This window comes from Rhinoderma darwinii, chromosome 4 (genome assembly GCF_050947455.1).
Source record: "Rhinoderma darwinii isolate aRhiDar2 chromosome 4, aRhiDar2.hap1, whole genome shotgun sequence".
In the NCBI taxonomy this organism is placed as follows: domain Eukaryota; kingdom Metazoa; phylum Chordata; class Amphibia; order Anura; family Rhinodermatidae; genus Rhinoderma; species Rhinoderma darwinii.
Window position 1 is genome coordinate 128,072,423 of NC_134690.1, and position 72,089 is coordinate 128,144,511.

Here is a 72,089-nt window from a genome sequence, read left to right on the forward strand (position 1 = left end):
CAGAAAGCCAAGTGAGCGATGTACGGACTCAAAAGAAAAAGTGAGTCTGTACACTGATGGCTTGGCTTTCCACTAAAAGCCGATCAGAAACTAAGCAGCACACCCGCGCTTCTGCCACTTCATTTTAGTGATCGCTGGGGTCTAAGTACTCAGACCCCCACTGATCAAAACCTCTGACCTCTCACTTAATCACAAAAGCTTTTTAAAAGTTTAGTTACCCTGAAAAAAAAAAAAAGCTCTACCAACTTCCACAAATGCATAGCTGACCAAGCAGTGGCTACTACAGTTATGGGGAATCTTTGACTATTACTATGTGGGGGACAATGGGTGTTACTGTTATGGGGATTGTAAATTATTTGTTTTGATTAAATAAAATTATTTTGATTAAATATTATTATATCAAGATTTTTTCTTTGGTTTAATGAATATGGATATGTGATTTCTTGAGCATGATATTTTGGCTAAGCAAATATATATATAGGTTATAATATGTTATGGGGATTGTGGCTACTACTTGTATGAGACATTGTGGCTATTATTCTTATGGTGATATTGTGACTACTACTACGAGGGGATACTGGCTGCTTTAGGGGCACTGCGTCTAATAGCGTTATGGGTACTGCAGAAATAGGAACGTTGGTTAACTTGGTTACTACTGTGTCTACAGTTTCTTTGAAAGGGAGGTGTGTGCTAATTTTATGGCACAAAGCTGCTGCTGCTGCTGCTGCTGCTGTTCTGCAAACTGCTACAGACATGCGTGCCGGTAGACAAACTATTCAGTGCACAACCACTACATCTCTACGTGACCGATAATAATTAAAAATCACTACGGCGGACTAACGGCGCCGAACAGGCAGTGCTGCGGTCACCCGAACTAAGGACCTCCGGGAGATGACGTCATGCGGAAGTCTCTCTCCTTCCACGTGGTGCTGTGCCCGGAGCCGAGGTCCTCACGTTGTGACTGTCGGGAGCCCGTCCAGCAGTTCATGAAACAGGACAGTGACAACAGCCGCCGGGTCAGTATATACAGAACATGGCTGGGGTGCGGCTTTCTGCGTTATTAGTGTGGGGTGAAGCGTGGCCTACACTACACATATGCCTAGCCAAAGTATCACGTACGCCCCAGCAACCTCTACTATATTACTCCCTTTAGCCCATCTTGCGGCTCATTTATTTGGGGTGTTCTTTTTCCAATGTAAATGCTGCAATACTTGTCACATGAGCGAAGCGATCCGTTCTGACTGGGAAAAATGGCAATTTAAGGCTCTGTTCACACATAGTGTAATTGCTGCGGATTTTCCAGCCCTGTTTTGCGGACAGACATTCCACAGCATGTTACAGTAGCAGCAAAGTTAAAGAGGCTCTGTCACCAGATTTTGCAACCCCTATCTGCTATTGCAGCAGATCGGCGCTGCAATGTAGATTACAGTAACGTTTTTATTTTTAAAAAACGAGCATTTTTGGCCAAGTTATGACCATTTTTGTATTTATGCAAATGAGGCTTGCAAAAGTCCAAGTGGGCGTGTTTAAAGTAAAAGTCCAACTGGGCGTGTATTATGTGCGTACATCGGGGCGTTTTTACTACTTTTACTAGCTGGGCGTTCTGACGAGAAGTATCATCCACTTCTCTTCAGAACGCCCAGCTTCTGGCAGTGCAGACACACAGCGTGTTCTCGAGAGATCACGCTGTGTCGTCACTCACAGGTCCTGCATCGTGTCGGACGAGCGAGGACACATCGGCACCAGAGGCTACAGTTGATTCTGCAGCAGCATCGGCGTTTGCAGGTAAGTAGCTACATCGATTTACCTGCAAACGCCGATGCTGCTGCAGAATCAACTGAAGCCTCTGGTGCCGATGTGTCCTCGCTCGTCCGACACGTGATCTCCCGAGAACACAGCTGTGTCTGCGCTGCCAGAAGCTGGGCGTTCTGAAGAGAAGTGGATGATACTTCTATACACAACGCCCAGCTAGTAAAATAAGTAAACACGCCCCGATGTAACACACATAATACACGCCCACTTGGACTTTTACTTTAAACACACCCACTTGGACTTTTGCAAGCCTCATTTGCATAAATACAAAAATGGTCATAACTTGGCCAAAAATGCTCGTTTTTTAAAAATAAAAACGTTACTGTAATCTACATTGCAGCGCCGATCTGCTGCAATAGCAGATAGGGGCTGCAAAATCTGGTGACAGAGCCTCTTTAATGAGATTTTAAAATTCTCCACACGCTGCAAAAAATTTGAACCTGCGGTAGCCATTTTTTGGAATCCACAGCGTGTTACCTTCTGTTGTGCAGCGGTCGCACGTTTGTTGGGGACGGGAAATTCCACAACAAATAGAAATGTTGCATTTTTGTCTCAGAAAAAATTCAAATTCGCAGCAAAAAAGTTGAGAGAAAACAAAACCTACTTCCACTTTGTTACATCCAAAAATTGCATGCGCTTTTACCGTGATTTTGTGCTTATTCTCTATGCAGTTTTGTATTTTACCGCGACCGCATCAAAAAACGCACAAAATTGGCACAAAAACACATGCTTTTTTTTTGTTTTTATTCGGTTTTAACCACACTTCAACATCTGAATATACCCTAAGGCCCCCTCATATGGCCGAGCCTGTAATCACTGCAAGTGCTTGCGGGCACGGCCGAAGGCCGTGGACAGCCACCCGCATTTTTGGCCCGTACTCCACAGTCCGTAAAAAGCAAAAGATAGGACATTTCCTATCTTTTGAGGCGGGATAAACGGGAAGGTGTCCGTGGACAATAGAAGTAAATGGGTCCGATTTATTACGGTTGTGTGCATGGGGCCTTAGTCTGGGATCTCAAACCAGACAACCCCTTTAAGGATAAGTTCACACAGGGCGGATACGCTGCGTAAAAGCAAACCGCGTGTATGCCCGGTGCGCCGCAGGGAATTCTCGATGAAAAACTGCACCAAATTGTGGAAAATTGCACCAAAAAAAAAAAAAAGTTTCATACTTATATAGCCATGGGGAAGCGCCCCTCTGCAGGCCGGCCTCCTGTGATTGGCTGCAGCGGTCACATGGGATGAAAATGTCATCCCAGCATGCCGGCCAGGACGAAGAAACACAGAATTCTGGGTAAGTATAAGATTTTTTTTATTTTTCTGTGTTGCGTTTTTTTTATCTGCTATTTGTTGTGGGTTTTATCTCCCACTGAATTAAATGGGGAAAACGCTCAACAAATATGCAGCATTTACGCAAGTAAAATGGACATGCCGCCGATTAAAGACCCGCACCGCATGTCAACTTCTGAGCGGTTTGTCCGCTCAGTAATTACGCGGCGTGTGGATGACATTTGTTCAAATCTCATCCACTTTGCTTTTACTGTATTATGTTGTGGATTTTCCACAAAAACGAATTCAGTTTTGAAAAATCCTTAGTATTTACGCTACGTGTGAACTGACCCTAAAGCTGGAATCTGTAGGCATGTAACTAGTTGAATTGAGTTGGTATTTCATGATCACCTTTAACCGCTTCCCGACCGCCCACTGTATATTCACGTCGGCACTTGCTGGGCTCTGTGCAGTGCCGACGTGAATTCACGGTGGGTGTTAAAAGCACGATCCGGGTGTCTCAGACTAGCGCTGACACCCGGATCGCGCTGTTATCACCTGCCTCTGGTCCCGGAGATATGATCGGGACCTGATTAGTTCAGGTCCCGGTCATGTGATCGCAGGGAAAGTGTGTTGTAGCAACAAACTTTCCCGGGGACCGATTGCTGGTGCTGCAGTCGGTTACAAGGCAGAACCGGGGGCCGTATTACGGCCCCCGGGTCTGCCATGCACAGCAGCCTATGAGAACCAGCCGGATGCTGGTCCTCATAAGCTTCCTGTCAGTGTGACTCCCAGCGTCACAGTGACAGTTTATAATACGTTACACTACCTAGGTAGTGTAATGTATTATAGCAGCGATCAGTGCTGCCAGGCTTCAAGTAAAACAAGTAAAAAGTAAAAAATAAAGTAATAAAAAAGTTTTATAAAAGTGTAAAAACAAGTTATAAAAGTTACAAAAAAAAAGAATGCTTTTTTCCTATAATAAGTCTTATTATAGGAAAAAAATGAAAATGTAAAAAAAAGTACACATATTTGGTATCACCGCGTTCGTAACGACCCAAACTATAAAACTATAATATTATTTTTCCCGCACGGTGAACACCGCAAAAAAAATAATTAAAAAACAATGTCAGAATCACTTTTTTTTGGTCATCAACCCTCCCAAAATATAGAATAAAAAGTGATCAAAAAGTCGCATGTACCCCAAAATAGTACCAATAAAAACTACAACCCTTACACCGCTTTTTTGACGGAAAAATAAAAACGTTATGGCTCTCAGAATATGGGGACACAGAAAATAAATAATTTTATCAAAGTGATTTTATTGCGCAATCGCCACAAAACATAAAAAACCTATACACATATGGTATTGCCGTAATCGTACCGACCCGCAGAATAAAGTAAAATGTCATTTATACCGCACGGTGAATACTGTAAAAAAAATAAATACAAAAAACATTGTCAGAATTTATGTTTCTTTGTCACTTTGCTTCCAAAAAAATCTAATAAAAAGTGATTAAAAAAAATCGCATGTACCCTAAAATGGTACCAATGAAAACCTACAGATTGTCCCGCAACAAATAAGCCCTCGCACAGCTCCGTTGGAGAAAAAATTAAAAAGTTCTGGCTCTCAGAATATGGCGATGCAAAATGTGCAGAGTGTTCCAAAAGCGGATAAGATCGGGCGCCATTTATCAGTGCGACACCGGCCACATATCTGCGAATTATTATTTATTTACCCCATTATTATACCCTCTTATTATGCCCTGATGTACTCCGCACAGATTACATATCCCCCCACATTATAAACTGAAATACCAGCAAAACCCCAAACAGAACTACTACCAAGCAAAATCTGCGCTCCAAAAGCCAAATGGCGTTCCCTCCCTTCTGAGCCCCACAGCGTGCCCAAACACCAGCTTACGTCCACATATATGACATTTTATATCCGGGAGAACCTGCTCAACATTGTATGAGGTATTTGTCTTCAGTGGCACAAACTGGGCACAATATATTGTGCATTAAAATGGCACATCAGTGGAAAATGTTAATTTTCACTTTGCACCATCCGCTGCGCATTAACGCCTTGGCGCACCACGACTTAATAGCATGTCGTGGTGCGATGGGTTATTTATGGAGTGGGCTCATGCGCTGTGCACGCTCCATATTCTGCAGGTGTCCGCTGTGTATTACAGCTGAAACCCGGGACTAACGGACAGGAACAGTGATCGCGCTGTTACAGGAGCCTGTAAAATGACATTATACTGCAATACATTAGTATTGCAGTGTATTGTACCAGCAACCTAATGATCGCTCGTTCCAGTCCCCTAAAGGGACTTTTGGGAGGTTTCCACTGTTTTGGTACCTCAGGGGCTTTGCATATGCGACATGACACCCAAAAACCATTCCAGCTAAATTTGAGCTCCAAAAGCCAAATATGGTTCCTTCCCTCCTGAGTCCTGCCGTGAGTCCAAACAGCAGTTTATTACCACATATGGCGTATTGCTGTAATCAGGACAAATTGCTTTACAAATTTTGGGGTAATTTTTCTCCTTTATTCATTGTAAAAATTAAACATTTCTATGTTTTTTCAGAAAAAAGTAGATTTTCATTTTCACGGCCTAATTCCACTAAATTCAGCAAAAAAACTGTGGGGTCAAAATGCTAACTATACCCCTAGAACAATTCCTTGAGGGGTGTAGTCTTGAAAATGGGATCAGTTTTTGGGGGATTCCACGGTTTTGCTTACTCCAGGGCGTTGCAAACACGACATGGCACTGAAAACCAATCCAGCAAAATCTGTGCTTCAAAATCCAAATGGCGCTCCTTCCCTTCTGAGCTCTGCCGTGGGTCCAAACAGCAGTAGAGTACCACATATGGGGTATTGGCGTAATCGGGAGAAGTAGCTTTACAAGTTCTGGGGTGCTTTTTAATCTTGATTCCTTGCAAATATTATTTTTTTTTATATTTTTTCAGAAAAAAAGTAGATTTTCACTTTCACAGGCAAACGCCAATAAATATAGCAAAATACCTGTGGGGTCAAGATGCTAACTATACCCCTAGATAAATTCCTTGAGGTGTGTAGTTTCCAAAACCGTCTCACTTTTGGGGGATTTCCACTGTGTTTTGGCACCACAAGACCTCTTCAAACCTGACATGGTGCCTAAAATATATTCTAAAAAAAGGAGGCCCCAAAATCCACTAGGTGCTACTTTGCTTCAGAGGCCGGTATTTCCGTCCATTATCACGCTAGAGCCACATGTGGGATATTTCTAAAAACTGCAGAATCTGGGCAATAAATATTGTGTTGCATTTCTCGGGTAAAACCTTCTGTGTTACAGAAAAAAATGTATTACAAATTAATTTCAGCAAAAAAAATTAAATTGGTAAATTTCACCTCTACTTTGCTTTAATTCCTGTGAAGCGCCTAATGGGTTAAGAAACTTTCTGAATGCTATTTTGAATACTTTGAGGGGTGCAGTTTTTAATATGGGGTGATTTATGGGGTCTATCTAGTACATAAGGCCCTCAAAGCCACTTCAGAACTGAACTGGTCCCTGTAAAAATAACCTTTTGAAATTTTCTTGAAAATGTGAGAAATTGCTGCTAAAGTTCTAAACTTTGTAACGTCCTAGAAAAATAAAATAAAATGTTCAAAAAACTATGCAAATATAAAGTAGACATATGGAATATATAAAATCGTAACTATTTTGTGTGGTATTACGATCTATTTTACAAGCAGATACATTTAAAATGAGAAAAATCATAATTTTTGCAAATTTTCTCTAAATTTTGGTGTTTTTCACAAATAAGCAATGAATTTATTGACCAAATTTTTCCACTAACATAACGTACAATATGTCACGAGAAAACAATCTCAGAATCGCTTGGATAGGCAAAATCATTCCGGAGTTATTACATAAAGAGACACATGTCAGATTTGAGAAAATGGGGCTGGTCATGAAGGTCAAAATGAGCTCGGTCTTGAAAGGGTTAAATAACTGTAAATCGCTGAATATTCCCTTGTTTTCCAGGTTTATCAGGATGGAGTACATGAAAGGACCAGCCACAAGCAGCCAAGGGAACATGTAAGTAGTGATCCTGAGGAGTCCAGGAGTTCTCTAATCCGCTATCACTGCACCCCAAAACCACTATCGCAGCTAAAATGTGTTTTATTTTTCATTAGTTTGTTGGAGCATTTCGTAAATTAAATCATGACTCCACGTGTAAACCCGCTTTTCTGTAATCTAATAATAAAATCTCGTCGGCTGTGCATTTACCCCATCTCTTTCCCCTTCTCCTTGTTCTGATGCCTTCTTCTCCCATCTGTCAATTACTTCTTGTATCGGTGATCACACATAAAAAAAATAGTTTAAGAAGTGTCAGCAACCAGCCAATCAGATTTCCACTTCAGTAGTTGTGAGAAACTTTTTATTTTAACATTATTTTTATGTGTCAGACACAACATTTGTCCAGTAGCTACAGTTGTATTATTTTCTACACAAATTTCTGGGTGGCTCATGGGAGCACGGCTTAGTAGTCAATATGTCATGGCTAGTACAGGTTGGCTGTCTGCTCTGTGACCTTTTTCCGCAATTTTGTGGAACTTGCTGCAAACAAATTTATTAAATCTGCAGATGTGAACTGATATTTACAGATAAGTAAAGCTCTGTAAAACTGGGCAAAATCTGTCTTTTCAGTATTTGAGTGGAGTTAAACTTTACAAATTGCGTATTTTTTGCAGAATTTCAGTTGCGATATTTGCACCAAAATTCCACAACTTAGTACGATGCCTTATAAGTGAATAACAAACCCTATTTACAAGCCGCATAAAATGAAACCTTCAACCAAATCCTTATCAGAATCTGTTTCCTCCGTCTTCTCTTTCTCATTGCTGCCTCTCAGATGTTTGTTCTCAGTTAGTGCAGCCTGATGTGTGACGTCTGAGAGAGGTTACATCTCGCAGGATCAATGCTAAAAAGGACGTTCACGTATTACAGCCTTCTTCAATTAAAGTGAAGGGGAGAAGACTATAATACTGTGATCCGCCTCTACAAGCGTGTCGGCGATTCACAGTGTGAGCAGTAAAGGAAAAGGGGAAGCAGCGCTCGTATAAGCGCTGTATGTCCTTCAAAATAGCTGTTTAGCGGGGGGACGGGAGTCGGACCCCGACCCATCAACTATTGATGGCCTATTCCAAGGATAGGGCATCAATATTTTGGGGCCAGGCAACCCCTTTTACTCCCTTTGAATGAATATGCAGGAACAACCATCCTCCCAGTATTCAAACCTTACCGGCACATCATTATTGTCAAACATTCCAAGGCTGGGAGGCAGATTTGGGTTCCAGCTCCACTGCTGAACAATGGTCACAGATCTAGGCTTCTGCCTCCAAATCACTGCAGAATACCCCCTTAATCAAAACCAACTGCAAAGTGCTAATGCGTTGGTACCTACCTTCTTCCCAGATGGCAGGAGCGGTTTCTGGCTATTCCCCTTATTGATTCCAGGGCTGTCATACCCTGGGCAACATGCTCCGCACCTGGTAGATCTGCCAAAAGTTTATTCGCCTCTGGAAACACACTTATACCCCCATTCACACTGTAGAGGGGGTTTTACACCGGCCGGCAATCGGCCGGTGCAGCAAACGACCATCTACGAGACATTGTTGATTGGCGCTCGTTTGCTCCTGTCACACGGAGGTACGGATGGGGACGAGCGGTCTTGACACCGATTGCTCGTCCCCATACGTTATCCTGTCGGCAGCGCGTCTCCCTGTGTAAACTATAATATTTCACTTTTTTAAAATGATACGATCAGAAGATGATCAAGCGTTTTACGAATTCTTGTCTGCACTGTAATCACCCAGTGTAAAAGGGCCTTTAGTGGAGGAAATTGGGTGAAGGACCCCTGGGTAGCCCTGCAAACAGACATATTGATAACATCCCCAAACTAATCCAAGCTCTCTTGTCTTTCTGGCCACCAAGTAGACTATAGCAGCTGCTGCTTGAAAAAAAACCAAAACAACCCAAGTCAAACATCTCCGTTTGTGTTATGTGATTAACAAAAAAATTACCTCAAATCTGGACCCTTGGTTGGGACCTCAATTCATTTACTTCACAAGCAACTGCCTTAGGCTTCGTTCACATCTGCGTCAGGGCTCTGTTCCGTCGGAACGAAGCCCTGACTGACACAAATGGAAACCAGGGGTTTCCATTTCCATCACCACTGATGCCCCTATTTTAGGTAGAACAGGATGCCCTAGATCTCCTGTTCCACTATTTTTTACATCTTCAAACCCACCCCTTCCCCAGTTACCTGGTTGTCCCCCTGATTTGAAAGTTCATACCTGGTTTATGTGCTTATATGCATCTTCCTATTTTGATGGATGAACTTCTTACACAGAAAACTTAATAAAAACATGGTCGTGGTATATTTGTTTATTTTATAGCTTGTGGCACCAACTTATCTAAAAGCGAACTTGTGTTTAAAAAACAGCAGAAAAACACAATTATAAAAGTTGCCCCAGCCTAAGGCCCCATGCACGTGACCGTGCCAATAATCACGGTCCGTGATTACAGTCACAGTTGGCTTCGGACTGCTGCTCGCATTTGTGGGCCGTGCTCCCGTATAAAGTATGGGAGCATGGTCCGTAAAAAGCAAAAAATAGGACCTGTCCTAACTTTTGCAGAGCCTTTCTACGGCACAGACACCTTATCGTAAATATACGGGAAGGTGTCCATGGGCAATAGAAGTGAACGGGGCCGTAGTTACGGACCGTAATTAGACTAAATCTACGATAGTGTGCATGGGGCCTTAGGCCCCTTGACCGTTAAAATTGTCTGTAATTGCGGACCGTAATTGCGGTCCACAATTACGCACCCATTCACTTCTATTGACTATGGACATGCGTCCGGGCTGTAGAAGTGTACTGCAAAAGATAGAACATGTCCTATCTTTTGCTTTTTACGGGCCGTACTTCCATAGTTTGTATGGGAGCCCGGGCTGAAAATGTGAGTGTCTGTCCGCGGCCGTCCATGCGCGTAATCAGGGCCATGATTACTGGCAAGGCCGTGTGCACGGGGCCTAAGAACGTAGGATATCTGTAACATTCACCAGGAAGAATGGATCCTATAATGTTTTTAAAAATTAATCTGTACGTGTTTGTGTTTTTTTTTTTGTAGCCTTTGTTGTCAATGTGGTGTTCCAGTCCCCCCAAACCCTGCAAATATGTGTGTGGACTGTCTACGGTCACAAGTTGATATCAGTGAAGGAATACCCAAGCAAGTGTCAGTGCATTTCTGCAAACAGTGTGAACGGTAGGTAACTAACTCCTCAAACATTGCATATCTTCTAGCTGACTCATTTACTATTACTTGTTCTGTCAACATTTTCTACACAACTCTACCTGCTCCAATTAAGCTTGAATCGAAAGTTTTATAGAAGCTCCTTTAAAGAGGTTCTGTCACCACATTATAAGTGGCCTATCTTGTACATGATGTGATCGGTGCTGTAATCTAGATTACAGCAGTGTTTTTTTATTTAGAAAAACTATTATTTTTGAAGGAGTTATGGCCTATATTAGCTTTATGTTAATGAGTTTCTTATTGAACAACTGGGCGTGTTTTACTATATGACCAAGTGGGCGTTGTGGAGAGGAGTGTATGACGCTGACCAATCAGCGTCATACACTTCTCCTCTTTCATTTACACAGCACATAGCGATATAGCTATATCGCTATGTGCAGCCACTTACACACTATAACGTTACTCAAGTGTCCTGACAATGAATATACATTACCTCCAACCAGGACGTGATGTCTATTCAGAATCCTGTCACTTCTGTAGCGTCTCTGTGATATTTACAGCAAGGCAAGCGTAATCTCGTTTGAAATGACAGGTTACATTGTAATCTCGCGAGATTACGCTTGCCTTGCTGTAAATATCAGAGACGCTACAGAAGTGACAGGATTCTGAATAGACATCACGTCCTGGCTGGAGGTAATGTCTATTAACTCTCAGGACACTTGAGTAACGTTATAGTGTGTTTATGTGGCTGCGCATAGAGAGAAGTGTATGACGCTGATAAGTCACTGATTGGTCAGCGTCATACACTCCCCTGTACAACGCCTACTTGGCCAAAAAGTATACCACGCCCAGTTGTCCATTGAGAAACTCATTAGCATAAATCAAAATAGGTCATAACTCCATCAAAAATGACAGTTTTTCAAAATAAAAAACACTGCTGTTCTCTACATTACAGCGCGAATCACATCATGTACAAGATATGGCACGTATAATGTGGTGACAGAGCCTCTTTAACCCATGGATAGAGTTTTTTTTTTTTAAATGTGGGAACATCCAAACTCCCTGTAAATCAATGTTTGAAATTCATCTTTACATTGATCTGATACATATTAATTCTTGTTATTTTAGAAGCAATGAGCTTTAGTTGATCGTCATGCTATACCTTTGTTCTTTTTGTTTAGCTATCTACAACCTCCAGGAACATGGATGCAATGTGCTTTGGAGTCAAGAGAGCTGCTCACTTTGTGTCTCAAAAAACTGAAGGGTTCCTTGAGCAAGGTGTGACTGAGGATGCTGAGTATTTTTTTGACATGTGCAATCTATAGCAATTGTTACTAGACAGATGCAGCAACCTTTAACCCCTTCCCGTCGTAAACAACTTTCAGATTTTAATTTTCGTTTTTTCCTCCCCACTTTCCAGAAGCCATAACGTCTTTATTTTTCCGTCGATCTAGTACTATGAGGGCTTGATTTTTGCGGGACGAGTTGTAGTTTTTCGTACCATTTATTTTGCCATATAATGTACTGGGAAACGGGAAAAAAAATTATTTGTGGGGTAAAAAATGAAAAAAACAGCGATTCCTCCATGGTTTTTTGCGCGCCGTTTTTACGGAATTCACTGTGCAATTAAAACAAGATGTTAACTTTATTCTGTGGGTCAATCTGATTACGGCGATACCAAATATATATAGTTTTTTTTCTAAATTTTACTACTTTTCCAAGTAAAAACCTAAGTGTAAAAAAGAAAATTTATTTTGTGTCGCCAAATTCCGAGAGCCATACGTATTTTTTTTTTTTTTTGTCGATTAAGTGGTATGAGGGCTTATTTTTTGCGGGATAAGCTGTAGTTTTTAATAATACCATTTTGGTGTACATGCGACGGTTTGATCATTTGATATTTATTTCATTTTTTTTTGTAGGAGATGAGGTGACCAAAAAATAGAGATTCTGGCGTTTACATTTTTTTTTTACGGCGTTCACCGTGCAGGTTAAATAATATATAGATATATTGTTATAGTTCAGACTTTTATGGACGCGACAATACCAATTATGTTTATTTAATTTTTTACTATGCTCTAGGGGGAAATTGGGAAAAGGTTTTTTTTTTAAACTTTTAATATTTATTTTTTGGGGGGTCTTCATTAGGCCCCCAGGCAGCCATAGCAACCATCGCCCCCCGCGATTGCATTGCGTTAGAGGGGGCCGCCCCCACTTTCTAACAATTTAAATGCTGCGGTCGCTATTGATCGCGGCATTTAACGGGTTAAACAAGCGGGATCGCGCTCAAGCGCAATGCCGCTCGTTACTCTGAAGTGTCGACTGTAACATACAGCCGACACCAACATCCGTGAGCCCGCTCCATACTTCCCCCTACCCGGCTATGACGTAACTGTATGTCATATGTTGGGAAGGGGTTAAAGCAAAGCTCTAGCAAAAAAGTGAAAATTCTGATTTATGTCAAGTTCTTAGGGGTGCCGTATCCCTCTAATGTCTTAGTCCTATGTTTTGGGACTTAGTCAGGCTGTCCTTTGCCTCTACAGCAGAAGACTGTACAGTTGTCAGACCTCTCTGTCTGCTTACAATGAAGGACCCTAGTACTTAAAGGGGTGTTCCCTTAATCAATATTTATCACCTATCCACAAGATAGGTGATAAATATCGGATCGGTGGGGGTCTGACTGCTGGAACCCCCGCCGATCCCGAGAATGGGCTTACTTTGCAGTTCCTGGGAGCCCCATAGGAATGGAGCGGTAGTGTGCATGCTAGGCCACCGTTTCATTTCTATGGGTTGACGAAGATGGCAATCTGCAGCCCTGTAGAAATTAACGGAGCCGTGGTCGAGCATGCGCACTACTGCTTTATTCCTATGGGGCTCTCAGGAACGGCAAGGTAAGCCTGTTCTTGGGATCGGTGGGGGTCCTAGTGGTCAGACCCCCATGATCATATATTCATCACGTATCCTGTGGATAAGTGATAAGTAATGATTATGGGAAAACCCCTTTAAACATTTTAGGTGGGGCCAGAACTCTGGTGTATTTGTGCCTAAAGTTTTCCTTTCCAATTTGTTTATTGCTCTGGTTCAGGCAATTGCATTGTAAGAGATGTGGTTGGTGTGTTTTATTCCATTTATTGAGACGTGACTTCTAAGAAGTATTTTACACCATGGCAGTCAAACAACTTTGTGTATGTTTTAGCTTAAGGCAAAGGGTCTGAGAACATTATTTTTTGTCTTAAGACAATGATAATTCAGCACTCCAGACGTCAATATGGAGTATACCAGATTATACTAGACTGTCTCTCGTGAGCTATTGATGAATACATTCGGATAGCCTGAAACATTTATTTAATTCCTGTTTTATATAGCACCAACATATTCCACAGTTCTGTACAGAGATTGTCATTTTCACAGCGGTATCCCCAATAGTGTTCAGTCTAATTTCATAAGAAGCCAATTAACCTCTCAGTATGTCTATGGAGTATGGGAGGAAAACATCACATACACAGGTGGAGCATTAAAATTTCATGCAGATGTTGCACTTGGTAGGCTTCGAATATAGGACCCTAGTGCTGCGACAACCGTGCCAACCACTGAGCTATTCTGCGCTATTGAAGAAATCCATATTGGGCCTCTATGGGTTCAGATTGTCCCATATGTAAAGAGGCAAAATTCTTTACACTTTTCCTTCCTTCTGGATCAAGTTCGTCTTGGCTCAAAAAAACCTCAACAAAATGGCATGTGTGATCCAGGCCTAAAAGACTAATGCAGTTTATTGACTTTTACATTGACTATTTGGATGAATAGGGAAAAAGATTTGTCTATTGCAATCATTTGGTAATCCCTAGAGTAGGTTCACCAATAATAAACTGTGATCAGTCTATGACTAGTTAAACCATAAAAAGTGCTGTTGCCGTTTTTTCCAAAAATTTTGTAGTTTTTTAGTTTGCATGGTTGAATTATTGATCTTACTGATCAGATCCACTCTTGTGGGTCTGTGGGGGACATAGTTTGAGTAGAGCAGACCTGTAAATCTCAGCCTTCATACCAGAAACGCGTCATGAGGGTGATGAGCTTAAACTGATTTAGCAACTGCTTCTATTTTTGCACAGCATGGAATTAAATACAGTTAGCAACCTTTTACTGTTTGTGTTGGATGAGGCAAAGCATTTCTGCTGGGCATATCACTTCTCCCATGGAGATCTGCAGAATTCTGGAAACCGGTGTAGTCTTTCTTGCATCCTGTCCACATATCTAGATTTAAAATATCTACTTCACACACACTTTGATATAAGTAATTACGTAATTTTAGCTCTCAAATTCTCCTACATTTTATGTTATGACTTAAAAGAGCCATACTATTATACTTTACATCCCTTTCCAACAGAGATGTTAATGGTATGGCAATTGGATAGACCGCTATTTGAAAGGAGGAAGTGATTGCAGTGTTAACCAGTTCAGGACCGGGCTATTTTGAGCCTTCAGGACCAGACATCGTTTAGCCCTTTTTAGCACGCGTTGGTTAAATGGCTATAATTTTGTTATTTGTTGGGCTAACGATGTGATTTTTGCGATGTTTTTTCTGTAGACAATGCAGTTTTCTTCTTTTATCATTTTTATACACATCCTTTTTGCTATTATAGAATTTTTATTCTTAAAGTTTGAAAATAATAGTAAAAAAATAAGCTTTTTTTACGTTTCAGCTATTTTATTTTTTTTGGTAATAACCTAGTTTTACCCTAAAATAGACCTTTTATTTGTGATCGTCATTGTCTACCGTAAATTTGAATATATTACATGTCTATATTAGGGTAATTGGGTCCGGGCTAGCGTTACGACCATGATTGGCATTTTTTCTGGGTATGTCCTTAATGTTCCTGGTGCACTTCCACACCTGTACACAGGTTGTGTGTGGTATTGCAGATTCTGTCCTATTCACTTCAATAGAGCTGAGCAGAAATATCCCATGGACAAGTTCTGTTTCTGGAATAGAGCAGCCATGTTTTTCTGAACCTATACAACCCCTTTAAGTTATGGTGGCCATACATGTCCGTCCTGATCTTGTAGCTTAATACATGTGTGCAACAACAGGTTATATGCAAAAACCGACTAAGACTCAGTAAAGATACTGCTGCCATTCAACTTCCCCAGGATATTGTCATTCCTGCCTTTGGTCTTGTCCTTAAGATTAACTGCAGCCCAAATTGGCTCATGCAGTACAAGCACCACATTGGAATTCTAGTTTTGGCACAGGTTTGAACACTAATGGTATAGCTTGTATATTTCTTCTTCTGTACTTCCAGTAGATAATTCTCCTTATACTTTACTTGTCTCTATGTATTCCACATTTAGTCTAGATAGAATGTAAATTTGCTGGATGAATGTCTTTTCTTGTAAATTTTGTGTATTTGGTTGTGTTAGACGAATGTATGATCATTAAAATATAGATTATTTTTTTTTAAAGTTAATATGATTATTAAAGGATTTTCCTCAGAATCCTAAATTATAACCTATCTATAGGATAGGTGATAAATTTCTGACCGCTGGGACCCCCACCGATCGTAAGAACGCTTGATCGCAGTAAGGAGGACATTGAATGGAGCTGCAAAGCATACGTGCTGCCGCTCCATTCAAAGTCTATGGGAATGATGGAAACACCGGAGTACGTTGCTTGGCTGTTTGTTGTTCTCATAGACATTGAATAGAGCGATGGGCACATGCTCAGCTGCCGTTCTTTTCAAGCTCCTGCTCACTCCAGGGGGTGCAGTGAGGAGGATCTGGGGTTTCGGGACACCTGTTCTCTGAAACACCGCTTCTATATATCCTGTATCTCAAAAAGTAATTTTTTATTTTTTTTGTTAACATTTTTGAAATAAACTTTTTAAAAGTTGCTTAAAATCACACAATACATTGTTTTATAAAAAAATAAATAAAAAAAATTGAGGTCAACGTTTTACATATCCCTATGGGTGTGTAAGTGGAATGTCTGCTACCTCCTCTTTACAAAGGATGTGCATGGTTCTATTTGGTGTTTGTGTCTTAAAAGATTAAAATTAGACATTGATTTTGTTGGTATCATTCTTACGTAGGTTCGTCTTATCGATGCTGGCTTTATTTGGACAGAACCTCATTCAAAGAGGCTGAAAGTAAAATTAACTATACAGAAGGAGGTAAGCAACTTCATGGTACCATAAATGTGTGCGTGGAATGAAACACTTGTTACCCCTGCTGAAGTTGCTCCAGATTCTTGGAAGTGACATTAGTCATTCAGAGTATCCTTCAGAATGGTATCTGTAATTCGAGAAGTGGTGTGTGTATGTATCTGAATGTCTGTAGCAGTTTAACAGTCCTCTCTGACGGTTTATTTTCCAACAGGTGATGAATGGCGCAATCCTTCAGCAAGTCTTTGTTGTTGACTTTGTGGTACAGTCACAGATGTGTGATGATTGCCATAGAGTGGAAGCTAAAGATTATTGGAAAGCTGTGGTCCAGGTCCGCCAAAAGGTAAGAGCCTCTACTGCTTTCCCTGAAAACGTAAGGGCAGAAGGATCAAAACTTGTGCAAAGAAAAAAAGTAGTAGTCTGCCATGGCAACCAATCAGATTCTGCCTCTAATTTCTCCAGTCGTCCTCCATGACCTCACCACAGGAGGATGATTCCACGCCCTGATAGGGACAGGAAACAGGTTAAAAGCCCCTTCCCAGCCTAACTCCATCAGTGTTTTTCCTGTCCCTAAAGGGCATGGCAGATAGATCTGGAAACAGCATAGTACTTTTTTTTTTTTTTTTCTTTACTTGCCAAGCAGTGGAGATCAATCGGTGTTGTTCCTTCTCCGGGGCTGCTTCGAATCTGGCGGTTCTCCTGCGCCTCTTCAGAGGTGAAGCTGAATTAGCCACCAGGAGCTTCCCAGCCATATACCCTCTTCCACGTGTGAGACGCCGGCTGTCTGATGACTCCACTTCCAGTGCCACGATGACTACTTCCGGTCAGTGGAACGCATATGCATTCCAAGGCTAAATTAGTTGTGGCCTACTTCCAGTAGCGGCAAACGTGGAATTTATGAAAATTCTACAGATTGGAGGCCCTAAAAAAGATACCCTTTGGTTGGACGAGGAAGGCGCTGATCCCGGCGGCAAGATTTAAAAACACCCTAATCAAGAGGTCCATTCTACTAAGGTAGGACTAACCGCATATGTCTAGAAAGCTTGAGATTGAAGGTTTCCCCTCCTGCTCTGGTTCTGTGGAGCATAGTGCAAAACCCGGCCCAGTAAGTATTACTGTTATGGGATCTGGGACCCTTTAGATGGGGGGGGGGGGGGGCAATTACTTTCCCTTTTTGTTCTTGTTAGAGTGACAGAGGCCCCCCAAAAAAATCTAAAGTAAAGACCAATATAACCCATAAATGTTTGCTATTTGTTCTAAAAAACTACCAATTTCCCATAAGAAACCCCTCTGGCAAGCCTGCACAGAGAAAATTATATGAAAAGAACAACCCTCCTTAATGTACGATATAAAAACCCTTATGCCAGTAGAAATACAGTAGTCTCTAGTAGCTTTCTCGCAATCAAATATGCCCTCTGTTTCCATCCCGGTGGTGGAAAAAAAAGAAGCTAATTACAGATGTCGATTCAGATTCTAAAAGTTGTCAGTTTTCTATTCCCGAAGATATGGAGGAACGGGAATTATCTCATATCATGGTGGATGATGAAGATAGAAAATATAATTTTTCATCCGAATATATGGAGGAATTACTTCAGGCCATAAGAAGCACTATGGCGATTGAAGGAATAAAATAAAAAAAATTAAAAAGAACTGTTTATGATGAAATGTTTGCGGGATTAGGAAGTAGGGGAATCCCCCCCCCCATTTGTGAAAGTAATTAAAAATGTATCAAACAGGAGTCTGAACATCCTGAGAAAAGGCTAGGAACTCCTGGGGTTAAAGCCCTAACAAGGAGGTGAGCATCACATCCTGTGACAAGCGATTTTATATATCGGCAGTGTGCAGAAGCCTAATAAACAGGAGCATTGCATAAAAATGAAATAGAAACATAACTTACACTTTTTGCCGTGTAGGAGTTTAACGGCAACTTATGAACGCAGTCACAGGTAGGGAAGCTTCTGTCAATTAGACAAGGGAGAGGAAAGGAGAAAAACAGGAGGACAAACTGGGGTGGGAGAGGAATATGGTAGGGCAAAGGTCGTGGTGAACCTGGACTCCAGTTCCGGATTATTATGCGTAAAGAGAGGCGAGAGCAGTTCTATGCATGGTTGATGCAGGCAAGACCACCGAAAGTAGCGAGCAATGCCTCCCTATTCTAATGTAGATTCATAGGAAAGGGGGCTTGGGTCTCAAGTCACTACAGTGAGATATGTGCGAGAAGAGAGAAACATATTAGACAATGATTTACTTTTAATGACGAACAAATAAAAATTTGGAAAAAAATTCCAGAAATGTATATTGAGATAGCCAAAGTGGCTAGGAGAACGACTCTCCTGTTCAGAGTCCTAACTCAAAGATCCTATGGATCGGAAAGTGGAAAATCTACTAAAGACCCGGGAAACATCTTCAGCCCTTTTTAAAAACGAATGTAGCTTCTACCTGCTTAGCCCGATCAATGTTTTGCTGGCTGGATCAACTGGAAGCCCACTTAAGGGAGGGTACCCCAAAAGAAAAAATCCTGACATCCCTACCTTTACTGCAGCATGCAACAGCCACAGAAAGAACTGCTATCCTCTCAAACGCTGCTAGATGAGACTGTTGCTCAAATTGTGGCCGGGGGATACAGTTTCTAAATCCAAACTATGTACTATCCCATTCGAGGGAGAATATGTTTAGACCTGCTCTTGATAAGATCCTTGAAAAGGTCTAATAAAAAGCTTTACCTGAACCTAAATAGCCAAGAAAGAAAAACTCCTTTCGGCCTTCCAAATTTCAGTCCACAGACTATAAAGGTAAAGGAAAGTCAGGAATATGGAGTTACCCAAAAGGTGGAAAGAAATATATTCTTTACACCAACCAATCAAATGCAGATAAACAGTGATGCCAAAGTGGGCTGAAGAATCTTACCTCAAATGCCTGGATCTTAAATACAGTTCAAAATGGATACAAAATATAATTTTTACATATTCCCCAGGGCAGTTTTTCATTATAAATCTACAGACCCCTTTTCTTCAAAAGGAACTACATAGCGGAATCCTAAGGGTATGTTCACACGAGGTCATTACGTCCGTAATCGACGGACGTATTTCGGCCGCAAGTACCGGACTGAACACACTGCAGGGAGCCGGGCTCCTGGCATCATAGTTATGTACGACGCTAGGAGTCGCTGCCGGACAACTTTCTAGTACTGAAAACATGATTACAGTACGGGACAGTTGTCCGGCAGCGACGTAATGACCTCGTGTGAACATACCCTAAAACTCCTTCCGATGCAAGTGATTTTGCCAGTTCCTCGCCTATTTTTGGTTTAAAAAAAAAAAAAAAAGACTGCTCCTTCAGGATAATAATACATCTAAGGCCGAATTCAGACGACCGTAGTATACGGCCGTTAAAACCACGACCGCCAGACGGACACATGTATTTCAACAGACTGTGTGAAGGGTTCAAAATTTTCTTCCGTTTCCACAGATCCCTCGATAGCCCCAAGTCTATGGGGAACTGTGAAAACAGGACCCGCACCGGTGCAACTCGGACGTAAAAAACGGCTGTTTTTCATATCCGAGTTTCACTCGATCGTGTGAATCTGGCCTAAACCTGCTAAACAAATTAGTATCCTACCATAGTTTCAAAATGGAATCCATAAAATCAACAATCCCGCTAATTGGGAAAAATCATGTTATGGCTACAATCGACTTTCAGGATGTGTAATACCACATACCTATTCCTCCCCGGTATCAAAAATTTCTATGATTTGCCATCATTCAGAATTGAAAAATACATTACTTCCAGTTCTCCTCACTTTTGTTCGTGATTTATTCAGCCCAAAGAATCTTCACAAAGTTAATGGTGAATAGGTTATTTAAAGAAACAAGAAATAAATAGTGATCCTTATTTAGACGATTTATCATCGTGGCTCATTCATCACACCACTTGGGTTTTGTCATATCAATTTTCAGTTGTAACAGTGACCACAGATGCCAGCAAAAGGTGCCGGGGAGCTCTGGTACTACAGCAGACGTTCCAAGGTGTTTCGGACCCGACAGTCTCACCGTTCCTGAAACGTCTGGGAGTTGAATTCGGTTTTTGGGAAACGCTGAAAGCATCAAGTTGTCTGACTGCATAGTCTCATGCACGAGTCTATTCAGACAGCTGTAGCCCACTTACGTCACCAAGGGGCACAAGACATCAAGGTCTTCAAGCTTTATCAACTAAAATAGTTTTTTTGGGCAAAATCTCGTCTACCATTCCGGACGTCGATTCATCTCAAGGGCTCATGAAATATATACGTCGATTATCTAAGCCGAAACAATCTGGATCCGACTGAATGCTGTTTAAATGATCAAGTCTTCCAGTTAATCACCCAGAAATGGGGGCTTCCTCAGACCTTTTTGCATCCGTTTTCTTCTCTCTAAACCCAATGCCTCAGTAGGGGGTGGATGTAATAGCTCACAAATGGAAATGTCATCTGGCCTACGCCTTTTATCCCATTTCCCTGCTGACCCAGGGTCCTACAAAAGATGCGGAGGGAAAAAATTGATTTAATGTTGGTGGCTCCCTTTTGGCCCAAAAGAGGTTGGTTTGCTCTCCTAAACAACCTAAAGTTGGAAGACCCCATATTTTTACTCTTATCGATGGACCTTCTACATCAGGGGCCTGATTTACATCAGGACCCTCTAAGGTTTTGCCTTTCTGCATGGTGTCTGAGAAGTCCATCCTAAAATCTAGATGCCTGTCAGTTATTCAGATACTCCAATCTAGTAGGAAAAAGGTGACTAATGGTAAATACACAAGTTTGGAAAACCTTTATTTGTTTTTGTGTTTAAAGTTCACCTGACCCTTTCCATCCTAATATCTCTAAGATTTTGGATTTTTTTTACAGACTGGCCTTGATAAAGGACTAAGACATAGTCCATTAAAAGTGCAGGTCTCCACTTTGAGCAGTTTTTGCTGTTTTTTTTGGATCTTTTAGATTTAGCAAATTGCCTGTGGATTAAATGCTTTATGAAAGCGGCAGTCAAACTTTCAAATTTGCTTCTTTTATGGGATCTTATTGTTCTTTAAAGGACTATCTATGATATTTGAATCTATTGTGTGTTCAAAAAATGACAGAAACCTATCATGAAAAACAGCTTTTCTTATGGCGATTACATCAGTTAGAAGAGTTGGTGAAATTCAAGCTCTCTCGATAAGAGAATCTTCTTTAAAAATTCTGGAATCACTTAAGTTAGACCCAAACTTCCTTCCAAAAGAAGTCTCAGTATTAAGCATATCTCAAGATATTGTACTACCTTCCTTCTGTCAAAATGTTTCTAACCAGCTAGAGGCAGCGTTTTATTCGCTTGATGTACAGAGTGCGGTTTTAGATTTCCTTGAGGTATCCAGTGAATGGAGACTAGATCAAGACTTATTTATTCAATTTCAAGGTCCAAATAAGAGGAAGAAGATTTCAATAAGCACTCTTTCTAATGGATTAAAATGGTGAGATTTCCATCATATACCATTTAAGATTTATCTTCTCCAGGCAAATTTAAAGCTTCACTCTACGAGACCAGTTTTTGTCACCTGGGACGAGAGGGCTAATGCCACCATCGAGCAAATCTGTAGAGCGGCAACCTGGACTATCCCTCACACTTACTCCAAACTCTACTGTTTGGACATTTTTTCAACTAAAGATCTCTTCTTTGGGGGAACAGTACTTCAAGCAATGGTCCCTCCCTAAAGGTGATCATTTGGTATTCTCCTGTGATGCTGTCATGGAGCAGCTCTGAAAAGGATCATGTTACACCCGCCACAACTTCTGTTTTGAGCCTTCCTTAACCATGACGTTTGTGACCTTTTCCCACATTGACTTCAATGTGGAAAAACTCTAATAATAATTAGAATAGCTTCGTATTTACTCCCATTTTGGAAAACTGTTTGACTTTGGTTGGATTTCGGTGAATGCTGGTCCTACGTGTCTCTGACTGGCAGGATCCAGCTCTTATCGATCATTTCTAAGTTCATTAACATTTTAATGAAATATATATATTAAAAAACTTTATGTACGTTTTTACTAGTCTGCCTAGGGGACTTGAACCAGCGATCGTTGGATCAATTCACGGTGACCGGAGGCAGGGCTTCAAAGGAGTACAAAGATGGCAGACCTCATCGTGTCACAGGGGGGGCCAATGGGCTATCTGAGGGAGCCGCCCCCTCTTTCTAACGCCTTAAATGCCGCAGTCGCGATTGACCGCCACATTTAATGGGTTAAACGGACATAATCAAAGTGATCTTTGATTCTGCCCGTTGCAGTGAGGTGTTGGCTATATTACATAGCTGACACCCACCAAGTATGGAGTGCGCTCCGCCCGTAAGGGCACTCCATACTTCCCTTTAATGCTTATCAGGTACATGTTAAAGGTTAGGTATGCTTTAAGGGGTTATGATGTTTTAAGGGAATGTTCTCTAAATCTTCTATTACAGTTATTTATGTTCTTCCTCAGGTTCTTCATAAGAAAACATTCTACTACTTAGAGCAAACCATTTTGAAACACAGACTTCACCAAAACACTCTACGTGTCAAAGAAATCCATGGTAAGGAATACTTAAAGGAGTTTTAAAGGGAATGTGTTGCCAGAAAAACATGTTTTTTTTTTTTAAATTAAACATTTAGTGTGTGGGTGATTAAACATTGTTCAAATTTTTTTCATTTTTTTCACGAGTCAGGAAATATTATAAATTAATTCTAATTTATAATACTACCCATTTTTGGTCACTAGATGGAGCTATCCCCAAAATTGCAGCTTTGCAAAATTGGGTAAAAAGCCCTCGCTCTATTGAGCTCTCAGCATCCCCCCCTCCTTTATCCTGGCTAGTGCCGGGATAAACGAGGGGTTTGAACGGTGTAACCTCCTACACTGTGTGTCGCCATTTTTTGAGCTAACACACAGTGTAGTAGGTTTACATACAGTAGTAAACACACACAAACACGAACATACATTGAAATCTCTTACCTGCTCCTGCCACCGCGGCTCCCTCCGGCCCGTCCGCTCCGTTTGCTGCCGCTGGTCCAAGTGCACAAATCCGGAAGCCGCGACCGGATGTAGTAATATTACTGTCCGGCCGCGACTTCCGGTCCACAGGAAAATGGCGCCGGACGGCGCCAATTTAGAATTGGACTGTGTGGGAGCGGCGCATGCGCAGTTCCCACACAGACGCCGTACACTGAAGTCAATGGGACGGGAGCCGTTCGCAGTCCCTATTGGACTGTGGCTGCCGTATTCCATGTCTGTATGTGTCGTTAATCGACACACACAGAAATGGAACAAAAAATGGCAGCCCCCATAGGGAAGAAAAAGTGTAAAAATAAGAAAAAGTAAAACACAAACACACAAATGAATATAAACGTTTTTAATAAAGCACTAACATCTTTAACATATAAAAAAATAATTTGTGATGACACTGTTCCTTTAAGTCATAAACAATTGATGGCCTATCCCCAGGATAGGCCATCAATACCTGATCGGTGGGGGTCCTAACCTTTGGCATCCCCGCCAATCAGCTGATTTTGAAGAGGCTGCAGCGCTGCTTCACCTTTTATTCTTTGCTTCTCTTTTTATTCTTTGCTTCTCTGTACTGTGAATTATCGACACATTTGTAGCGGCAGTTCACAGTATTACAGCCTACTCCCATTCAAGTCACTTGTAGCCAGACTTTATAAAGTTGCTTTCCTTAACAGTAGTGTTTGACCTTTTCCACGACTCTCTAAAGTATGTATTCGGTATAATGGTTTTGTGCTTTTTTTTTTTTTTTTTTTTTTTTTTTATACTACTAAGCGGGGAGTTACATAGTTCGTACGGTTGAAAAAAGACACGTCCATCAAGTTCAACCAAGGGAGGGGAAAGGGGAAGTAAAACATTTCTACACATAAGAGGTTATATTTGTTCTAGGAAATTATCTAAGCCTTTTTTAAAGCCATCTACTGTCCCTGCTGTGACCAGCACCTACGGTAGACTATTCCATAGATTCACAGTTCTCACAGTAAAGAAGGCTTGTCATCTCTGCGGGTTAAACCCTTTTATTTCCAGACGGAGGGAGTGCCCCCTTGTTTTTTGAGGGGGTTTTACATGGAACAGGATTTCACCATATATAAATATATTAAGGGCACATACAAAAAATAAGTTAATCATGTCCCCCCTTAGTCGTCTTTTTTTCAAGGCTAAATAGGTTTCGTTCTTTTAATCTTGCCTTATAACTTAGATTCTCCATTATCCCCTTATTAGCTTCATTGCTCTTCTTTGTATTTTTTCTAACTCCAGGGCATCCTTTCTATGAACTGGAGCCCAGAACTGAACTGCATATTCTAGCTGAGGCCTCACTAATGCTTTGTAAAGTGGTAATATTATATCCCCGTCCCGCGAGTCCATGCCTCTTTTAGTACACGACAATATCTTGCTGGCCTTTGAAGCAGCTGATTGACATTGCATGCTGTTATTTAGTTTATGATTTACAAGTACACCCAGATCCTTCTCAACAAGTGACTCCCCCCAGTGTAGCTCCCCCTAGAACATACGATTCATGCAGGTTGTTCGTACCCAGGTGCATAACTTTACATTTATCTACATTAAACCTCATGTGCCAAGTGAACCCCCAAACACTCAGTTTGTTTAAATCCGCTTGCAATTCACGAACCTCTTCCATAGACTGAACATTACTACATAGCTTGGTATCAAACTATACTTTCTAAACCTATAGTCCTTAATGTACCCATTAGACGTCTATGAGGGAGAGTGTCAAATGCCTTTGCAAACTCCAAAAACACTATATCCACAGCGGCCCCTCTGTCTAGGCTACTGCTCACCTCTTCATAAAAGCAAATCCGGTTGGTTTGACAGCTTCTGTCCTTAGTAAAACCGTGCTGGCTGTCACTTATAGTACTATTTATTGTCACATAATTCTGTATATAGTCCCTCAATAGCCCCTCAAACATTTTCCACATGATGGATGTTAAGCTTACTGGTCTATAATTACCTGGGGAAGACCTAGAGCCCTTTTTGAAAATAGGCACCACATTTGCCCTGCGCCAGTCCCTTGGCACTATACCAGTCACTAGAGAATCTCTAAATATTATGTAGTGGGGGACAGAAATAACTGAACTAAGCTCCTTAACCCCTTAATGACCGCCGATACGTCCTTTTACGGCGGTCATTAGTGGGCTTTATTCTAGAGCGCCGCTATTCTACGTCGCTGCTGTAGAATAAAGTAAACAGAGCAGGGAGCCGTGAAATCTCCCTGCTCTCAGCTGCCAGAAGCAGCTGAGGGCTGGGGGCGTCCCTGCTCTGCCGGCTGAGATCGATATTAGTATCGATCTCACCCGTTTAACCCTTCAGATGCGGTGCACAATAGCGAGCACCGCATCTGAATGGTTTTGGAGAGAGGGAGGGAGCTCCCTCTCATCTCACTGACACCCGGCGATAAAATCGCCGAGTGTCTGTGTCTTCTATGGCAGCCGGGGGTCTAATAAAGACCCCCAGGTCTGCCTGGAGCGAATGCCTGCTAGATCATGCCGCAGGCATGACCTAGCAGATGCCTGTCCGTTTTAAACGGACAGGCAGTAATACACTGCAATACAAAAGTATTGCAGTGTATTACAATAGCGATCGGAGGATAGGGAAGTCCCCTAGTGGGACTAGTAAAAAAGTAAAAAAAAGTTTAATAAAGTTAATTAAAAAAAAAAATGAAAAACCCAGCTTTTCCCCTTACAAAATGCTTTACTATTAAAAAAAACTACAATAAAGCAAAAAAGTTACACATATTTGGTATCGCCGCGTCCGTAACGACCCCGACTATAAAGCTGTTACATTATTTAACCCGCACTGTGAACGCCGTAAAAAATAAAATAAAAAACAATGGAAAAATTGCTGTTTTCTGTTAATCCTGACTTTAAAAAAATGTGATAAAAAGTGATCAAAAAGTCGCATCTACTCTCAAATGGTACCAATAAAAACTACAAGTCGTCCCGCAAAAAACAAGACCTTATACAGCTATGCCGACGCAAAAATAAAAAAGTTACAGCTCTTTGAATGTGACAATGTAAAAAATGGCTTGGACATTAGGGCCCAGAATGCAAGCAGGGGGAAGGGGTTAAGAACTCTAGGGTGTAACCCATCTGGTCCCGGGGCCTTGTGTACATTTATTTTGTTTAATTTAGCTTGGACCATATCTACCTTCATCCAATTCAGTGTATCAGCTGATATATTAGCACTGGTATCGGTTACATCAGCTGCTCTTTCTTCTGTTGTATATACAGAGCTGAAGAACCCATTTAGTAACTCTGCCTTCTCTTGATCCCCTGTGATCAACTCCCCATTACCACTATCTAGGGGTCCTACATGTTCAGACCTTGGCTTTTTTGCATTTTTATACTTGAAGAATTTTTGGGGATTTGTTTTACGATCCTTGGCTATCACCTGCCTTTCATTTTGTATTTTTGCTGATTGTGTTACCTTTTTACAAATTGTATTAAGCTCTTTATAATTTACAAAGATTACAGCTGTACCCTCAGATTTGTATTTTTCAAATGCCCTTTTTTTTTGTCATATATTGCCCCTTTCACAGAAGGTGTAAGCCATGTGGGGTTTAATTTTAGTAGTTTTATACTTTTTACCTATAGGAATAAATTTTGCACTATAATTACCCAAAGTAGATTTGAAAATCTCCCATTTATCATTTGTACCATTATATGACACTAGTTCTTCCCAATCTATATCCTGAATTGCAGCCTTCATCCTGGGGAAATTGGCCTTCTTAAAATTAAGTGTTTTTGCGCTCCCAGCCTGTGTTTGTTTTTTACAGTATGTGTAAAATATAACTATATTGTGATCACTGTTACCGAGGTTTTTACGAACATTGACGTTCCCAACAAGCTCTGCATTATTAGAAATGACCAGATCTAACAGAGCTTCACCTCTAGTCGGGTCTTCCACAAACTGGGCCAAAAAAATTTCCTGCAACAGGTTGAGGAAATGTCTCCCCATTGCAGTTGAAGCCGGACCATGACACCAATTAATATCCCGGTAATTAAAATCTCCCATTATCACTACAGTACCTGCCTGTGCAGCCCGCTCCATCTGTTTATATAGCTGACCTTCCATCTCCTCAGTTATATGGGGGGGGGGGGGGGGGTGTCTATAGATTACACCAAAAGTTAATTTTTTTCAGTGTTTACCCCCTTTTGTAATTACACCCACAAGGTTTCAACCTCCTAACAATCTTCACCCACTATTGCCTCTTCTCCACACTCGCCTTCATATCACTTCTCACATACAGACATACACCACCGCCTTTCCTATTTGTCCGGTCTTTCCGTAACAGTGTAAAACCCTCTGGATGTACAGCCCAGTCATGAGAAGAGTCTAGCCATGTTTCAGCAACACCAACTACATCTATATTTTCTTCCAGTACCAAGGCCTCCTGCTCCCCCGTTTTGCTTGCTAGACTTCTGGCATTTGTGAACATACACTTTAACTTGCCTTTAAATGTTTCACTTTCAGTATCAGAAATGTAATTATTTGGACATTTTTATTTTCATTTTCATTGCTGTTTTGTAACGAAGGGATGTCCTTATACTGTTGTCTAGTCCTCTCACCACAGTCTGTTTCTCCCCCCACCAATATATAGTCTGACCCCTCTCTAACCTGGCTACCCCTTTTTTTTCTACATTGACCTCCCTCCTCAGCCCTAGTTTAAATACTCCGCCACCCCAGCTAGAATTCTCTTCCCCAGCACAGCGGACCCCCTTCCATTTAGGTGCAAATCATCTGCAGAATACAGTTTGTACCCCAATGAAAAGTCAGCCCACTGCTCTAGGAACCCAAAGCCTTCTCCTCTACACCAAGACTTAAGCCATGCATTTAACGCCCTGAGCTCCCGCTGTCTTTCCTGTGATGCGCATGGCACAGGCAGTATTCCTGAGAATACTACCTTGGAGGTCCTTCCCTTCAGCTTGTAGCCTAGTTCTTTAAAATTATTCTTAAGGCTCCTCCACCTACCATTTATTCTATCGTTGGTACCTACATTGACCACAACAGCTGGATCATCACCAGCCCCTCCCAGCAATTTGTCCACCCGTTCCACCACATGCCGAACCCTGGCACCAGGGAGACCGCAAACCATTCGGTTGAGGCGGTCTTGGCGACAAGTTATTCTATCCGTCGTCCTGATTATAGAATCCCGTACAACTATCAATTGTCTTGCCTTACCTGCATAACCATCCCGCCGACTGCTAGCTGGGCTGTTCTCCCGGCTGTTAGGGAGATCTGGATCCACTAGGGCTGCCATTTCTGAGACCGACACCCTCGCATCATCACACAACTTGGCAATTTTGCTTGGAATATCAGAAATAGGATTGGCCTTCCTTTTCTTGGACCCCTTTCTACTGCCCCTAACTACATTAACCCTGCTACTTGCCTGATCCTGCTCACCCATGTCTTCACCCTCCAGTTCTACCCCACTTACTGCGTGCTCCGTGAGCAGCATGCTCAACTCAAGATTGTCTATCGCCCTCAGTGTTGCATTCTGCTCCTCCAGATCTCTAATACGAGCTTCCAGGTGAACAACATGCTCACATCTGCCACAGAGATATTCACCCTGGAACTCCGGCTCCAGTCGTGCATACATGTGGCAAACTGTGCACTGAAGAAAACCTCCATTCTTGCTGTCCATTATCCCAGTTACAAAAAAACTGTGAATAATCGTTAAAGTAAAAGAAGAGTACATACAGGGGCTTTAAATTCTCTTTTTAACTTCGTTTTATAACTCCACTTATATCACAAGCCACTTAATTCACCAAGCTCAGAACAGAGCGAGTTGCTTTATTGAAGTCTTAATTGCCCATTTATCTGACACCTCAGTGACAAAATTTCCTTCATACATTATTTACCAGCTCTTCTTTTATAGATGGACTGGACTTCTACTATGCAACGAAGCAACATTCACTGAAGATGGTTGAGTTTCTCCAGTGCACCGTGCCCTGCAGGTATGTATTAATCCTGTGTTTAATATTGTAATGCTTGCGGTATGACATATGGGTTGGTATGAATATTTATGGTTAAAAACTCCTTATAATAAGTAGTAAAACACATCTGCATCACTATATATATTCCTATGCATGTTTGGTTGCATCGCAGCATGATAAAATAGTTTGCTTTCAGCAGTGTAAAAAAGGTTATTACTTGAAACCTTTAAAAAGTTCTCAGAGGAGATGCTTTTCCCCTAGTCTCCAGTCGTGGAAGTTAGAGGTATTCCCGTGATTTTAGTCAAGCCTTATTGTATTCAACTGGTAGAATAAATACAATTTTCAAAAATAATCAATTACCCAAAACGAAAGGTTCTGTTGCTAGTAGATATGAGTTCCTGTAGCTCTGTTTGTATTTATGATCATGCACTGTCTTTGGATCTCTTCCTTGCTCTGTTCTGTGTACACCAAGACGCTTGCACCTCCTCGCCTGAGAGCCAGGAGGAGATGCAAGTCGCTTGTGAGAAATGTAGTTTTCCCACTTACAAACGGCGGTCACGTGTGCTGCACAATAGGACTCTGCTGCCTAGTATACTCAGTGAATACAACAAGATTAACAGAGCAACCAGAGGCAGAAAGGATTGAAGAAAACCACATAGTAAGGTTACTAGGGCATGTTTCTGTATGTTTTCTAAAGCTAGGAAAGTAACGAGGTGTTTGAAGTGAAGTCCGATTCTGGGATAACCCCCTTTTAAGGTTATGTTTAGTGAGCACTAAACAAAGTATATAAAAATTGTTACGGGCAGAGAGGCGATTGGCACGCACTCTTGTTTGAAATTTATGTATGCATGTTTCTGGTAGTTCTTAGTGGTTTTTCTGGGTGACAGACATGTAAAATGGTGCAGTAAATATCAACTGCTAAATTCAATTATGTAAACTGACCCATACAAAAAGTGGCCCTATTGACCAAAGTTACAGGTCAGATTTTCAATGCGGTTTAGAAAAGGAAATTTTATAAATCACAATGCCACTCCCTTCTTCAGGCAATGGAGAGCAGCGCTAGGTCTGGAAAAACATAGGAAGGCAGTCAATGTGTTCCATAAAAAAAAGCCCTCAAAACCAAGAAACAGTTTTAGATGAAGCCCCCCTGACATGTTTCGATACACCTGTAGCGTCCTCAGGGGTTATCGGGGCTAATGACGGTGCGCCGGAAAATTCTCCCTGTTAAGGAAATTTCCAATGACGTACTAGGGAGGTGTGTCGCTATCCTAGACCAACCAGATCAAGCTAAGCAGGACCTGCCCTCCTCTGCCAAAAGTGTCCGGGAAACCCACAAATGGAATGGTGTCAAAGTCAGCCTATCTGAGGAAAGGATCAACAGAAATAGTACTTGAAGCATAAGTCAAACCATCAGGTATGACATGATATATCAGAAAACCAAAAGTATACCTGATGTAACAAATAACACCACGTAGGCAAAAAATAAAATATGTAAATCTTTATTACCCCATACGGGAGAAGTTACCCACAAAAAACATACATCTAAAATACAAAAAACTAAAAACACCCCAGAAAGGAATGTGTATCACGTCCTATGGAAATGACCATATTATAACAAGATGATAGCATGAGACATATGAGTGAATGGCCAAAAGATCCAATATCTAAAATAATGGCAGATATGACTCAATATAATGCAGTGTGTCAAATTCTACAAACAATCTAAGTATCTAAGTAGATAGTCATTTACCCAAAGTGGACATGATAAGGAACACACTCCGATCCAAAGACCACCTCGACGCGTGTTTCGCTTCTTTCGTCAGGAGGTGAGGTATGCCTGATGATTCCCCTCTTAAGTACACCTCCAAATGAGGTGATGTGTAGCGGCGCATGACAGGTCACGCCCATCTCCACGCGTCAGACCATCCGCGTCAAGGCCGGAAGTTCGTACCTGGAGACCAGGACTCGTTATGGGGTACCTGTATGGGGTAATAAAGATTTACATATTTTATTTTTTGCCTACGTGGTGTTATTCGTTACATCAGGTATACTTTTGGTTATCTGAGGAAAGGGGCTTCTTTGATTTTAATACATGCTTGATTAACTGGGTACACTGGTAGATAACCTATGAAGTTACTGCTACAATCAGCAGTTCCTGTACTCGGTCCGGACATCTAGTCTAATAGGCGTCCTACACACGTGCACATTGCAGTAATCGTCCATGTTTTCTAGCTAGTTCCAAGCATTGGTAATTTTAATCATATATGTGTAGTTTGTCCACTTTAAATAGCTTAATAAAGATTAAAATTTAATTGGAGGTTGGGAAATAGGGTGTCCTTGCCTGCTGGCATTTATTTGTTAGTTATTATATTGTGCCCGCCAGCTACCAAGGGTCTATATCTGTGTTTGCCATATACTAGGAGTCTCTGCTTCCACACAGAACTGCTGTTCCGTACTGTATCATTTTGTTCAGAACAGCAGTTCCGTAAGGACGCAGAGACAGAACGGGACGCAGCTTGTCAGACGGGACAGACCAAGCAGTGACGAGGCGGCGGGGCATGGCTTCCTACTGCAGCACAGCCCCACTAAAGTATCGATTTTAACGATTCTGTTAAACAGAATTGTCAGAGGCCTTGAGGGCAAATTAATTAGAGTAATCGCCCAGCCCTACAGTGAAGTAAATTAAATTCTCTATTTATAGCTTCTTAAAACACGGGTTGGCTCACGCAAACTTTACTAGGTTGTTATCCACATATACATGCTAAATAATAATAGTTAAAAAAAACAAAAAACGCAATATACCCCATATAACGTAGAACTTCTTTTATTTTTTATATGGAAAACCAGATACTTTCTCTGTGCTTTTTGATCATGATGTAGTGGTAAATTAAAGCACATTGTTATAAGTTAAGCCATTTTGCCGCGTCTGTTATATATCTACATGCTCTGTATGGTGTACATTTAGACATCAAAGCTCCATCATTTGGAGAACCGGTATAAATTAAAGTGATCCCTTTTAAGTTGTGTTTGTCTTACATCATGCTACCTGATTTATTTTGAAAACTCACAACAGGGCCCATGTGTGAAGAATTAAGGGGTTTACACATGCTCAGAATAGTTTGGATAAAGCCTCATGTAAAAGTTTTCCTTTCTCCAGCGAGAATATTTTAAAGCCTATCTTTCACTTTATGCTGTCCTGTTTATGGGCAACATATAGAAGTAACCGACACGCTGATTTCGGTATGCTATCACTTACAGTGAAGGAAATAAGTATTTGATCCCTTGCTGATTTTGTAAGTTTGCCCACTGTCAAAGACCTGAACAGTCTAGAATTTTTAGGCTAGGTTAATTTTACCAGTGAGAGATAGATTATATTTAAAAAAAAACTGAAAATCACATAGTCAAAATTATATATATTTATTTGCATTGTGCACAGAGAAATAAGTATTTGATCCCTTTGGCAAACAAGACTTAATACATGGTGGCAAAACCGTTGTTGGCAAGCACAGCAGTCAGACGTTTTTTGTAGTTGATGATGAGGTTTGCACACCTGTTAGATGGAATTTTGGCCCACTCCTCTTTGCAGATCATCTGTAAATCATTAAGATTTCGAGGCTGTCGCTTGGCAACTCGGATCTTCAGATCCCTCCATAAGTTTTCGATGGGATTAAGGTCTGGAGACTGGCTAGGCCACTCCATGACCTTAATGTGCTTCTTTTTGAGCCACTCCTTTGTTGCCTTGGCTGTATGTTTCAGTTCATTGTCGTGCTGGAAGACCCAGCCACGAGCCATTTTTAATGTCCTGGTGGAGGGAAGGAGGTTGTCACTCAGGATTTGACGGTACATGGCTCCATCCATTATCCCATTGATGCGGTGAAGTAGTCCTGTGCCCTTAGCAGAGAAACACCCCCAAAACATAATGTTTCCACCTCCATGCTTGACAGCGGGACGGTGTTCTTTGGGTTATAGGCAGCATTTCTCTTCCTCCAAACACGTTGAGTTAATGCCAAAGAGCTCAATTTTAGTCTCATCTGACCACAGCACCTTCTCCCAATCACTCTCAGAATCATCCAGATGTTCATTTGCAAACTTCAGACGGGCCTGTACATGTGCCTTCTTGAGCAGGGGGACCTTGCGGGCACTGCAGGATTTTAATCCATTATGGCGTAATGTGTTACCAATGGTTTTCTTGGTGACTGTGGTCCCAGCTGCCTTGAGATCATTAACAAGTTCCCCCGTGTAGTTTTCGGCTGAGCTCCCCCCTTCCTCAGGATCAAGGATACCCCACGAGGTGAGATTTTGCATGGAGACCCAGATCGATGTCGATTGACAGTCATTTTGTATGTCTTCCATTTTCTTATTATTGCACCAACAGTTGTCTCCTCCTCACCCAGCGTCTTACTTATGGTTTTGTAGCCCATTCCAGCCTTGTGCAGGTCTATGATCTTGTCCCTGACATCCTTAGAAAGCTCTTTGGTCTTGCCCATGTTGTAGAGGTTAGAGTCAGACTGATTCATTGAGTCTGTGGACAGGAGTCTTTTATACAGGTGACCATGTAAGACAGCTGTCTTTAATGCAGGCACCAAGTTGATCTAGAGCGTGTAACTGGTCTGGAGGAGCAGAACCGATAAAAACAGCTGTCTTTAATGCAGGCACCAAGTTGATCTAGAGCGTGTAACTGGTCTGGAGGAGGCTGAACTCTTAATGGTTGGTAGGGGATCAAATACTTATTTCTCTGTGCACAATGCAAATAAATATATATAATTTTGACTGTGATTTTCTGTTTTGTTTTTTTATATATAATCTATCTCTCACTGGTAAAATTAACCTAGCCTAAAAATTCTACACTGTTCATGTCTTTGACAGTGGGCAAACTTACAAAATCAGCAAGGGATCAAATACTTATTTCCTTCACTGTATTTAGTAATTTTCAGTACTTTAGGACTCTCTTTTGATTTTATACTTGAGGCTCATGGCCTTCTCTGGAGACAATGAGTCCAAGTATATGCATATATTCATGCCCCCTGAGAAAGGGCAGCATAAAGAAGTGACAGATCTGCTTTGAAGCAAATTGTCAAATAACCGTAACATTTGAAAGAAGTAACACAAGTCTGTACATGAATAGTCCGTCAGATCTCCGTTCAGTGACTCCTATGGTCTGTGAACTGTTCGTACAGAAACATTACTAGAGAACAACAGACGGAAAGTGTAGATGGCTGACTTGCTGCAAAGATAAGTACATGCTTGAATCTAGCCTTAGGAGGGGTGACTATCCAAACTGAGTGGAATTTAGCGGTCTGAGTAGTAATTGCATTTGATGTGATCTTGTAGCTTAATTCGTCTTAAAGTGAATCTGTCAGCTTAATTTTCTCCCCTATGTAAAATCAGCATATTATGTCCGTGCTCCTAGTAGCTAAGACGGCACAAAAATCTTTTGTTTCATTTGGCTAATAGGAGCACTGAAAGAATATACCGGACTCTGTAATCATGATTGGTAGTAGGACTCCTAGCTATTAAACACAGCAGCCTGTCAATCAAAACCGATTTAGCTACTCTGAGCACGGACCTGCAGCTGTAGTATGCTGCCCTTACATAGGGTAACATTCAGCTGACAGATCCACTTTAGTAAGGCCAGTAAATGTTGGCATCAGATTTATTATGTAACAATAACATTTAAGTTCTGTGTTGGTCACCACAAGTAAACTGAAAAAGAATGTCTTTACTTGTAGATCGAAGGCTTCCCAGCGGCTCATTTCTCATGATATCCATTCAAACACCTACAATTACAAGAGCACCTTTTCTGTGGAAATTGTCCCAATATGTAAGGTCAGTTTTGAAGAACCATTTCTTTGTCATGTTGCTCTTTATAATGTATCAACAGGGCTTTAGTTAACGACTGAATAGGGCGACCACATGATATATTTTTGCTCCCTAAATTTTTACATGCTCTAGTGATTTTTTTTAATTATTTTCTTAAGGCTACAGCCCTGCTGCATATATTGAAATGGTACCAGTCCACTAATTTTTATTTTCTGAAATCTAAAGTACAAGCCTAAATAAGAAACCTTGTAAATATATCTTATTACAGAAAATGCCTTTCTTCACTCCTCCTCCTCCTCCTCACCATGCCTTCTGCACTGATTACTTACCCTCAATTCACTGGTAAAATCCGTATTCTGTGACGCAGCGAAGATGGATTATTAGCATTACTTGAGATATCGTGTTACAGCTGCAGTTCATAGATGTCTATGGTGAGGGGAGGGGGGCAGGAGGGAGCTGCTGCAGAGAGACATACAGATGCTGCTACTGCTTCTAGTAAGTGTTAGGGTATGTCCACACGGCTAATTTTCAGGCTGTTTTTGGAGCAGAAAAGCCTAGTTTTACGCTCCAAAATACACTTGAAATAAGCCTGCACATAGTTTCCCGTTGATTTCAATTAAATACATACTACTGTTGACATGAGGCTTATTTTTATGCTGCTGAATTAAAAAAACACCTAGTAAAAAGAAGCCTCCTAAAAAGTAGCATGTCTCTTCTTACTGTACGAACACACACCGCGTAAACACTGCAGATTTTCCGCAACGGATAGATTGCGGAAAATCTGCAGCGTATTACAGTGGCAGCAGTGTGGGTGAGATTTCAACAAAACTCGTCCCCACACTGCGGTAAATATTCCCCCAAAAACGCACATGAATTAACCTGCGATGCGGTTACTTCAACCGCAGCACGTCTATTAATTCTGCGGATACGCAACTCTTCCAATCACAGGCTGCAGCGTCACATTGGCCTGCAACGTCCTCCCAGGAGGCCAGACTATGCGCCGGGAAGAGGGTAAGTATGAATGGGGTTTCTTTTTATTTTTCCGGGGCCCCTTTGCAGCGGATATTACGTTGGAAAAACTCATCACAATGTGGAGCCATTTTCCAGACGGCATTCCCTGCAGTGTTCAGGGCCGGCACGCTGCGCAGCTTAACGCAGTATATCTGCACTGAATGCGTTGTGTGTGTGTTCCTAACCTTAAGCTGTTTTTGGAGCGGATTTTTCATTGCACTATGAAAAACGCCTCAAAAGAAGCTTCAAATTGAAAAGAAGCTCGATTTTCAGCTTCAAAAACGCCTTAAAATCAAAGGCTGTTTTCCCTTGAAAACAGCTCCGTAATTTTCAGCCGTTTTTACTTGTGCGTGTGAACATACCCTTATACTATCTCACCTCAGTTCTGCAGCATCAGCAGCGGATTGTAAAACAGTCGGGTAGAGAAATCGGCAGCGGATTGTAAAACAGCCGGGTAAGGCCGGATTTACACGAGCGTGTGCGTTTTGAGCATGCAAAAAACGCTGCGTTTTGCGTGCGCAAAAGGCACTTAACAGCTCCGTGTGTCAGCTGCGTATAATGTGTGGCTGCGTACTTTTCGCGCAGCTGCCATCATTATGACACTGTTTGTAAACAAAAAATGGGTGACTTCCATGGGTGCGTGATGCGCGAAAAACGCAGAAATATAGGATATGTCGTGAGTTTTACGCAGCGGACACACGCTGCGCAAAAATCACGGACTGTCTGCACGGCCCCATAGACTAACACAGGTCCGTGCGACGCGCGTGAAAATCACGCGCGTTGCATGGATGTATATCACTTTCGTCTAAATAAGCCCTAATAGAAATCGGCAGCGGATTGTAAAACAGCCGGGGAGAGAAATCGGCAGCGGATTGTAAAACAGCCGGGGAGAGAAATCGGCAGCGGATTGTAAAACAGCCGGGGAGAGAAATCGGCAGCGGATTGTAAAACAGCCGGGGAGAGATGTCTTCCCTTGACTGTTTCACAAGCTGTTGATGCTTCAGCCTCCCTCTGTGCCACCAAAATTCTTTCTCCTCTGCTACTGCCAGTCAGCCTGTACAAAAAGGTGGTCTCATGCAGGTCTCTTGCAGGGCTTCCTGAAGCAACCCATCCTATTGCGTGCACTATTCATTCTGGGATGGGTTTTTGACAATAACGTGATTGTTAAAGGCATTTATAATTTTATTTTTACTCTTCATTTTTATTTATTTATTTTTTAAAGTTGTTTTGCATGTAATTCACATTGATGTGGATATTTGGACACTATAACCAACTGTTCCGTGAGTTGAGGGGATTAGATAGAGAATATTTATCTTGGTTTTTTGTATTTTTATGTAAGATAATATACTTTATCAGTTGGGTTGACCTCTTTTAATCTTCTATCTTTACACAGGACAATGTCGTGTGTCTATCTCCAAAGCTTGCTCAAAGCCTGGGGAACATGAGTCAGATCTGTGTGTGCGTTCGGGTAACAAGTGCTATTCATCTCATCGACCCTAGTACTCTGCAAAGTAAGTCTGAACTGTGTCCTTTCCTGTTTGATGTCACTTAGGTTTGACCTGGCTGAGCGCTTCTTCATCCTAGATTTCTATATTAATAAAGTGAGTGACAACCCGAAGGATTGGTATTTATAGGTGGTTGTCTTGTGTTGCAGTTAATACTGCTTTATCTGCACCTGCAGTGGATGGTGTACAGTGCCAAAGGGATACTTTAAGGCTGGTATCTGATTAACCCCCTTAACGACATGTCACGTACACGGCAACCGTTAAGGGGGAAGTATGGAGCGGGCTCACGGGCTGAGCTTGCACCATACACAGCGGGTGACGGTTGTGTAATGCAGCCGAGACCTCACTTTGATTCCGCCCGTTTAACACCTTAAATGCCGCGGTCAACTGTGACCACGGAATTTAAATTGTTAGAATCAAGGGGGCGCCCCCTCAAACACACTATCGCACCCCCCCCCCCCCCCCGCGGCACGATCGGCCATTTACAGTGGTTGTTATGGGAGACTTGGCGCCTAATTAAGGCCCCCAGGTCTGCCATCTTCTCCTTGGCAGGGCTTCAAAGGTGACTGTTAGAATCACGATATACTGCAATACATTAGTATTGCAGGATATCATGCAAGCGATCTAACGATCGCTGCTTCAAGTCCCCTAAAGAGACTAAAAAAAAGTAAACTGTTAAATAAAGATTTTTATAATGTTCCAAAAATATATATATTAAAAGTTAAAAAAAAATAACTTTTTTCAATTTTTTCCCTTGAGCAATGTTAAAAAATAAAATAAAAGTTATCATAACTGGTATCGGCTCGTCCGTAAAAGTCTGAACTATCACAATATAGCGTTAATTAACCTGCTCGGTGAACGACGTAAAAATAAATAAAACATGCAAATTGCTGTCTTTTGGTCACCCTAGCTCTGCAGAAAAATAAATAAATAAAAAGTGATCAAAACGTTGCATGTACCCCAAAATGGTATCGATGAAAATTACAGCTCGCCCTGCAAAATTTAAGCCCTCACACCTCTAAATTGATGGGAAAATAAAAAAGATTATGACTCATGGCTATGAATATGGCGACACAAAACATTTTTTTTGTTCCCACTCTGTATATTCCTGGTTTTCTATGGTTACAACCCCACTGCTATCCAGCAGCATTGACTGCGCTTACGCAGTCCAGGTAATCCATTTTACTATCAGTATGGCTGGAATTCCAAGATATTGCATCCTAGGGCATGTGCAGTAACTCTATGCCCGGCCACTACTCTGTAGCACAATATAAACCAATGGGACCGCTCACAGGGCATGTGCAGTAGCCATGGAGCCGTCCACTGATGACTTATTCAGGACGTAGCTGCGGAACGGTTATGAGGGCTTTCTCAGTGTCCGTTCTAACAAACGGTGCGGGACCTAAACCACCCACACATTTTACTCCGGCTCGGAACAATGAGCAAACAAAAGCAGTCCAAATAAGCAATATCCTGGGTAAGAGATTGGTTGGACCATATGAATATTTAATTTTTATGTCCACATTCAAATACCTATTAAAATGAAAGCTCGAGGTGGGATTAACCCTTTAATGCTGCTGTTATTTATCTTTCCCAGCACATGCGCTTCTTACAACACATGGGGACTATATTTCACACCTTTCTATGATTATGGAGGTCATTCAAAAAATCCCTATTTCCACCTGCTAGTACATTTTTCAGATTCCAGTTAGACATCTGGCACCACTAGAGTTCATTCTGATAGAATCCATAACGTACATATAAAATGAGTGCATTAAAGCCTGTTTCTTATAAGATTGTGAAGACGTCCTTTTTTTTTTTTTTTTTTTTTTACATTTTTTTTTCTTCCCCCTCACAGTTGCAGAAGTTGATGGGAACACATATTGGCGGCTTCCTTTTCTCAGCTTGTTTCATCCTAAACAGCTAGAGGAGTTCATTGTGATGGATGTAGACCTTGTTAGAGACCGGAAACAAGGTGCAGGCGCCGGAGTAAGATCAAACAAGGTATGGTACAGATTTCCCTCTTCATTGGCATATCCAGTTGACTTTTCACTAGAGAAGTTAGTACGTAAAATGGTGAAGTCGTGAGAAATCTCCTGAAAACCATTCTGATATCCACTCACCTCAGTCTAAAAACTGGGAATCTGCCTTATGAAAAGTGAATAGAATAATTTTTTTTTCTTGGAATAAGTTTGCAACGTATAAGACCAGTAATTGACTAAGCTTTTTTTTTTAAATGAAGGGGAATGAATTTACCAAGCAATGGGCACCAGTTTTGTGACAAAGATGTCACAAATTTTGGCGCCTGCCATATTCATTCTCGTCAGTTTTCCAAAGTGTAGGGAAAAGGGGGCAGGATTAATTCGGAGGGACGTGGCCAGTCGTAATCTCCCCCAATGATTTTTAAACTCAAAAATATGGTTTTGTGTTAGCCTGGATAAATATAAAGTCCTAATATTTCTACTTCTACCCCAATCTACCTCTTCTGGTGAATCTCATTGAAAAGTGAGCAACAGAAACATTTTAAACAAATTAGGTAATTGTAACTTTTAATATGGAGGTGTGAGTACGGACTCATTCAGACTGGCATAGTGTGCCCGTGTTTAGCTATCTCTATTCCAGATCTAACAACCCTATTCCTTGGACTTGCAGCACCATAGTAATCTAATGTGAACAGTTAGACAGGGACAATATACCTGTCTGAATGAGGCCTTAGGCCTAAGTGAAATTGGATGGAGCAAGGAAATGGAGAAAGTTATTTAGTTCTTTCCAAATATTCTTCGGCTAAGTTCACACGCGCAATCAAGACTGTTCCTATGCAAAGAAACTGTATTAGATCTACACCATGATTTATAGTTTGCAGTCAATGGGAGAAAAATGCTTTAGAACCTGAAAATATCAGTGGAGATATTTTTGTTTTTAACATGTTGATTTCAATGAATTTTTTTGTCTTGTTTTGAGACCTGCGATGGAAAAAAATGTAGAAACAAGTGTGAACTTAGACTATTTATCCATATAAAAGTAGCTCGTCCATAAGGTGTTTTATATCTGCAAACCGTGAAGTTCCTAAGACAAAAATGTTGTGCTGTACAATCCACATAGAAACTATTTGGAATAGTTATTCCCATCTCATAAAGTGATGGCGTTTTACTAGGATATGTTATCACTTTATGGTCGATGGGGGTCCGACCCCTAGGACGCCCACCGATCCGGAGAAAGGGCCACAACAGATTTAGCGCCTTGTCCCCTTCACTGTTCTCCCCTGCAAAGCGGGGCTTCCGGCCACATGCCGAGCAGGAAACTGCAGCATGGTTGGTAGCCGGGACTGTAGTTTGAGTCGTAAATTTGTGGGGGTCCCAGAGATCGGATCCTCACCGATCATAAAGTGATCATGCCTTTACTTTACCAGATTGAAAACCCTTTTAAGTCTTTGCCTAGTGTTTTTAGCCGATAAATCTCCTATAAACATTAGAGCGAGTTTCTAGGTTTACCTGCTACTCTCTTGTTCCCTCCAAGCTTTATGACTCAAAAGGAAGCCGACGACCTGGTTTTGTGTTTTTAGTGGACACTTTCCATCCTCGATAAGATTACTCTAATTTTGTTTCTTTTCACAGCACACCCTTGGTGAGGTTTGGGTTCAGAAAACATCCGAGATGAACACAAACCAGCAGTACCACTGCCGTACTCACCTGGGACATCTGCTGAATCCAGGAGACCTGGTGAAAGGGTATGTTAGGAACAGAATGCGTTGAATAGAGAGCGTACACTAACAAAAAATATCTTTAAATAGTGCAACAACTTGTAGTAGTTTCATTAATTATGCCATCTGTAATTCCAAACACGATTAGAAAAACATGGCTGCTTTCTTCCTAAAACACGGCCACACCTCCATTGAAGTGAATGGGGTTGAGCTGCAATATCACAAAACTGGTTTAGTATGGTTTCTGGAAGAAAGCAGTCCTATTTTTCTAAGGTCTAATGCACACAGGAAAAATGAAAGCTGGGATCTGAATGGTTGCTCTGGTCAAGATGGCCTCGGGCCACTATTCTCTAATCATTTTATGATCGTAAGGAAAATTATTTAGTATTATGTCTTAACACTTATTTCTTTGTCATCCGTGGTAAACTCTTTCTATGAATATTCTAGAACAGGAAGCTACAACATGTTGCAACATGACGGTCATTAACTTGGTGCTTTTATTGTGAACCACACAGCTGCAGGTTGTGAGCTACATGTGGGAGATTACTGGCTTAATAAGTTATGTTGCTTGTCACATGAAGACAACCCATTTTAAAACAAGAAGCTGTTCCTGGCGATCCGCTGATTGTGGTGGTTCCGACTTCTTTGCCCTTTGGCGATCAGCTGTTCTTGCTGGGAAAAGCCAGGCATGGCTATCCACACATCAAATGAATGTCAGTCCATGTAATGTATGGATGCGCTGGGGCTGCTAGAGCGGCTCTCCTTTCTGGCACATAGTCCCTCCCTCTATAATGTCCATACAGCCTAATAGTGCATATGGGCAAGCAGTTGTCTTGATAAGACAACCCCTTTAATCTTACATCTAGCAATGTCTGGAATTACATAGTTTAGTCCCATTTTACACTTTTGCTCATCAACATATTAATAGGTCACAATTTCTCAAGTCGGTTTTAACCCCGTACACGGTGGTCTAGATTCTAATGCAATTCAGATTATTATTGGAAGAGGAAGCTTTGAATGAAAAGCATTGACTCATTCACAAATGACCTGTTTGTTATGCATGAATATGATAAGTAGAGGTATATGGAGGGGACAATCTATTGGAGCAAGGATCTGGCGGATACTGCATTAACCTCCTTGAAAATGGTTTTGACCCAGAAATAGCAGAGGCCTCCAGAATATTCTAATTGCTTGCTGAGCTACAAACTTGTATGTATAAAAAAAACAAAGTGTTCCCTGATCTGCTATATTAAATTACTGTTTACCTACAGTAAGCTCCATAGGGCATATCCTGTGCTTTATTTTAGAACAGTTTGTGTGCCCTGTAGTGCTGCCTGTCACTACCGTTCCTGAGCAGTTTGTTATTTGGAGTGCTGGGAGACTGTTCCCATTGGAGAGTGTGTGGGTGTAATGCTAAATTACACACACACCTCCCAGGCATCCCAGCACTGCTTCTCCCTAATGATCTGCTTAGTTCCGGTACGTCTGAGTATTGCTGAGCTGAAGAAAATAAAATAAGACATTGAATCTGTAGTTACTTGGCTTTTTTAAAGCAGCCATTGCTTATACCTGTTTTGTTCCTGTTTCAGATTTGATTTGGCAAACTGTAATTTGAATGATGAATTTATTAACAAGATGAACCCTCATCGCATACCTGATGTGGTAAGTCCAATAATATCCCCTAGATGGCACTCTTGGGCCAGGGACAGAAGCGGATATGTGAGCTGGTCAGCTGCTGCATAAATTGTACATTTCTTCTTCTGGCAGGATTATGGCTGTTGTAGATTTATTTTGAACTGCCTTGTCACTGCCAATGTCTCTAAAATAAGGGGATGTTCTGTATAGATTAGATGGAGAGGGGAGGGGGGTTTGGTCGCTTTCTAGTTAACTTTCTCTATCAAGCACAGAGGCTTGAGAGTGGTTTACATTGTGAAAATGTAACTTGGACTAAATTACTCAGTCTATTCTTCTTCCAAGGACCACAGCTATATAGAGAACGGCAGTCAAATGACCCCCGATTTGCCTACGTGCGGCTTTCTCAATTATTTTTGATTGGAGTTACAGAAACAGCTGAGAGTGCTGCTCCGCTGTTTCCGTAAGTCCCATATGAATGGAGAGAGCCGCGTCTACTAAATATCTGATAGGTGGGGGCCCCATTTCTTGGACCCCGACCTGTCGGGAGATTTCTCATGTATGCCTTTTATTTGCTGAATGAGGGTCAGGTGGGACCCCTGTTCATTCAGAATCTCCACCTATAAGACATTTTATAGTGTTTGCAGTTGGAATAACTCTTTTTAAGTAGGAATACTGCATATTTTAGCTTACTGCAGAAAACAGACGTTTTTTGAACTACACCATTAAAGTGTACTTACAATTATATAGAAAAACAATTCTAGTGCAGGACTTTGTAAAATAAGACTTTTGCTATGTATCTTGTTTAGTATATTCTGCTTCTGAATAGCAGCACAGACTAACCCCTGGTCCATGCTGTGGGCTGCTCAGAGCTGATGCTCTGCTTCCATCTCCTAGGCTCCCGTCTCCAGTCAGCGTTGTGTGTTCTGCAGCAGGACCCTCTGTCTCCTCTTGCACTGTTATGAGCGGCCGGATTGTGCTGCTATGTAGAAGCAGAATCCACTTAATGAGTAATGTAGAAAAAATATTCTTTTGGAAAATCCTGCACTGTAATAATTTTTCTATATAATTTGGAGTGACAATTTGAAAAGTAAAGTTCCCACTTGTGTGGATCTCCAGAGTGTTATGCTGTATATAACTCCTACAAGCTAAGAACAGTATCATTTGCTGTACACGGCCCTGGGCTCCCTGTAAGCAGAACCTGTGTCATCAGAAATGTAGTTCAGCTATGGTAATGGTTAAAGGGGTTATCCGGGAAGTGGACATTTTTTTTTAGTAGGGATTGCAAATGAAATAAATAAACCAAAAAAGCAATACTAATCATTTAGGCGATCCAGCTCTTGGCCTCCGGCGGCACTCGTGTTTTTTTTTTTTATACAACCAATCAGAGGGCTCAGTGGTGACGAGTCATATTTCTGCCATTATGCCAGAAATACAATACATGACCGCTAAAACCCTATTATTGCCTTCAGCGGGATCGCTGGTGCCAGGGATAGGTAAGTATTTTGGTTTATTTATTTTATTATCACTTCCCGGATAACCCCTTGTGCTTCCAGCGTGATCTGCACACTAAGTGTTCTGGCTATGTGTAGAAGTAGTAAGAGATCAGCTGCTGTCTCCTCCATGGTGCAAGTTCCTAACGGACCAGCAAGCACTATAGGACTTTGTAACACTACCCACCTAGATACCGCAGAAGGAAGGCATTTTGGTAAAACACATATCTCACAATGCCTTTGGTTTTCCTCCTTCACGTATTGGGGGATAAGTATTATTATAATTTTTTTTTAAATGGATGTTAAAATGATGCAGATAGGTGACCACAGTAAATTATTTTTTTTTGTAAATTGCAGGATTTGCACAATGTTTGAGTTTAATATACCCAAGACTATTAAAAATGGTTAAGACTTGTGAAACCGTGTCTGCTACAATGAAGTGTCGTCTTTATACCAGGCACTGCGTAGTGGTTTCATGCTGGGAAAATTAACTATCCTGATACGTTCTAAGAATTCTACTAAGATTTTGGGTTGGGTTGCCTCTTTCTATTAATATTTTTATGTTTTACCACTTAAATAAAACTATTTGCTAAAAAAAAAAAATTTTTTGTCGCCATATTGTGAGAGCCAGAACTTTTTTTATTTTTCCATCGATTTAGAGGTGTGAGGGCTTAAATTTTTCGGAGCAAGCTGAAATTCTCACCGCTACCATTTTGGGGTACATTCGAGTTTTTAACCACATTTTATTCCTTTTTTTTTAATGAAGAGCGAAGGTGACCAAAAAAAACAGCAATTTGCATGTTTTACATATTTTTTTTTTTTTACGTCATTCGATGAGAGGGTTAAGCAATGCTATATTGTGATAGTTCAAACTTTTACGGACGCGCCGATACCAGTTATGTTAATTTTTTATATTTACTTAATATTTTTTCCTTAAAGCAATGTTATCATTTTATTTTATTTTTTTTAACTTTTAATGTTTGTTTTTTTTTATAACATTCTAAAAATCAAAAGTTTTTTGTTTTTTTTTTACTTTTTTTTATTTTTATTAGTCCCTCTAGGGGACTTGAAGCAGCTATCATTGGATCGCTTGCTTGATTTACTGCAATACTGATGTATTGCAGTATATCGTGATTCTGACCGTCTTCTTTGAAGCTCTGCCAGAGAGGACGCCCCCCTGATTCTAACGATGTAAATTCTGCGGTCAATATAGACGGCGGCATTTAAGGTGTTAAACGGACAGAATCAAAGTGATCTTTGATCCCGACCATTGCAGTGATGTGTCGGTTGTATAACACAGCCGTCACTCGCTGTGTATGGCGCGAGCTCAGCCCGTGAGCCCGCTCCATACTTCCCATTAACAGGTACCGTGTACCAGTACGTGACCTGTCGTTAAGGGGTTAAATGAAAAAATTATATTTTAAAATATGTCCATTAGGTACTTTTGATTCTCTAAAAATATCACAGTAGCTTTGTGTTTAGCATGGTTTTTCGATTGCCTTTGACACATTTTTGTTCTGATCTTTCATTTAGGTTTTAATCAAGAAGAGTTATGACCGCACCAAACGTCAGCGGCGGAGAAACTGGAAGCTGAAAGAGCTGGATAGAGAAAAGGAAGGCATGGACTCCGATGATGAAAGGTCTGTGTGGCGAATAGCCCTCCATTCAGGCTGCGTCTTTTTTAGGTCAATGAGTCTCTCTTGTGTACATTTGGCAGATGAATGGCACTTAAGGCTTAATTATTTTTTTTTTCAAATTGTGAGTCTTTCAAATCTTAGAGCAGAAATGCTAAGATATCTTAGTACGTGTAGTCTAAACGCAGCATATTTTGTCACCCCGGCTGCCCAAAAATTAAAATGAGACCATATTATTGAACCCACATTTCAATATTTAGTATATATGTCTCACTCATGCAAGTATGTTTCAGTAATTACGTGGTTAAATGTGAATTATAGCATATCCAAAGGAGGAACAGACTTTACTTTTAGCCACGTAGTGCAGTAAAAATAGGCCCCTTCCCGTTTCAGCATGGGCATCCTGTGCCCAAAATGTAGCTTAAGATTAAGTGTAAGAATTTTATAATGTAATATTTAGATATCCATTTTAAGTCTCATTTTATCTTATGTAATATTTTTTTTTTAACCAGACAATATCAAGATTTCCTTGAAGATCTAGAGGAAGATGAAGTTTTGCGGAAAAATGTTAACATTTACAAAAGTAAGGATGTCTATAGTACCAGGACTGCATTCTTTTCAATAATGGCACCTTGTTACAATTGTTGTGTAAATAATAATGTCTTAGTGATTTACAACCTTTTTACCATGGGTGAACCCCAGAATTCTTTTACCTAGATTTTGAACTTTACGGCAAAATGTTACTGTGGCATCTGAGAGCGGTGTACCTGACACATTTGTTGATGCTTTGCAAACTCGAAAGTCTTTGAGAAGGCTGAAATCCGTTTGCGGTTTGTGGAACAGTTCACCAATGGCCATGGACACATACGGGTTTGATGCTTCATATGTAACAACTTGTAAATAGACAACTTATAGAACAACTGGACGTCTAGAAATACCCCACTGCCTGGATTTATATTAGGCCTTTTTTAATAAAAAATTAAAAAAATATATACATCGCTCCTAAGTGACGTATTAGTGACTGCTCTGACATTTCCCAACGCACCCAAAGTGGCACTGATCGATCCCATTGAATTTAATGAGGTCCATAGAGATTCAGGCATTTTTTACAGCGTCTGCAGCATTAACATAAATACCAGAATGTCTGATGGAACCCCCGACAGAGGCTTATTAACCCCTTCCCGCCGCAGCCCTTTTTCAGATTTTCATTTTTGTTTTTTTTCCTTCCCACCTTCCAAAAGCCATAACGTCTTTATTTTTCCGTCGATATAGTACTATGAGGGCTTGATTTTTGAGGGACGAGTTGTAGTTTTTTGTAGCACCATTTATTTTGCCGTATAATGTACTAGGAAACGGGGAAAAAAATATTTGTGGGGTAGAAAATGGAAAAAAACAGCGATTCCTCCATTGTGTTTTTGCGCGTCGTTTTTACGGAAATCACTGTGCAATTAAAACATGTTAATTTTATTCTGTTGATCAATACGATTACGGCGATACCAAATATATATAGTTTTTTCTATATTTTACTACTTTTACAAGTAAAAACCGAAGTGTAAAAAAGAATTTATTTTGTCGCCAAATTCCGAGAGCCATAATTTTTTTATTTTTCCGTCGATTAAGTGGTATGAGGGCTTATTTTTTGCGGGATAAGCTGTCGTTTTTAATAATACCATTTTGATGTACATGCGACGGTTTGATCACTTTTTGTTTCATTTTTTGTGGGAGATTAGGTGACCAAAAAATAGAGATTCTGGCGTTTACAATTTTATTTTTTTTACGGCGTTCACCGTGCGGGTTAAATAATGATATATTGTAATAGTTCCGACTTTTATGGACACGGCGATACCAATTATGTTTATTTATTTTTTCTATGCTCTAGGGGGAAAATGGGAAAAGGTTTTTTTTTTTTACTTTTAATCTTTTAATTTTTTTGTACATAATTTTTTTTTTTTAATTAACTCATTTTTTACTTTTTTTATTAGTCCCCCCAGGGGACTTCAACCAGAAATCGTTAGATCGCTTGCACAATATACTGCAATGCCAATGTATTGCAGTATATTGTGATTCTGACCGGTATCTATTAAGCCCTGCCAGAGGCTTAATTATGTCACGTGACCTTCCCATTCATACAGTGTCTGCTTTGTGGACCAGAAATCTTTCACTATGCGTTCCTACGAGATGCAAAATATGAAATATATATATATTTTTTTAACTTACTAAAATAATTTTTTTATTAGTCCCCCTAGGGGACTTGAACCAGCGATCGTTAGATCGCTTGCACAAAATACTGCAATACTAAGTCCAAATAGAGCAAGGTAGGAGCTGCACAGCAAGAAAGATAATGGGTGCTGAACCTCAACTATCTGGACCATGGATCCCACCAGACAGTCGTGTAAAGTTCCCTGGAACGTGTCCAGAAGAAAGAGCGGCAGCACACCAGCATGAGTACACTACCCAGTGCAAAAGGCCACGTTTCACCTTCTCAATGATCTTGATAATGCCTTCATTGAGAAGGTGAAATGTCGCCTTTTGCACTAGGTGACTAAACACCGCTATTTTGTACTCCTGGTGTGCTGCAATACTAATGTATTGCAGTATATCGTGATTCTACAGGCTCACATTAAGCCCTGCCCTAATAGGAACACACAGATGGCAGGCCTGGGGGCCTTTTTTAGGCCCCAGGCTGCCATGACAACCATTGAGAATCTGAGATTGCATTGTGGGGGGGGGGGCAATGTTATGTAGGAGGAGGCTGCCCCCTCTGTTTATAACGGCTTAGATGTTGCGGTCGGTATTGAACTAGACATCTAAGGGGTTAAATGAAGTGTCATCTGTAATATGTAGCCGATAAGCTCGTTCTATTGAGGGGACTCCAGCCTGTGAGCCTGCTTCATACTCCCCCACCCAACCTCCGCCGTATATATAGCGGATGTTAAAGGGGGGTTATAAGGGGTCACCAAAGCCTGGTTTTAAAAGTACCATACAAGCTGCCTCGATCATGAACACAAATGTATGTTCCGTTTCTGCTGGGTCTTCGAGCTGAACATTTGAGCAATAAAGTAGTGATCATGAGGGCAGACATTTTTTTTGGACTTTCTTTGTTTATTGGCTTTTTATAGAGAACCTGCCACCAGTCAGACTTGCTATGAACTAAGTAGTTGCTGTATGTGTAAACAGCCCTCAACAATCCCCATCAGAGAATTAGGGTCTGTGCCTTGCAATTCACCAAGACCTCATATGTACACGATGGGAAAACAATGTGGGATGCATCTCCACAATATGCTTAGTAGGTAAAACAAGCGCTCATGATAGTTACCTGTCTGGACTATTATACACCCGGTATAGATCACGGCACAACCCAGATCATTAAAATGCATTGATTCTGAATTGCTTGAACTTATTTGATATACTTGCACTTCTGTTTGAGAAGAATGTACTTAACAATCTGCATTATGTGCTTTCCCTGGCACTTTTTGGTCTGCGCCAATTTAGACCTCATGCTGGCTTCTCTTCTTTCAGATGCTAACATTCCAGTAGAGAGTGACACTGATGAGGAGGGAGCTCCCAGAATCAGCCTGGCAGAGATGTTAGAAGATCTGCACATTTCTCACGATGCCACCGGTGGGGAAGGGGCAGAAATGCTGACAGAATAGACTTTCTTCAAAGCGTCCCGCTGGTGCGTTTCATAGAAGAGGATTTAAAATGTGTCCAATTTAATTTTTAACTATCTAAAACGTGCGCTCATACATATTCTCTCTGAACTTGGATTAATGTGCACTAAGCTCTTGTGTGTTTTCCCTTCCAACTGCCAAATATTAAAATAACTAATGTTCAGGCTTTTCGGATTTTTATTTTCTATATTTTTCCTGTACGGACTTGTTATATAGAGCGGTTGTGTACCACACTTATTCCAGGTGTTTGCAGGACAGATTACCTCAAAAGATATTGTAAGAAACATCATATGAAATCCAGAGGTTCATCGAATGCATCTGACATTGGCAGCTGGAGGCGTTTCATTACATTGAAAAAGTTACAGTATTTCAGTTTCCCTTTTTTCATCTAATGTAATATTAATATATAGATATTGAAGACAATCTAAGACATAACCTGTGTTTATGAGATGCCGGCTAGTGTGTCTGTTGAGGTGGTGATTTTAGAATGCACATTGTCCCCTTGTTGCGCCTCTCCCAAACACTGATCAGTAAGAAAAAAAAAACCTCACAAAAATGTAAAGGCAGAACATTTCTCTTCCTTTTTTTTTTTTTTTTTTTGCTTCTTATTGCGCTGCCCCTCCTTCAATGGCACCCTTGACGACTTGTTTACTCTGCCTACCTCTCATCTCACCCCGGTTGTTGACCTTAGTGTCATTTTGTTTTAACTCTTATGTCTCCTCACATTTACAGCTTCTCTGAGAAGTACTAATATTAGGGCTAAGCTGTGAGCAGAAATAATGGCAGCACAGCTGCTCAAACCTGTGTAATATATATTGTTGTTCCCTTCAAATTGTGCTGCCTAGACTGAGGTTTTACTCTTGTGTGTTCGTATTAAGTGGGATGACTTTTGGTGCCACAGTAAGGATAAGGGCCTGTTCACATCAGCGTCAGGCTTTTGTTCATCAGTTCTGTTCGACCTTTCCGTCTGAGGAACCGATGAACGGAAAGCCAAACGTAAACCATAGCTTCCGTTTGCGTTACCGTTGATTTCAATGGTAATGCTTCCGTTGCAGTTGGTTTCTATTTGTTTCCGTGTTTTTTTGCAGAAACAATAGCGCAGTTGACTACGCTATTGTTTTGGCAAAAAAACCTGAAACCAACTACAATGGAAGCATTACCGTTGAAATCGGTGGTAATGTGAACGGAAACTATGGTCTCCGTTTGACGTTCTGTTCCTCCGGCGGAAAGGTGGTACATAACCAATGAACAGAAGCCCAACACTGATGTGAACAGGTCCTAAACTATAGATAACTAATACTGTTGCCATTTTTGTGTAAAGTCTCATTGTGTTAGTGTGCACCTTTAGTGTCATTTGTTCTGATGCTGCGAGAGCACACGGAGGTCCTCAGTGTATCAAAACAGTCCCTGAGGCCGCTAAGAATCTGTTCTGCTGTGTTTTCTGCTCTTTGGACGAAGCTTTTTACATTCACTGGCTGGGCAGATTCTCAGCTCCCTCACTGCCCGTTCTTTCTTGGCTGCTAGAAACTGCAAAGACCACATGCCGAACAATGTAAGACCAGAGCTATAGAGTGATCACAGTGTGATATCGCGCCTATGGGGGTCACATGAATTTTCATTCACAATATCATGTTTGCATGTAATGGATCTTGAAAAAAATTAAAACCAATAGCATGATTTGTTCACATGCCCTATAGGATTATATTAAAATCCCATGAAATATTATGCAATCAAAATTTGACACAATATCGCAATGAAATTTTTAGTTCTTTTCCTTCCAGAAAGACTACTACTACTAAAACACAGAAAGTCGCATTTAATTGTGACCTCATGCTGAAAAACATGGATTAATCTAAAAGCCCTTTAACAGCAGCTGTCACACAGTGTAAATGTTATATCTATGTCCTCTAGGACTGGGCCGCCTCATATGATTGGACCCTGTAATGCACAATGTGAACACCCCAGACTTGTGTACAAATATGTTGCCATAAGGGCTTAGTTAGTCAAATGATTTAGGACATCTTCATATCGATGTCAGTACACGCCACAGAAGTCTATAAAATATGTGGAATTTGGTATTTCTACTGTAACTGGTACTTTTTCTGCTTTGCTTTCCATTAAACTAGGTTTATAGTTTGCGGTGTCACCTGGATCTCATCGCTAACTCACTTTCTCTAAAGCAATTTTCTTTCAGCTAGTTATATGAAAGGTGCTGGTTCAGCTTCGAACAACTGACAGTATAACCTGTTTTGCAAACGACAGATGTGATTAAAGGTTATGGTTCTATCAATCGATGATGAACTTGGGGTTTCATGACCCACATCACTGATTCCTAGCCCTTAAATCTCTTACGGACAGTCAATGTGCGAAGGAGCATGAAAATGCAATGTCAATCATCTGATACAGCCACTAGATGGCAGTAAGAGTCAGTATTTCTTTACCTAAAAATGAATCTGGTTCTTTTGCATGCCTATTTAATTATAAAGGGTGCTCTGTTCTGCCACTATCAACTTAGTAACGTCCCTTTGTGAATTATAATAGCTTTCGTGATTGTTTATTTACTTAGTCTGCATTGCAACATATTTCTTCAGCACAAGACTTCTGCATTTCACACTCGGTACAGATTGCTCAGGGATTAAAGTGAACTTAATTAGAACAGAAACTGCACGGCCATCAAGTAAGGTAAACAATGAAAAATTACACCTGGCTTCGGCATAAATCCTGTCTTCTTATCTGGCAGCAGGAATCACGATGTTATGGCAAATTGGTGATATTTGGCATGGACAGTTACTTCCAGATCCAGGATGTAATTTTAGCTGTCAGTAAATTTTTCCTCTGATCCCACTGGGTTCCTTCAGCTGCATGTGAACTGTTGGTTATATGTTGTTTCTGTCAGCAACCTATAATTATTTACTGTAAATGGGAAAGGTCTTCTCTATGCAGCTAAATTGCAATTCACAATCTATTACACTATCTTGCAATGTGACAACCGAACATGTAAGGGTTGGGAGTTTCCAGTAGATGGCGCCAACACCATATTCAAGATTTTTCTTTTGGAATGATCATCTCTGTCCTTGTAATTTCACATATCACAAATTAGTTATCTGTTTTTAGCCTGGTTTTTTTTTTTTGTTTTTTTTACCCACCAGAATAAGTCGGATCATATTATACTATCTCGAATTTAGCTTATATAGGTTAATATATGATATAGTATGTGTGTGGTTTTTATTTATATTTTTATTGCAGTTTTAAATTCCATACTTCATAACAGACTTTAGATTTTTTTTTTTCTGTTCCGGATCTGATTTTCATAGGAAGCGTCTTTTGTATTTCATATGTGAAGTTGCCTTGCAGTGGGGGTCAGGCAAATATAGGACTTAGGAGCCAAAGAACAAATTTATCACTTGAACCAAGTCTATTTTAACCCCTTAGTGACTAAGCCTGTTTTGGCCTTAAGGACCAGGCCATTTTTTTCAAATCTGAGAGGTCACTTGAAGTGGTAATAACTTTGGAATGCTTTTATTTTTTCAAGCGATTCTGAGATCGTTTTCTCGTGACACATTGGACTTTAAGTTAGTGGTAAAATTTGGTCGACACATTCAGTGTTTATTTGGGAAAAACACCAAAATTTTATTTTTTTAAATTTAACTGTATCTGCTTGTAAGACAGATAGTAGCTATTTTGTGTGGTATTACTATTTCACATTTCCCATATGTGTACTTTATATTTGCATTGTTTTTTGAACGTCCTTTTATTTTTGTAGGACGTTACAAGGCTTAGAACTTTAGCAGCGATTTCCCACATTTTCAAGAAAATGTCAAAAGCCCTATTTTAGGGATTGGTTCCGTTCTAAACTGGTTTTGAGGGCCTTCTATATTATAAGCCCCCTATAAATCACCCCATTTTAAAAACTGAACCCCTCAAAGTATTCAAAACAGCATTTAGAAAGTTCCTTAACCCTTCAGGCGTTTCACAAGAATTAAAGCAAGTAAAGGTGAAATTTACAAATGTTGTTTTTTGTTTTTGCAGAAAATCCGTTTTAATTCATTTTTTTCTGTACCACAGAAGGATTTACCTGAGAAATGCAACTCAATATTATTGCCCAGATTCTGCAGGTTTTAGAAATATCCCACATGTGGCCCTAGTGTGCTACTGGACTGAAACACACGCCCTAGAAGCAAAGGAGCACCTAGTTTATTTTGAGGCCCCCATTTTATTAGAATATATTTTAGGCACCAGGTCGAGTTTGAAGAGGTCTTGTGGGGCCAAAACAAAGGAAACGCCCCAAAAAGGCACCATTTGGCAAACTGCATCCCTCAAGGAAATGATCAAGGGGTATAGTGAGCTTTTTGACCCCACAGGTATTTTGCTGAATTTAGTGTAATTAGGCTGTGAAAATTTGTAATTCAAACTCGTCTGAGTACGGCAATACCCCATATGTGGAAATAAACGTCTGTTTGGACCCACGGCAGGGCTTAGAAGGGAAGGAGCGCAATTTGGCTTTTGGAGCTCAAATTTTGCTTGATTGTTTTGCGGGTGCCATGTTTCATTTGCAAAGCCCATGAGAGCCCAAAACAGTGGAAACCCCACAAAAGTGACCCCATTTGGGAAATTACACACCTCAAGGAATCTAGGGGTATAGTGAGCATTTAGCCCCACAGGTCTTTTTCATTATTTATTGGAATTAGGCCGTGGAAATGAAAATCTAAGTTTTGTTCCACTAAATTGTAGAATGCCCTCATTTTCACAAAGGATACTGGAGAAAAAGCACCCCAACATTTGTAAAACAATTTCTCCCGATTATGGCCATACCCCACATGTGGTCATAAACTGATGTTTGGACACACGGCAGGGCTCAGAATGGCAGGAGCGCTATTTGGCATGCAGATTTTGCTGGATTGGTTTTTGGCCACCATGTCGCATATGCAAAACCCCTGAGGTACTAGAGTACAGTGGAAGCCCCCAAGAAGTGACCCCATTTTGGAAATCACCCCTCAAAGCATTTATCATTTGCCTGGACAAGACAGGACTCAGAAGTGAAGAGCGCCATGTGCAATTGAGGCCTATTTTGGTGATTTTCACAGACTACTGACTGACCAATCACAGCGAGCGCAGGAGGTGCCGTGCCGCGATTGTTCCCCCGACGAGTCCCAGTGACTATCGGCTGACCGTGACAGCCGATGTCACTGTTCTGTCACCATGTCTTTTGACATGGTGACAGAAAAGCACCATAACGTAACCACTTCATGGTGACTTAATGCAGGGAACACCATGACGTACAGTGGCGTCAATGGATTAAAGTTCATTGATCTTAGATTGGTACAGGCCTATGTATATACTATTTGGCCAAAAGTATGTGGGGACGATGTCATCACATCTATATGAGTCTGTTGGACATCCTATTCCAAAACCATGGGTGTTTAATATAGAGTTGGCCCATTTTTCAGTTCTAACTGCCTCCATTCTTCTGTTATGTATGGGTCTGTGGGAATTTTTGCCCATTAATACAAAAGAGCATTTGTGAGGTCAGACACTGATGTTGGACGAGAAGGTCTGGTTACAATCAACGTTCCAATTTATCCTAAAAATGTTTAATGGGGTTGAGGTCAGGACTCTGTGTAGGCCACTTGAGTTCTTCCACACCAAACTAATCAAACCTTTGTCTTTTATGGACCTTGCTTTGTGCACAGGGCAACGGTTATCCTGGAACAAGAAAGGGCCTTCCCAAAAATGTTCCCATAAAGTTGGAAGCACACCATTATCTTTATAGGCTGTAGCATTAAAGGGAAGGTGTCACTATTTTTTTTTTTTTTTTTTTTTTTTTATATGTTATTGTTTTTAGTATGTCCTTAAAATAAATTTTATTTATTTGTGTTTTTGTGTTGTACTTTTTTCTTTTTTTTTTCTTTTACTTCTCTATGGGGGCTGACTTTTTTTTTTCATCTCTGTATGTGTCGATTAACGACACATACAGAGATGGAATACGGCACATACATCCCCATAGAGAATGCGAACGGGAGCCGTTCCATTCACTATAGCGTATGCCGTCTGTATGGGAACGGTGCATGTGCTGCTCCCACACAATCCAAAAGGAAGGTCTTCGGCAGTGCGACATCCGGCGCCATTTTCATGTGGAGCGAAAGCCGCGGCCGGACTGTAAGATGACTACTTCCGGTCGCGGCTTCCGTCCATATGTTCAGAAGCAAGGGCTAGGAGCGGCGGCGGCAGGTAAGTTATGTTTGTGTATGTGATGTGTGTGTATGTTTGTGTTATACTGTCTGATTACCACTGTATCTAATCCTATACTGTGCATTCGCTCAAAAAATGGCGGCACACAGTGTAGGAGGTTTGAACATTCAACCCCCTCCTTTCTCGTGGCACTAGCCAATATAAAGGAGGGGGGATTGTTTGAGGACACTAGAGCGAGTGTGTCTTCAATTTTGCAGCATAAAGCAATGAGGTTGCTTTACCACATGCCAATGCAGCAATTTTAGGAATTGGTACCTCTAGTGACCAGCACATGGAAATGTTATAAATTAGAATCTAGTTTATAATATTTCCTGACTTGTGAAAAATATAAAAAAAATTAGAACAATGTGTAATCATTTATATACTAACAGTTTAGCTAAAAAAAAATAAAAAAAAAATTAGGGTCCTATAGCCCAAACCCTGGAAAACAGCCCTAAACCACTATCTGTCCTCTACCTCTGTGAGTATGCATGGCCTGCTGCTTCATGGCTGAGCTGTTGTTACTTAACTTCACTATATTAGTACTTCGGCCCCCATGCACACGACCGTATTTTCAATCATCCGTGAATACAGCGCCGTAGACATCCGTAACTTATCTGCGTATATGTAACTGTATCTGTAAATACGTTCCGTAGTGCATCCGTATATACGGATGCGCAAAAAGAAATCCGCAAAATCTGCAAACCTGGTGTTGCCTTGCAATTCTTTTGTAATTACTGACGGCTATGGGTGTGAACCCATAGCCATCCGTAATTACGGAAGCTACCCTAGACTTTTATGGGGAGTGCGTGACATAATTACGGACAAGAATAGGACATGTTCTATATTTTACGGATCGTTTCTACGGAATGGACACCCATTCGTAAAAATACGTTAGGGTGTCCATAGCCCATAGAAATTAATGGGTCTGTAATTACGGTTGAAAAATACGGTCTTGTGCATGGGGCCTTACAGTTGCATAAAATCCCCTGACCACAATTGGTTTTCTTCAAGATGTAGACTGGTGCATCCGGCAATAACCTGTCACTATATAAAGTATAAGTGGACCAATAGGAAGACGTTACTATAAATCTACTTACCTGCATAGACAAAGTACCATGGTGCATGCATATCTATTTAGGCTGGTGATTGTTTAGAATATACGTTAACCGACCATCATCCAAATCCCACAGATCTGCAACTTGTAAACATTCAGACAGATTTTACAGTGACATTTTTGATGTACTTTGTGTCAGGCTAAGTTCGCACTTGCATTGTATAATCCGTTACTCTGATCTGTTTTATCCTTATTACTCTGATTCTTATTTTATCCTTAAAAACGTGTCAGTAAAAAATCCCATTAACCCGTTAGTGACCGGCCCATCGTGTTTCTACGTCGGTCACTAACGGGCCTTATTCCGATGCCATAGACTTTTTACGTCGCGGCATCGGAATAAGTTTACAGAGCAGGGAACTGTCAGATCTCCCTGCTCTCAGCTGCTAGAGGCAGCTGAGGGCTGGGAGCGTCCCTGCTCTGCCGTGTGAGATCGATATTAGTATCGATCTCACCCGTTTAACCCCTCAGATGCGGTGCTCAATAGCGAGCACCGCATCTGAGTGGTTTTGGAGAGAGGGAGGGAGCTCCCTCTCTCTCCCACCGACACCCGGCGATACGATTGCCGAGTGTCTGTGTCTGTAATGGCAGCCGGGGGTCTAATAAAGGCCCCCAGGCTGCCTGGAGTAAATGCCTGCTAGATCATGCCGCAGGCATGACCTAGCAGATGCCTGTCCGTGTTAAACGGACAGGCAGTAATACACTGCAATACAGAAGTATTGCAGTGTATTATAAATGCGATCGGAGAATCGCATATTATAGTCCCCTAGTGGGACTAGTAAAAAAGTGAAAAAAAAGTTTAATAAAGTTAATTTAAAAAAAAATGTGAAAAAAAAATGAAAAACCCAGCTTTTGCCCTTACAAACTGCTTTACTATTAAAAAAACAAAATAAAGTTAAAAAGTTACACATATTTGGTATCGCCGCGTCCGTAACGACCCCGACTATAAATCTATTACATTATTTAACCCGCACGGTGAACGCCGTAAAAAAATAAATAAAAAACTATGGAAAAATTGCTGTTTTCTGTGAATACTGACTTTAAAAAAATTTAATAAAAAGTGATCAAAAAGTTGCATCTACTCCAAAATGGTACCAATAAAAACTACAAGTCGTCCCGCAAAAAAAAAGCCCTCATACAACCGCATCGGCGAAAAAATAAAAACGTTACGGCTCTTCAAATATGGAGACACAAAAACAAATCATTTTGAAAAAAAGCGTTTTTACTGTGTAAAAGTAGTAAAACCTACAAAAACTATACAAATTTAGTATCGTTGCAATCGTAACAACCCGCTGAATAAAGTTATTGTGTTATTTATACCACACGGTAAACGGCGTAGATTTAGGACGCAAAAAAGAGTGGCGAAATGTCAGATTTTTTTCTATTCCCCCCCCAAAAAAAAGTTAATAAAAGTTAATCAATAAATAACATGTACCTAAAAACGGTGCTATTAAAAAGTGCAACTTGTCCCGCAAAAAACAAGACCTTATACAGCGATGTCGACGCAAAAATAAGAAGGTTATAGCTCTTGGAATGCGACGATTGAAAAACTTAAAAAATTGCTTGGTCATTAAGGTCCAAAATAGGCCGGTCATTAAGGGGTTAAGATCAAAATAACGGTTGCAAATGGATTACAATCCATTTGTATCTGTTTTACATTGACACCAATGATAAAAATAACCCATCTTTTTTTTAGACATCCGTTTTCCTGTACTGTAAAAAAAAAAAGTCCTATACTCGCCATTTTTATTAAAAAAATAAATAAAAAAAAGCAGATGACTAACATTACAGATGCAATTAAAAATTCCACTGATTTCAATGGGATTTTTTTAATGGATCAGTTTTTACGTTGTTCTGATCTAAAAAACTGATCCTAGTAACGGATTATACAACGCAAGTGTGAACTGAGCCTTATGTATACAGTTCCATGACATTCTGCAGTGCTGTATCCAGATCACTTACATTCTCCAGTGGAGCTCACAATAATATTGTTTATATCATTGGGGGACACAGCACCATAAGTATAGGTCTGTGCCACCAGGAGGCTGACATTAGGTAGGAAAAGTCCCAGCTCCAGCCAGGCCGACTATACCCTCCCCACAGACACTGGCTAAGTCAGTTTTAGCCTAGTTTCTGTCGGAGGCAGAAATGACGGAATTATTAAGTCTGCTGCTATTTTTTATTTTCGTTTTTTGTTTCCTTTTCTCTATCAGGTTATCATGGTAACTTGTCAGCGTCGTCTTCCACACCTGTGTAACGCCGCCGTGTCTTGTACCTCTTCCGACAGTCTGTCTCTGCTCCAGGCTGCTGACGACTTCTGTTGCCCTCCGCTCACAGCCGCACCGTCCCTAGTACGCCCGATCCGACTGCCGCTTAAAGGGCCAGCGTGTGCAAAATTCAATTGTGACTCAAATAGACCTAAGGGCCACAGGGATTGGTTAAGGCATCTTCACGAGCCACTAACTTTGTTGTTTCCTACAACGGTTCCAGTGTGCATCTGGTTCCAGTCTGCTATTGCTTTCCTGTCAGCCTGTATCCAGTAAGCTATTGCTATCTGTTGTCAGGCTGTATCCAATCTGCTATTGGTGCCTGTTGTCAGTCAGTGCCCAGTCATCTGCTACCTGCCTGTATCCAGTCTGCTATTGCTGCCTGTTGTCTGCCAGTGTCCAGTTACCTGCTTGTGTTCAGCTACCCACTCTCCACCTGTGACCATTAATCCGCTTCCATCCATCAAGGTACCATGTCCCAGTTCCTGTTTATAGTTTGTTTGGCTAGCAGCTACTCCAGCGGGACCACCTCATGAAGTAGCGACCTGGTAGCTTCCCCGCAGCAAAGGCCAGATCCCTGTGAAGGGGTTAAATGGTGAAGACCGGGGAGACTAGGTAAAGCCTCCGGGGAGGATTTTTGTGCGCCTGGCAGACAGAGGGAGAATCCTCCGCTAGTGACGCAGCTCCAGACTGACAGGTCACGCGGGCACCCGTAAGACCCGAGTCCTGATTGCCTGTCCTTTCTAGTGGCCCACGCTGCCCAAAGACATTATGGACTTTGTTTAATCCTGCTCGGTGTGCGAAGCTAACAAGGTTGCTTACTCCAAACCTGCTGGCCTGCTCCAGTCGCTGACTGTGCCCGATGCTCCCAGCAGCATATAGCAATGGACTTTGTTACAGACCTGCCTCCCTCTGGGGATGCAGTACGGTCTGGGTGGTGGTGGATCGATTTTTGAAGATGGCTCACTTCGTTACGCTGACCGGTCTACCGTCTGCTTCTCGATTGGCCGTCCTCTTCATCCAACACATCTTCCGCTTGTATGGCTTGCCTTGGCATATCGTGTCTGATCGGGGCTTTCAGTTTTCCTCATGGTTCTGAAGAGCCCTTTGTAAACTCCTCAATGTAAAATTGTATTTTTCCTCAGCCTACCATCCTCAGTCCAATGGTCAAGTCGAGATCCAAATCATGGAGATCTACCTACGACACTTCATCTCCAAGCAGCATGATGACTGGGTGCAGCTTCTTCCTTGGGCCGAGTTCTCATACAATAATCAAACTAGCGAGTCCACAAGAAATACACCATTCTTCATAGTCTACGGTCAACACCCACAAATTCCTCTCCCGATGTCCGCTATGTCCGAAGTGCCCGCAGCTGATTCTGCTTTTAGGGACTGCCTGCAGATCTGGCAGCAGACCCGATCCTCCATTCTGCTGCAGTGGACCACATGAAACGTAAGGCAGACACAAGGAGAAGTGAACCTCCCCAGTTTTCTCCAGGTACCAGGGTCTGGCTGTCCTCCAGAAATATCCGGCTGAGGGAGCCATCATACAAGTTTACTCCCTGGTTCCTCGGTACCTTTGAAATCTTGCAACAGATCAACCCGGTCTCCTACAAGCTTCAGCTGCCTCTTACGCTCAAGATCCCCAACTCCTTACATGTCTTCCTTCTGAAGCCTGTGGTCCTGAACCGCTACTCCAAAATTCTTACTCCTGCAGTGGCTCCCAGCGGTTCATCAGATACTTTTGAGGTTGAGATCCTGGACACCAAGAGAGTGGGTGGAAAAACCTTTTATTTGGTGGATTGGAGGGGTTTTGGTCCTGAAGAGAGGTACTGGGAGCCAGAGGACATCCTCAATGCTCCTACCCTCCTGAAGAAGTTTCTCTCTCGCTCTGGCCCCAAGATGAGGGGGCGTCAGATGGGAGATACTGTCATGTCCATGGCCGCGGGCCGTCAGGTTCACTCACCTCCCGACGGCCGCAGCCATGGATTAGTGAGCGCTGGACCGCATCTCCGCCTTAGGAGACACCAGCGCTCACTTCCGTTTCATTTGGCCAGGTCCCGTAAGGTGCACACGCACGCTCGTGCCCGCTCTTAGATGGCCAGGGCGCGCACCTAAGTTAAAGTACCAAATTAGCCCATGAGCAACCTGGACTATAAGAAGGGCCCAGCCCCTTCCTGCATTGCCTGAGCATTGTTGTCATTACCTATGTTTGTCTCTGCAAATGGTCCCTTAGTGTTTCCTAGTTCCCAGTGTTCCCGTTCCTACATCCTGTGTCCCGTGTTATTTAGAACTAAGTGCAGTATAGAGTTGGAGTCATGCTGTGCTAAGTACTACGCCTGTCCTGTCACACTACGCCTGGTATCTGCCTGCTGCCAAAGTCTCATCTGAGCCTGTCTTGCTGATGTTCGAAGTTGCCGCAGATACACCTATTGAACTATAGACTTTGACCTGTTTCCTTTTGGCCAGCTGCCATACCGTTAAGGCGGTACAGCCTAGTGGGTCCACGCACCAAACGTGACAAGCGGCAGTCACATGGGATAAAACCTCATCCCAGGAGGTTGGCCTGGATGACGTCAGAGGGCTGGCCTCTTGGGAAGACGCTTCATTCCATGTGACCGCCGTTGCAGCCAATCACAAATAACTGCTGCCGTTTTCCGCAGCGGACATTCCAGACGAAAAATTTCACCACAGTTTAGTGTGCCTTTTCACCCGGAATTCCCTGTGGCGCACAGGGCGGATACGCCGTATGATTTTATGCAGCGAATCCGCCCTGCGTGAATTCACCCTAAGAGTAAACTTATGACATTCGGTACAACTGTTGGGGCTCTATGTTTGGCGCATATGCCAAACATGCACCGCAAACGCAGTGGGAACTGAACCTAAAATCACTGTTTGAGCACTAAGATGGATCTCATAGGAGAACAGAGTGTCAAATGGTCACTGTTCATAACTGACATCCATCGTCATTAGTATGGAAGTCAATTACTCCATAGTAAATCTATATATTTTGGTTTGGTTTATATCAAACAATGGACCAGGGATAAAGTACTAATATGTGCCCATAGACACACTACCCTAATCTACTCAATTTAGCATTTGGGTTATAGTGACAGCAATGACATGTATTTATGACCTATATTTGAGGCAACAATCCATAAGTTACTTGTTCTTAATGATCAATGGGCGGCATAATAAACAGTCAAGTTTAATTATATCATCTGCCCAAAATAAACACACTACTGCATCTATGCAAGAGCAAAAACACCTAGTATACATACAATTTTAGAATGTACAGATCCTCAGCGAGACATAACTAACCAAAATAACTTGTGACAAGTAGAGCTGCCTATGGATATAGAATTAGAATGCTTGGTGTCCCCATATTTTGTAGTTAGGTTCCACATTCAATTCCCTTATTTCTGATTTTACATAGTTTTGCATTCGAGTTTGGTTTTCTTGATGTAAGGATTTTCTTTGTAGTCAAGATATTGATCTAAGACTGTAATCAGCATAATTCTGTGTTCTAGGACAACCTATCAATAGCAATAACCTAAAAAATGTGTTTGTAATCAGTTTAAACCTATATTTCAAGGCAGAGAAGAGTGAAACGTCACAGGGTACTTGGAAAATCTCATGTCTGATGAACGTACATGTAATCAGTGGGAAAAGTCACTTGGCTATCACAAGTCAATTCTAAATGAAGGAAATTACATGTCTTAAAACATGCTATTACAGCATGTCAATGCACCTCCAAGTGTAAACAAGAAAGCGTTATATGTGATTAGATAAATAGGATATAATTTAAACAAGGAGTTATCATGTATTATTTTAATAGAATTGTATAAAGAATATAAGGATATGATTTTTTTGTACCGTTTTAAGTGTTTATGTTGAGGGGAGCATTTTGCCTAGAGCTTTCTTTCATCCTTTGTGATATTAGAGTTTAATATATAGCAAGGGTAGCCACTGTGTGACTCGCCGACATCTTTTGTATGGCTGCCAAACCCCATGACAAAATAAGTGCTCCGCATCTTGGTAGGAAAGATCGATCTTAGATTGCCTCGCTCAATGGATTTCTCCAGTGTTGATTTCTGACTACAGAAATTCGCACTGCAAGAGAAAGCTACATTTAAAGAGGACCTGTCACTAGGTCCTAAAAAGTAAGTTAGTATTCTCACCTAATAGCCTCGGTGTCTTTGAGTTCAACTGTGTTTGTCTTGTACTTGTGTGTCCCCCTGTTGCTGAGCTATTGCCCCCTCTTATATTTAGCAACAAATATGGAAATGACTCGCTGGCTAGCCAAGTGGGTTTGGTCGCCAACGATTCTCAGTGGGCGGAGCTTCCACTAAGCGTCTGACGCTAACCTATCAGCGAGAGGCTGTTTCCTAAAGACAGTCTTCAGCCAGCGTCATCGCCTGAGACCACGCTGGCTGAAAACTGACTTATGCGATAACAGCTGGCTGATATGTTTTAAACATACCATCAGCTCAGAATCAATTTTGGCACAGCGGTTTGCAGATTCTTCCCTCTAGTATAAACTAGGGATGCACAATGCATCGAAACTTCGATACTGTTTCGACGCCGTGCACCCTCAAACGGTTCGATACAGCCGCACAGCTTAGCATTGTAAAACATAAATGTATGAGAGCAGGGCTGCGGTTGTGTGATACAGCCATTGCCCTGCTTCTGAGTCCTGACAAGTGTGCCCGCGGTCAGCATGATATGATGTGACCACGCTGCACTAATGAGCGGCGGCACTGAAGACAGAACATTTGCGGGAGCACTGCAAAACACCCCCATGTTCTGTCTTCAGTGCCTGCACTCATTAGTCCAGCGCTGGCCGCATCACCTCATGCTGAATGCGCACGGGCACTTATTGTTAGGAGCGGGGCAATGGCTTTTATTACACAGCCGCAGCCCCACTTTAACAATGGAGATGAGAGAAACCTCTCATCTCCGCCACTATTCCCCTGAATGCTGCGATCAAAACTGACCGCAACATTCAAGGGGAAAATGAGAAGGGGGATCCCCCTTGGATCATTTCACAGGGAATGCTTCCCTGTGACGCGATTGAGGGACATACCATATATGGGCAGACAGCCCAGGGTCCATTGATGGACCCCAGGGCTGACTTACCATATTTCCTGTTGTTAGGGCATACTTAGTACACAGGCAGTTTCTGGGCTCATCGGTTGTTTTTATAATATAGGCTACATGCCTTTAATACAGGTTATTTTCATTATTAGGATTTATGTGAATAGAACAATTCAATACTTTCTGTTAGTATTGTGGAAAATAGGGTTAGTTGCCTTATAGGCAAATTGTGTTTTGTCAATGAGCCTTAGGCGCCCATGACCTTGTTGCTGGTTCACTGGTTGTCCTTCCTTGGACTACTTTTGGTAAGTATTAACTACTGCATACTGGGAACACCCAACAAGACCTGCTGTTTTTAAGATGTACTGAACCAGTCCTCTAGCCATTGCTCTTAACAAGAGGTCTCAGATCCTTATGCCTGCCCATTTTTCCTGCTTCCAACACATCAACTTCAAGAACTCACTGTTCAATTGCTTAATATATCCCACCACTTGAGAGGTGGGAAACTCTTAACTTTGTGAGGCAGAGCACGATTTGACCATAGGGTGTGCACGAGCTCTAGCATTCTCTTAAAGGGCCACCGCACCAGTAAAAGTGTTCCCAGCCAATCCCTGCAGCCCCAGAACTATAATGTAATTCTGCCCTGTGTCCCTGTGCCTGAGCAACATTGTACTAACCTAGTGTTATCCTGCAAAAGTTCCGTATCCTGTATCCGTGACCAGACGGTATCCTGTGTCCGCTTCCAGTATTTCGGTACCAGCCTCCTTCTATTAATCCGGCACCAGCCTGATTCCAGTAATCCAGCACCAGCTTGTATCCACTATCTTCTATTTGCCTGTATCCAGCTTTCACCAAGGTACCCTCTACCTGTGACTGTTTAACACCTGTCTGGTCAGCAGCTAATCCGGTCCAGCAGAGTAGCCCAGTGGATCCATCACACCATTGGACGTTACATAATCAGTGTTATTCCGCTGTCAATCGTTTTACTGTTATTGCTGAACAGTATATAGTATCCTTGTCAATGCAATAGCTAGTTTTTTTTAATCATCTTCTGTAATTATTTTATATGCAAGTAGATTGAGAAGTTACCAAACTTTTGCAATTCATAGGGCCACAGCAAACAGAACATAAAATAGTTTTGGCTATGGTAGAATGTAGGAAAAATATTACATGTAATCAGAATAGGATTGAAGAAACTTTAAATGTAGTTACAAAAAAGCAGTTACAACAGAAGTTTGCGCCACTAATCTCAGTGCTTGGTATCCTACTTAAAAAGAACCATAGAAGTCATAAGGATAATATAACTACTACTCAAAGCAAGCAAACTATGCAATGGTTCAATAACAACTAAAAGTAAATGTCCACCTTTGAACACCCTTCCAAAGTTTACATGTAGAATTATTTATCTGAAAAGCTTCACTTTAAACCTAATTACCATAATCATCGTATTCTTTATGAACCACACACCCTAACCTTACAAAATAGCTCAACTCACCTCCTGTCAGTGTAATGCAAACAGCTCCACCCTATGAAAAATTCTGTATGCACTGTTTTGTGTTTGCACATTACATTTCAGTGACACGTCGCTTTTAATTATTGTCTTTAGCAATTTTATTATTATTGCTTCGTTGTTTTTGTAGCCGTACTAGAGCAGGGGTCTCAAGCACGTGGCACCTGGGCAGTATGCAGCACCTGGGGCTGTCATCTGCGGCCTGCAGGACACAGCCGCTAGTACAGGCTCTGCTCCCGGACTCTGTGGAATTCCCTGACATCGCTGTCCACATATGGACAGAGTTGTCAGTGTCTTCCCCAGAGCGGAGTCCCGGGCAGAACGCTAGTATAGGCTCTGCTCCGGGACTCTGTGGAATCCCCTGACATCGCTGTTCACATATGGACAGCGATGTTTGTGGCTTCACCAGAGCTGGAGTCCTGGGCAGAGCGTTTGTATAGGCTCTGTTCCAGGACTCTGGGGAAGCCTCTGACATTGCTGTCCATACATCGACAGTAATGTCAGGGGCTTCCCCAGAGCAGGAGTCCCAGTGATGTCAGGAGCACAGCTGGAGTCCCAGGTAGAGTGCTCTGCTCCGGGACCTCCGCTCTGGGCAAGCCCCTGACATCACTGTCCATACATGGATACTGATGTCAGTGGCTTCCCCAGAGTGCTAGTGCTCTGCTCCGGGACACCGGCTCTGGGATTGCCCCTGATATCACTTTCCGGTCCAGGAGGATCCCCTGACGTCACTGTGTATGGACAGTGACGTTGGGGGCTCCAACAGCAGAGGAATCCCCAGCCAAAGTGTTGGCAAGAGGGAGTCCCAATGGAGCTATCTACTTGGGGTGTATGTGGCATCTGCAGAGGGCACTGTGGCAGCATCTGCAGAGGGCACTGTGGCAGCATCTGCGGAGGGCACTGTGGCAGCATCTACAGAGGGCACTGTGGCAGCATCTACAGAGGGCACTGTGGCAGCATCTACAGAGGGCACTGTGGCATTATCTACAGAGGACACTGTGGCACTATCTAAAAAGGGGCTGCCCAATCTTGACGTGTGTCTGCCAAAAGCTGCCAACTGAGCCGCCGGACTGCATTTAGCGACACTTAAACTGGAAAACTGGATTGTTGAAATAAGCACGTGGAGAATTCTCTAAAATTTTATACCTAGCGGTATTATTATAGTAATGTAATGTAGCGTTATTATAGTAATGTAGTGTTATTATAGTAGTTCAAATAACTAATCCATTAACAATAATTTTGTATTGTATTAAATTTGAAAGTAATGCGGCCCGTCAACTTCCAATTTTTTCTATATGTGGTCCACTTACCCGGCCGAGTTTGAGACCCCTGTACTAGAGGATTGTGTTCTACCTAGAAATGCTGATTTCAGTGCTTTTAGGAGACAATATGGTCTGTGAGACAGAACCTCACTCATGGAACTAAAACGCTGTTCATGATACGAGTGTGTACGCACGTAAATCTCCCGACCTACACACTAAACGTGTCCATAGGGCAAAAGAATGTCCTTTTGTCTCTGTCCTGCTGGAAAACGCTATACCTTTTTTTATTTTGCAGTATGGAATTACGTAGTAGACTGCGCTCTTACATACAATTGGATTCTGCAAACATCTACTGCATGTTTTACTTTTTTTTTAACATGGGAGCCTATTGGTGACGTATGTCACTATATGGCATACATCACAGTCACCCATTAAATGTATACTATGAACTCTTCAGTAGCTTTTAATGACATATACGTTAAACGGATGCCATATTAGCGTAAGGGTGAAGGATGGCTGTGGCGGATGCCTAACTGTGGCATATGTTTAACTTATACGCCATGAAAGTTTATGACGTATATGTTAAACGGATGCCATAATAGCCTATGGGTGACAGATGCCACTTTTAGGTATTCGTCACAGCCTACGTTTAACGTACATGTTGATAGCTTTTCCTAGCGTACACGTTAAACGTAGGTCAAAAATGTGATGTGAATGGGGTCTAAGCAATAGGCTACGTAATAGGGTTCTGTAATAATCACCGTATTATGAGCTGCAATACTTGTGTGCTTAAGGACTAAACATCAAAACTACCCAGTTATATATAAGTTAAAGGGGTTGTCTCATCATGACAACCCTTTTTTATACTGATGCAGTCCTGGCAATCCGCTGATCTCCACATTTCCAGTTTCACAAATCAGCTCTTACAGCCAGGGAAGACTACGGCTAGTCACGCAAATGTAGTATTATATGCTGGCGATTCAAATGTATGGGTGTTCATGTGATACTTGGAAGGGTCAGGTACTCCAGAGAAAGGGGAAGATACCCCTCTGTAATAGGGCGTATAGAATGGCTAGGGTTAGATTCACAACTCTATCTATTTAATCCGACATGGATGACATCAGTAATGATGGGTTGTGCAGCCATTTTTGGTGGATCAACTAAACAAGCCATAATGGTTCCACGTTAGTTTTTTTATATTCCCTGTTTTCGCCCCTATTTTATTTGTTTGTTTCATAATTTTTTTTTTCATCATCATCATCATTAGTAGTAGTATTTGTGTTCTAGTTTCGAGTTGGTAAACAGACACACTTATAAAGGTTTGTGTTCCCTACATGATACCATATAGTGGAAAGGACAAACTTTAATACTATCACCGGTTCAAACTGGTAAGGCTGGGTTCACACGAGCACATTAACGTCCGTAATGGACGGACGTATTTCGGGCGGAAGTCCCGGACCGAACTCAGTGCAGGGAGCCGGGCTCCTAGCATCATAGTTATGTACGATGCTAGGAGTCCCTGCCTCTCTGCAGGACAACTGTCCCGTACTGTAATCATGTTTTCAGTACGGGACAGTAGTTCCATGGAGAGGCAGGGACTCCTAGCATCATACATAACTATGATCGGTCCGGGACTTCCGGCCGAAATACGTCCGTCCATTACGGACTTTAATGTGCTCGTGTGAACCCAGCCTAAGAGAGGTTGGGTTGTGTGTGTTTTTGCACTCATCAAATAATGCAATTTGTCATCCTTTCACTAAAGGTAAACTTTCCCACAAGAATGTACTTGTCAGAACTATATAAATAACTGTGCACATTTATAACCAGGGATTGACATTGTGCCATAGTTTGTTCAAGTGCTTCTAGTGGAATACAGTGTGATATACTGACCATTCCATATTGCCCACTTAAATGGTCACAATGGTGTGCATGAGTGGTAATCATGTTTTCCCTGTCCGCCTAAGACCCAATGGTAAAAAATGAATCAATAAATACATTCAGTAAAATCTAAAAAAAGAAAATTAAATACTAAAACCGTGAAAAAATGGCAAGAAAAAGGGCAATTAACAAAAGAAGACAGACAGACAATTATAACCCGTAGGTCTGTCCTACACAGAAATTGCAAGAAACCCAAGGTGGCAGTCAGTACAGTTTCCTATACCATCACATGGCACTTGAAAACTGGTGGAATCTCTGACAGGAGGAGGTTTGACAGACCAGAGGCCACTGCAAAATCAGATGATAAGTTTTTGAGAATCAACAGTTTGCGTGATCAGCACCTCACAGCACAAGATCTTCAAGCCCAGCTAAATGCAGCAATAAATAAACAAGTTTTAATTTCAACTGTGATGAGAAGACTTCTATCTGCAGGTTTGACAGGTCGAGTATCAGTAAGAAAGCCACTACTAAGATTGCAAAATAAAAAACAGACTTGTCTGGGCCAAGCAGCACCTCTAGTGGACTACTGAGGAGTGGAAGAAGCTCTTATGGACTGATGAATCAAAATTTGACATCTTTGGTACATCAGTACGTGAAAGGATGCTTCAGTGTGTGGTATCAAGTGTCAAACATGGAGTAGGAAGCATGATGGTCTGGGGCTCTTTTGCTGGATCCAAAGTTGGCAACTTTCGCAGGGTTACTGGCACACTGGACAAAAAGGGATTTTGTGCCATGCAATACCCTCTGGTGTATGCCTACTTGGTCAGGGATTCATATTACAGCAAACATTGATCCAAAACATACTTCTAGGTTATGTCTGAACAAAAAGAAGCCGGCAGGCTTCAAAGAATGGAAAGACCTGCACAGTCTCCAGACTTAATTGACTTAACCCCATTGAGCTTGTTTGGGATGAACTGGACAGAAGGGTGAAAGCAAAGCAACCTACAAGTGCAGCACATTTTTGGAAACTTCTGCAACAATGTTACAAAGAAATTTCTGAACAACATCTGAATGCAATTGTAGAAAGAATGCTTCGATTGTGTAAAGCAGATATATCTGATAGAGGTGGCGACTTTGAAGAGTCAAAAATCTAGATTTAATTTGTTGAAATAAAGTTAATCCATTATTTTTATTAATCTTAGGGCCTGTTCACATCAGTGTTCGGCTCAGTTTTTTTAGCGGAAACAATAGCGTAGTCAACTACGCTATTGGTTCTTCAAAAAAAGGAAACCTTACGGAATGTAAACAAAAGGAAACCAATTCCAACGGAAGCATTACCGTTGAAATCAATGGTAATGAAAATGGGAGCTATGTTTTCCGTTTGTCTTTCCGTTCATGGGTTCCTCCGACGGACGGGACTAACGGAACCCATGAACAAAACCCAATGCTGATGTGAACGAGGCCTAAGAAAAGATCAAAGGGTGAAGTGGTTTGCACTGTTGCGTTGCAGCAATGGGGCCCAGGGTTTGAATCCAACCAAGGGCAGGGAGTTTGTGTGTTCTCCCTTTATTTGCAAGGGTTTTACACGGTTTCCTCCCACATCCAAAAACATACTGATTGATGCTTAATTTGCATCCTATGAAACTGGCCCCATTGTGTGTGTGAGTGTGTCGGAGATAGGGAAAAAATCTTGGGGGCAGGGACTGATGTGAGTTATGAAAGTCTCTACAGCGCTGTGAAGAAAAAAGTTGAATTAACTAATTTAGTTAAGCTTTTTATACTAATGGCACATTTTTATTATTTTATTCTCCAAGCTTCACTTTGGACTGAGTGCCAGGTAAACTGTTTCAACAATAACAACATTGTTTTAAAGTTTGCTTTTCCTTTTTCTTTGCCTTTTGAATTTGCTTTTTATTGAGAATAAATATTTTTATTTGCTTGAGGCCTTACTATGACTTTTTTGAACAAGTGTTTCAGAGCATGACGTTCAATAAATATTGGTGGCTCAGTGGTTAGCACTGATGCCTTGCCTGATTTGGAATCCTGCTAAGGACAAAATCTGCATGGATCTTGTATGTTCTCCCCGTGTTTGTGTGGGTTTCCTCCTGTTTTTTCCCCACAAACTACAAGAACATATTGATAGATTATTTGGTGCAAGTGTGTCTGAGATAGAGAAATTAGACTGTGACTGAGGCATGGACTCATATGAATAGTGATAGTCCCTGTACAGTGCTGCGGAATATGTTGAAGCTATTTAAGCAACGGGTCTAAACGAAATATCTGCTCAAAAATGGATTTGAGCACTAGAGTTTGTTGTTAACCCTTTGCCTTACCTCGTTGGCTGCTCTTGATCTTGACAGCTGAGTATGACTGACTGTTGTAACAGTTACACATATACAGTTTATAGAAGGGGAGTGTCGGTTACTGCCAATACATTACAATACTGTTGTCTAAGGTTCTGTTTACATCGTGTTTGGGCTTTACCTCTGTGCGCAAAGACCCGACGTATGCACTCTATGCCAGACGGTGGCATATGTCATGCATAGGCCCCCATGTTAAAGAAAAAAAGATACCGATACATATATATTTGAATGCAGTGGCCAACTGTATAAGAAAAAGCAGCAAACTACGCTTTCCTATAAAGTTAAAGAAAAGGTATACCAACGCATACCTGCCAGATGGATGGCAAAAGGACACTTTTTTGGCATCCATAGGGTCTGTAGGGGTTGT

At 41.5% G+C, this 72,089-nt stretch overlaps 1 protein-coding gene across 1 annotated transcript; it reads left to right on the top strand.

The window, feature by feature from the left end:
* Positions 1-780: 780 nt before the first annotated feature.
* On the top strand, positions 781-50,168 carry NMD3 (NMD3 ribosome export adaptor). The gene is made up of 16 exons (XM_075861568.1): positions 781-1,016; positions 7,116-7,169; positions 10,266-10,400; positions 11,570-11,666; positions 16,472-16,552; positions 16,758-16,886; positions 23,026-23,116; positions 29,480-29,558; positions 35,267-35,363; positions 37,762-37,879; positions 39,732-39,877; positions 41,488-41,600; positions 43,163-43,235; positions 46,232-46,338; positions 46,845-46,915; positions 49,852-50,168. The coding sequence occupies exons 2-16, from the start codon at positions 7,126-7,128 to the stop codon at positions 49,983-49,985; spliced, it is 1,515 nt and encodes a 504-aa protein (XP_075717683.1). The 5' UTR covers positions 781-1,016; positions 7,116-7,125; the 3' UTR covers positions 49,986-50,168.
* Positions 50,169-72,089: the final 21,921 nt, after the last annotated feature.

Coding starts and splice junctions, on each gene's coding strand:
- NMD3 (XM_075861568.1), top strand. CDS start 7,126: ATGGAGTACATGAAAGGACCAGCCACAAGCAGCCAAGGGAACAT. Junction 29,559..35,266: donor CAGTGCACCGTGCCCTGCAG/GTATGTATTAAT, acceptor CTTTACTTGTAG/ATCGAAGGCTTCCCAGCGGC. Junction 41,601..43,162: donor CCAGGAGACCTGGTGAAAGG/GTATGTTAGGAA, acceptor TTCCTGTTTCAG/ATTTGATTTGGCAAACTGTA.